The sequence below is a fragment of the Spermophilus citellus genome (assembly GCF_964194105.1).
Source record: "Spermophilus citellus genome assembly, chromosome: 3".
Taxonomy (NCBI): Eukaryota; Metazoa; Chordata; class Mammalia; order Rodentia; family Sciuridae; genus Spermophilus; species Spermophilus citellus.
Genome location: NC_138184.1, coordinates 68523829 through 68595917, shown reverse-complemented (window position 1 = coordinate 68595917; position 72089 = coordinate 68523829).

Below are 72089 nucleotides of genomic sequence, written 5' to 3'. Positions count from 1 at the left end.
CTGGGGAGAAACACCTTCATTGAATGGGGTTGTCAAGCTTCCAAAAATTACGAGTCTCCAGAAATCTAAGCAACTATTTTTTCATCCAAACTGGATGATACTTTCAGGTAATGATCAGTACACTAAGCCCACTTGGTTCCCCAAATTTTGTTCTTCTATGTTGAAGCGTTCGTTTCCAGTAACAGTTTGAATTTTGGCGTTTCACTCTGTTTTCTCCTATACTGATAGATGTATTTGGAACTCTAAATCAAACACAGTTTGTGCTAGCTTCTTGAAACTTGACACAATTAAGCAGTTTCACGTTCTATCTCTATGTTCTGTTTCCTCTTGATGTAGCCCTAAGCAGTGACTGGGGAGAAACACTTTCATTGAAAGGGGTTGCCAAGCTTCCAAAAATTACGAGTCTCCAGAAATCTCAGCAACTATTTTTTCACCCAAACTGGATGATACTTTCAGGTAATGATCAGTACACTAAGCCCACTTGGTTCCCCAAATTTCGTTCTTCTATGTTGAAGCGTTCGTTTCCAGTAACAGTTTGAATTTGGCGTTTCACTCTGTTTTCTTTTATACTGATAGATGTATTTGGAACTCTAAATCAAACACGGTTTGTGCTAGCTTCTTGAAACTTGACACAATAAAGCAGTTTCACGTACTTTCTCTATGTTCTGTTTCCTCTTGATGTAGCCCTAAGCAGTGACTGGGGAGAAACACTTTCATTGAAAGGGGTTGCCAAGCTTCCAAAAATTACGAGTCTCCAGAAATCTCAGCAACTATTTTTTCACCCAAACTGGATGATACTTTCAGGTAATGATCAGTACACTAAGCCCACTTGGTTCCCCAAATTTCATTCTTCTATGTTGAAGCGTTCGTTTCCAGTATCAGTTTGAATTTGGCGTTTCACTCTGTTTTCTTTTATACTGATAGATGTATTTGGAACTCTAAATCAAACACGGTTTGTGCTAGCTTCTTGAAACTTGACACAATAAAGCAGTTTCATGTTCTTTCTCTATGTTCTGTTTCCGCTTGATGTAGCCCTAAGCAGTGACTGGGAGAAACACTTTCATTGAAAGGGGTTGCCAAGCTTCCAAAAATTACGAGTCTCCAGAAATCTCAGCAACTATTTTTTCACCCAAACTGGATGATACTTTCAGGTAATGATCAGTACACTAAGCCCACTTGGTTCCCCAAATTTCGTTCTTCTATGTTGAAGCGTTCGTTTCCAGTAACAGTTTGAATTTAGGCGTTTCACTCTGTTTTCTCCTATACTGATAGATGTATTTGGAACTCTAAATCAAACACGGTTTGTGCTAGCTTCTTGAAACTTGACACAATAAAGCAGTTTCACGTTCTATCTCTATGTTCTGTTTCCTTTTGATGTAACCCTCAACAGTGACTGGGGAGAAGCACTTTCATTGAAAGTGGTTGCCAAGCTTCCAAAAATTACGAGTCTCCAGAAATCTCAACAACTATTTTTTCACCCAAACTGGATGATACTTTCAGGTAAAGATCAGTACACTAAGCCCACTTGGTTCCCCAAATTTCATTCTTCTATGTTGAAGCGTTCGTTTCCAGTAACAGTTTGAATTTTGGCGTTTCACTCTGTTTTCTCCTATACTGATAGATGTATTTGGAACTCTAAATCAAACACGGTTTGTGCTAGCTTCTTGAAACTTGCCACAATAAAGCAGTTTCACGTTCTTTCTCTAAATACTGTTTCCTTTTGATGTAGCCCTAAGCAGTGACTGGGAGAAACACTTTCATTGAAAGGGGTTGCCATGCTTCCAAAAATTACGAGTCTCCAGAAATCTCAGCAACTATTTTTTCACCCAAACTGGATGAAACTTTCAGGTAATGATCAGTACACTAAGCCCACTTGGTTCCCCAAATTTCGTTCTTCTATGTTGAAGCGTTCGTTTCCAGTAACAGTTTGAATTTTGGCGTTTCACTCTGTTTTCTCCTATACTGATAGATGTATTTGGAACTCTAAATCAAACACGGTTTGTGCTAGCTTCTTGAAACTTGACACAATAAAGCAGTTTCACGTTCTATCTCTATGTTCTGTTTCCTCTTGATGTAGACCGAAGAAGTGACTGGGGAGAAACACTTTCATTTAAAGGGGTTGCCAAGCTTCCAAAAATTACGAGTCTCCAGAAATCTCAGCAACTATTTTTTCACCCAAACTGGATGATACTTTCAGGTAATGATCAGTACCCTAAGCCCACTTGGTTCCCCAAATTTCGTTCTTCTATGTTGAAGCGTTCGTTTCCAGTAACAGTTTGAATTTTGGTGTTTCACTCTGTTTTCTCCTATACTGATAGATGTATTTGGAACTCTAAATCAAACACGGTTTGTGCTAGCTTCTTGAAACTTGACACAATAAAGCAGTTTCACGTTCTATCTCTACGTTCTGTTTCCTCTTGATGTAACCCTCCACAGTGACTGGGGAGAAGCACTTTCATTGAAAGTGGTTGCCAAGCTTCCAAAAATTACGAGTCTCCAGAAATCTCAGCAACTATTTTTTCACCCAAACTGGATGATACTTTTAGGTAAAGATCAGTACACTAAGCCCACTTGGTTCCCCAAATTTCGTTCTTCTATGTTGAAGCGTTCGTTTCCAGTAACAGTTTGAATTTTGGCGTTTCACTCTGTTTTCTCCTATACTGATAGATGTATTTGGAACTCTAAATCAAACACGGTTTGTGCTAGCTTCTTGAAACTTGACACAATAAAGCAGTTTCACGTTCTATCTCTATGTTCTGTTTCCTCTTGATGTAGCCCTAAGCAGTGACTGGGGAGAAACACTTTCATTGAAAGGGGTTGCCAAGCTTCCAAAAATTACGAGTCTCCAGAAATCTCAGCAACTATTTTTTCACCCAAACTGGATGATACTTTCAGGTAATGATCAGTACACTAAGCCCACTTGGTTCCCCAAATTTCGTTCTTCTATGTTGAAGCGTTCGTTTCCAGTAACAGTTTGAATTTTGGCGTTTCACTCTGTTTTCTCCTATACTGATAGATGTATTTGGAACTCTAAATCAAACACGGTTTGTGCTAGCTTTTTGAAACTTGACACAATAAAGCAGTTTCACGTTCTATCTCTATGTTCTGTTTCTTCTTGATGTAGCCCTAAGCAGTGACTGGGGAGAAACACTTTCATTGAAAGAGGTTGCCAAGCTTCCAAAAATTACGAGTCTCCAGAAATCTCAGCAACTATTTTTTCACCCAAACTGGATGATACTTTCAGGTAATGATCAGTACACTAAGCCCACTTGGTTCCCCAAATTTCCTTCTTCTATGTTGAAGCGTTCGTTTCCAGTAACAGTTTCAATTTTGGCGTTTCACTCTGTGTTCTCCTATACTGATAGATGTATTTGGAACTCTAAATCAAACACGGTTTGTGCTAGCTTCTTGAAACTTGACACAATAAAGCAGTTTCACGTTCTATCTCTATGTTCTGTTTCCTCTTGATGTAGCCCTAAGCAGTGACTGGGGAGAAACACTTTCATTGAAAGGGGTTGCCAAGCTTCCAAAAATTACGACTCTCCAGAAATCTCAGCAACTATTTTTTCACCCAAACTGAATGAAACTTTCAGGCAATGATGAGTACACTAAGCCAACTTGGTTCCCAAAATTTCGTTCTTCTATGTTGAAGCGTTCGTTTCCAGTAACAGTTTGAATTTGGGCGTTTCACTCTGTTTTCTCCTATACTGATAGATGTATTTGGAACTCTAAATCAAACACGGTTTGTGCTAGCTTCTTGAAACTTGACAAAAAAAGCAGTTTCACGTTCTATCTCTATGTTCTGTTTCCTCTTCATGTAGCCCTAAGCCGTGACTGGGGAGAAACACTTTCATTGAATGGGGTTGCCAAGCTTCCAAAAATTAGGAGTCTCCAGAAATCTAAGCAACTATTTTTTCATCCAAACTGGATGATACTTTCAGGTAATGATCAGTACACTAAGCCCACTTGGTTCCCCAAATTTCGAAATTTTATGTTGAAGCGTTCATTTCCAGTAACAGTTTGAATTTTGGCGTTTCACTCTCTTTTCTCCTATACTGATAGATGTATTTGGAACTCTAAATCAAACACGGTTTGTGCTAGCTTCTTGTAACTTGACACAATAAAGCAGTTTCACGTTCTATCTCTATGTTCTGTTTCCTCTTGATGTAGCCCTAAGCAGTGACTGGGGAGAAACACTATCATTGAAAGGGGTTGCCAAGCTTCCAAAAATTACGAGTCTCCAGAAATCTCAGCAACTATTTCTTCAGCCAAACTGGATGACACTTTCAGGTAATGATCAGTACACTAAGCCCACTTGGTTCCCCAAATTTCGTTCTTCTATGTTGAAGCATTCGTTTCCAGTAACAGTTTGAATTTTGGCGTTTCACTCTGTTTTCTCCTATACTGATAGATGTATTTGGAACTCTAAATCAAACACGGTTTGTGCTAGCTTCTTGAAACTTGACACAATAAAGCAGTTTCACGTTCTATCTCTACGTTCTGTTTCCTCTTGATGTAGCCCTAAGCAGTGACTGGGGAGAAACACTTTCATTGAAAGGGGTTGCCAAGCTTCCAAAAATTACGAGTCTCCAGAAATCTCAGCAACTATTTCTTCAGCCAAACTGGATGACACGTTCAGGTAATGATCAGTACACTAAGCCCACTTGGTTCCCCAAATTTCAAAATTTTATGTTGAAGCGTTCATTTCCAGTAACAGTTTGAATTTTGGCGTTTCACTCTCTTTTCTCCTATACTGATAGATGTATTTGGAACTCTAAATCAAACACGGTTTGTGCTAGCTTCTTGAAACTTGACACAATAAAGCAGTTTCACGTTCTATCTCTATGTTCTGTTTCCTCTTGATGTAGCCCTAAGCAGTGACTGGGGAGAAACACTTTCATTGAAAGGGGTTGCCAAGCTTCCAAAAATTACGAGTCTCCAGGAATCTCAGCAACTATTTTTTCACCCAAACTGGATGATACTTTCAGGTAATGATCAGTACACTAAGCCCACTTGGTTCCCCAAATTTCGTTCTTCTATGTTGAAGCGTTCGTTTCCAGTAACAGTTAGAATTTTGGCGTTTCACTCTGTTTTGTCCTATACTGATAGATGTATTTGGAACTCTAAATCAAACACGGTTTGTGCTAGCTTTTTGAAACTTGACACAATAAAGCAGTTTCACGTTCTATCTCTATGTTCTGTTTCTTCTTGATGTATCCCTAAGCAGTGACTGGGGAGAAACACTTTCATTGAAAGGGGTTGCCAAGCTTCCAAAAATTACGAGTCTCCAGAAATCTCAGCAACTATTTTTTCACCGAAACTGGATGATACTTTCAGGTAATGATCAGTACACTAAGCCCACTTGGTTCCCCAAATTTCGTTCTTCTATGTTGAAGCGTTCGTTTCCAGTAACAGTTTGAATTTTGACGCTTCACTCTGTTTTCTCCTATACTGATAGATGTATTTGGAACTCTAAATCAAACACGGTTTGTGCTAGCTTCTTGAAACTTGACACAATAAAGCAGTTTCACGTTCTATCTCTATGTTCTGTTTCCTCTTGATGTAACCCTCAACAGTGACTGGGGAGAAGCACTTTCATTGAAAGTGGTTGCCAAGCTTCCAAAAATTACGAGTCTCCAGAAATCTCAGCAACTATTTTTTCACCCAAACTGGATGATACTTTCAGGTAAAGATCAGTACACTAAGCCCACTTGGTTCCCCAAATTTCGTTCTTCTATGTTGAAGCGTTCGTTTCCAGTAACAGTTTGAATTTTGGCGTTTCACTCTGTTTTCTCCTATACTGATAGATGTATTTGGAACTCTAAATCAAACACGGTTTGTGCTAGCTTCTTGAAACTTGACACAATAAAGCAGTTTCACGTTCTTTCTCTATGTTCTGTTTCCTTTTGATGTAGCCCTAAGCAGTGACTGGGGAGAAACACTTTCATTGAAAGTGGTTGCCAAGCTTCCAAAAATTACGAGTCTCCAGAAATCTCAGCAACTATTTCTTCACCCAAACTGGATGACACTTTCAAGTAATGATCAGTACACTAAGCCCACTTGGTTCCCCCAATTTCGTTCTTCTATGCTGAAGCGTTCGTTTCCAGTAACAGTTTGAATTTTGGCGTTTCACTCTGTTTTCTCCTATACTGATAGATGCATTTGGAACTCTAAATCAAACACGGTTTGTGCTAGCTTCTTGAAACTTGACACAATAAAGCAGTTTCACGTTCTTTCTCTATGATCTGTTTCCTCTTGATGTAGCCCTAAGCAGTGACTGGGGAGAAACACTTTCATTGAAAGGGGTTGCCAAGCTTCCAAAAATTACGAGTCTCCAGAAATCTCAGCAACTATTTTTTCACCCAAACTGGATGAAACTTTCAGGTAATGATGAGTACACTAAGCCCACTTGGTTCCCCAAATTTCGTTCTTCTATGTTGACGCGTTCGTTTCCAGTAACAGTTTCAATTTTGGCGTTTCACTCTGATTTCTCCTATACTGATAGATGTATTTGGAACTCTAAATCAAACACGGTTTGTGCTAGCTTCTTGAAACTTGACAAAATAAAGCAGTTTCACGTTCTATCTCTATGTTCTGTTTCCTCTTGATGTAGCCCTAAGCTGTGACTGGTGAGAAACACTTTCATTGAATGGGGTTGACAAGCTTCCAAAAATTATGAGTCTCCAGAAATCTAAGCAACTATTTTTTCATCCAAACTGGATCATACTTTCAGGTAATGATCAGTACACTAAGCCAACTTGGTTCCCATAATTTCGTTCTTCTATGTTGAAGCGTTCGTTTCCAGTAACAGTTTGAATTTGGGCGTTTCACTCTGTTTTCTCCTATACTGATAGATGTATTTGGAACTCTAAATCAAACACGGTTTGTGCTAGCTTCTTGAAACTTGACAAAAAAAGCAGTTTCACGTTCTATCTCTATGTTCTGTTTCCTCTTCATGTAGCCCTAAGCCGTGACTGGGGAGAAACACTTTCATTGAATGGGGTTGCCAAGCTTCCAAAAATTAGGAGTCTCCAGAAATCTAAGCAACTATTTTTTCATCCAAACTGGATGATACTTTCAGGTAATGATCAGTACACTAAGCCCACTTGGTTCCCCAAATTTCGAAATTTTATGTTGAAGCGTTCATTTCCAGTAACAGTTTGAATTTTGGCGTTTCACTCTCTTTTCTCCTATACTGATAGATGTATTTGGAACTCTAAATCAAACACGGTTTGTGCTAGCTTCTTGTAACTTGACACAATAAAGCAGTTTCACGTTCTATCTCTATGTTCTGTTTCCTCTTGATGTAGCCCTAAGCAGTGACTGGGGAGAAACACTATCATTGAAAGGGGTTGCCAAGCTTCCAAAAATTACGAGTCTCCAGAAATCTCAGCAACTATTTCTTCAGCCAAACTGGATGACACTTTCAGGTAATGATCAGTACACTAAGCCCACTTGGTTCCCCAAATTTCGTTCTTCTATGTTGAAGCATTCCTTTCCAGTAACAGTTTGAATTTTGGCGTTTCACTCTGTTTTCTCCTATACTGATAGATGTATTTGGAACTCTAAATCAAACACGGTTTGTGCTAGCTTCTTGAAACTTGACACAATAAAGCAGTTTCACGTTCTATCTCTATGTTCTGTTTCCTCTTGATGTAGCCCTAAGCAGTGACTGGGGAGAAACACTTTCATTGAAAGGGGTTGCCAAGCTTCCAAAAATTACAAGTCTCCAGAAATCTCAGCAACTATTTCTTCAGCCAAACTGGATGACACGTTCAGGTAATGATCAGTACACTAAGCCCACTTGGTTCCCCAAATTTCAAAATTTTATGTTGAAGCGTTCATTTCCAGTAACAGTTTGAATTTTGGCGTTTCACTCTCTTTTCTCCTATACTGATAGATGTATTTGGAACTCTAAATCAAACACGGTTTGTGCTAGCTTCTTGAAACTTGACACAATAAAGCAGTTTCACGTTCTATCTCTATGTTCTGTTTCCTCTTGATGTAGCCCTAAGCAGTGACTGGGGAGAAACACTTTCATTGAAAGGGGTTGCCAAGCTTCCAAAAATTACGAGTCTCCAGGAATCTCAGCAACTATTTTTTCACCCAAACTGGATGATACTTTCAGGTAATGATCAGTACACTAAGCCCACTTGGTTCCCCAAATTTCGTTCTTCTATGTTGAAGCGTTCGTTTCCAGTAACAGTTAGAATTTTGGCGTTTCACTCTGTTTTGTCCTATACTGATAGATGTATTTGGAACTCTAAATCAAACACGGTTTGTGCTAGCTTTTTGAAACTTGACACAATAAAGCAGTTTCACATTCTATTTCTATGTTCTGTTTCTTCTTGATGTATCCCTAAGCAGTGACTGGGGAGAAACACTTTCATTGAAAGGGGTTGCCAAGCTTCCAAAAATTACGAGTCTCCAGAAATCTCAGCAACTATTTTTTCACCCAAACTGGATGATACTTTCAGGTAATGATCAGTACACTAAGCCCACTTGGTTCCCCAAATTTCGTTCTTCTATGTTGAAGCGTTCGTTTCCAGTAACAGTTTGAATTTTGGCGCATCACTCTGTTTTCTCCTATACTGATAGATGTATTTGGAACTCTAAATCAAACACGGTTTGTGCTAGCTTCTTGAAACTTGACACAATAAAGCAGTTTCACGTTCTATCTCTATGTTCTGTTTCCTCTTGATGTAACCCTCAACAGTGACTGGGGAGAAGCACTTTCATTGAAAGTGGTTGCCAAGCTTCCAAAAATTACGAGTCTCCAGAAATCTCAGCAACTATTTTTTCACCCAAACTGGATGATACTTTCAGGTAAAGATCAGTACACTAAGCCCACTTGGTTCCCCAAATTTCGTTCTTCTATGTTGAAGCGTTCGTTTCCAGTAACAGTTTGAATTTTGGCGTTTCACTCTGTTTTCTCCTATACTGATAGATGTATTTGGAACTCTAAATCAAACACGGTTTGTGCTAGCTTCTTGAAACTTGACACAATAAAGCAGTTTCACGTTCTTTCTCTATGTTCTGTTTCCTTTTGATGTAGCCCTAAGCAGTGACTGGGGAGAAACACTTTCATTGAAAGTGGTTGCCAAGCTTCCAAAAATTACGAGTCTCCAGAAATCTCAGCAACTATTTCTTCACCCAAACTGGATGACACTTTCAGGTAATGATCAGTACACTAAGCCCACTTGGTTCCCCCAATTTCGTTCTTCTATGCTGAAGCGTTCGTTTCCAGTAACAGTTTGAATTTTGGCGTTTCACTCTGTTTTCTCCTATACTGATAGATGTATTTGGAACTCTAAATCAAACACGGTTTGTGCTAGCTTCTTGAAACTTGACACAATAAAGCAGTTTCACGTTCTTTCTCTATGATCTGTTTCCTCTTGATGTAGCCCTAAGCAGTGACTGGGGAGAAACACTTTCATTGAAAGGGGTTGCCAAGCTTCCAAAAATTACGAGTCTCCAGAAATCTCAGCAACTATTTTTTCACCCAAACTGGATGAAACTTTCAGGTAATGATGAGTACACTAAGCCCACTTGGTTCCCCAAATTTCGTTCTTCTATATTGAAGCCTTCGTTTCCAGTAACAGTTTGAATTTTGGCGTTTCACTCTGTTTTCTCCTATACTGATAGATGTATTTGGAACTCTAAATCAAACACGGTTTGTGCTAGCTTCTTGAAACTTGACAAAATAAAGCAGTTTCACGTTCTATCTCTATGTTCTGTTTCCTCTTGATGTAGCCCTAAGCCGTGACTGGTGAGAAACACTTTCATTGAATGGGGTTGACAAGCTTCCAAAAATTATGAGTCTCCAGAAATCTAAGCAACTATTTTTTCATCCAAACTGGATGATACTTTCAGGTAATGATCAGTACACTAAGCCCACTTGGTTCCCCAAATTTCGTTCTTCTATTTTGAAGCATTCGTTTCCAGTAACAGTTTGAATTTTGGCGTTTCACTCTGTTTTCTCCTATACTGATAGATGTATTTGGAACTCTAAATCAAACACGGTTTGTGCTAGCTTCTTGAAACTTGACACAATAAAGCAGTTTCACGTTCTATCTCTATGTTCTGTTTCCTCTTGATGTAGCCCTAAGCAGTGACTGGGGAGAAACACTTTCATTGAAAGGGGTTGCCAAGCTTCCAAAAATTACAAGTCTCCAGAAATCTCAGCAACTATTTCTTCAGCCAAACTGGATGACACGTTCAGGTAATGATCAGTACACTAAGCCCACTTGGTTCCCCAAATTTCGAAATTTTATGTTGAAGCGTTCATTTCCAGTAACAGTTTGAATTTTGGCGTTTCACTCTCTTTTCTCCTATACTGATAGATGTATTTGGAACTCTAAATCAAACACGGTTTGTGCTAGCTTCTTGAAACTTGACACAATAAAGCAGTTTCACGTTCTATCTCTATGTTCTGTTTCCTCTTGATGTAGCCCTAAGCAGTGACTGGGGAGAAACACTTTCATTGAAAGGGGTTGCCAAGCTTCCAAAAATTACGAGTCTCCAGGAATCTCAGCAACTATTTTTTCACCCAAACTGGATGATACTTTCAGGTAATGATCAGTAAACTAAGCCCACTTGGTTCCCCAAATTTCGTTCTTCTATGTTGAAGCGTTCGTTTCCAGTAACAGTTAGAATTTTGGCGTTTCACTCTGTTTTGTCCTATACTGATAGATGTATTTGGAACTCTAAATCAAACACGGTTTGTGCTAGCTTTTTGAAACTTGACACAATAAAGCAGTTTCACGTTCTATCTCTATGTTCTGTTTCTTCTTGATGTATCCCTAAGCAGTGACTGGGGAGAAACACTTTCATTGAAAGGGGTTGCCAAGCTTCCAAAAATTACGAGTCTCCAGAAATCTCAGCAACTATTTTTTCACCGAAACTGGATGATACTTTCAGGTAATGATCAGTACACTAAGCCCACTTGGTTCCCCAAATTTCGTTCTTCTATGTTGAAGCGTTCGTTTCCAGTAACAGTTTGAATTTTGGCGCTTCACTCTGTTTTCTCCTATACTGATAGATGTATTTGGAACTCTAAATCAAACACGGTTTGTGCTAGCTTCTTGAAACTTGACACAATAAAGCAGTTTCACGTTCTATCTCTATGTTCTGTTTCCTCTTGATGTAACCCTCAACAGTGACTGGGGAGAAGCACTTTCATTGAAAGTGGTTGCCAAGCTTCCAAAAATTACGAGTCTCCAGAAATCTCAGCAACTATTTTTTCACCCAAACTGGATGATACTTTCAGGTAAAGATCAGTACACTAAGCCCACTTGGTTCCCCAAATTTCGTTCTTCTATGTTGAAGCGTTCGTTTCCAGTAACAGTTTGAATTTTGGCGTTTCACTCTGTTTTCTCCTATACTGATAGATGTATTTGGAACTCTAAATCAAACACGGTTTGGGCTAGCTTCTTGAAACTTGACACAATACAGCAGTTTCACGTTCTTTCTCTATGTTCTGTTTCCTTTTGATGTAGCCCTAAGCAGTGACTGGGGAGAAACACTTTCATTGAAAGTGGTTGCCAAGCTTCCAAAAATTACGAGTCTCCAGAAATCTCAGCAACTATTTCTTCACCCAAACTGGATGACACTTTCAGGTAATGATCAGTACACTAAGCCCACTTGGTTCCCCCAATTTCGTTCTTCTATGCTGAAGCGTTCGTTTCCAGTAACAGTTTGAATTTTGGCGTTTCACTCTGTTTTCTCCTATACTGATAGATGTATTTGGAACTCTAAATCAAACACGGTTTGTGCTAGCTTCTTGAAACTTGACACAATAAAGCAGTTTCACGTTCTTTCTCTATGATCTGTTTCCTCTTGATGTAGCCCTAAGCAGTGACTGGGGAGAAACACTTTCATTGAAAGGGGTTGCCAAGCTTCCAAAAATTACGAGTCTCCAGAAATCTCAGCAACTATTTTTTCACCCAAACTGGATGAAACTTTCAGGTAATGATGAGTACACTAAGCCCAGTTGGTTCCCCAAATTTCGTTCTTCTATGTTGAAGAGTTCGTTTCCAGTAACAGTTTGAGTTTTGGCATTTCACTCTGTGTTCTCCTATACTGATAGATGTATTTGGAATTCTAAATCAAACACAGTTTGTGCTAGCTTCTTGAAACTTGACACAATTAAGCAGTTTCACGTTCTATCTCTATGTTCTGTTTCCTCTTGATGTAGCCCTAAGCAGTGACTGGGGAGAAACACTTTCATTGAAAGGGGTTGCCAAGCTTCCAAAAATTACGAGTCTCCAGAAATCTCAGCAACTATTTTTTCACCCAAACTGGATGATACTTTCAGGTAATGATCAGTACACTAAGCCCACTTGGTTCCCCAAATTTAGTTCTTCTATGTTGAAGCGTTCGTTTCCAGTAACAGTTTGAATTTGGCGTTTCACTCTGTTTTCTTTTATACTGATAGATGTATTTGGAACTCTAAATCAAACACGGTTTTTGCTAGCTTCTTGAAACTTGACACAATAAAGCAGTTTCACGTTCTTTCTCTATGTTCTGTTTCCTCTTGATGTAGCCCTAAGCAGTGACTGGGGAGAAACACTTTCATTGAAAGGTGTTGCCAAGCTTCCAAAAATTACGAGTCTCCAGAAATCTCAGCAACTATTTTTTCACCCAAACTGGATGATACTTTCAGGTAATGATCAGTACACTAAGCCCACTTGGTTCCCCAAATTTCATTCTTCTATGTTGAAGCGTTCGTTTCCAGTATCAGTTTGAATTTGGCGTTTCACTCTGTTTTCTTTTATACTGATAGATGTATTTGGAACTCTAAATCAAACACGGTTTGTGCTAGCTTCTTGAAACTTGGCACAATAAAGCAGTTTCATGTTCTTTCTCTATGTTCTGTTTCCGCTTGATGTAGCCCTAAGCAGTGACTGGGGAGAAACACTTTCATTGAAAGGGGTTGCCAAGCTTCCAAAAATTACGAGTCTCCAGAAATCTCAGCAACTATTTTTTCACCCAAACTGGATGATACTTTCAGGTAATGATCAGTACACTAAGCCCACTTGGTTCCCCAAATTTCGTTCTTCTATGTTGAAGCGTTCGTTTCCAGTAACAGTTTGAATTTTGGCATTTCACTCTGTTTTCTCCTATACTGATAGATGTATTTGGAACTCTAAATCAAACACGGTTTGTGCTAGCTTCTTGAAACTTGACACAATAAAGCAGTTTCACGTTCTATCTCTATGTTCTGTTTCCTTTTGATGTAACCCTCAACAGTGACTGGGGAGAAGCACTTTCATTGAAAGTGGTTGCCAAGCTTCCAAAAATTACGAGTCTCCAGAAATCTCAACAACTATTTTTTCACCCAAACTGGATGATACTTTCAGGTAAAGATCAGTACACTAAGCCCACTTGGTTCCCCAAATTTCATTCTTCTATGTTGAAGCGTTCGTTTCCAGTAACAGTTTGAATTTTGGCGTTTCACTCTGTTTTCTCCTATACTGATAGATTTATTTGGAACTCTAAATCAAACACGGTTTGTGCTAGCTTCTTGAAACTTGACACAATAAAGCAGTTTCACGTTCTTTCTCTAAATACTGTTTCCTTTTGATGTAGCCCTAAGCAGTGACTGGGAGAAACACTTTCATTGAAAGGGGTTGCCATGCTTCCAAAAATTACGAGTCTCCAGAAATCTCAGCAACTATTTTTTCACCCAAACTGGATGAAACTTTCAGGTAATGATCAGTACACTAAGCCCACTTGGTTCCCCAAATTTCGTTCTTCTATGTTGAAGCGTTCGTTTCCAGTAACAGTTTGAATTTTGGCGTTTCACTCTGTTTTCTCCTATACTGATAGATGTATTTGGAACTCTAAATCAAACACGGTTTGTGCTAGCTTCTTGAAACTTGACACAATAAAGCAGTTTCACGTTCTATCTCTATGTTCTGTTTCCTCTTGATGTAGCCCGAAGCAGTGACTGGGGAGAAACACTTTCATTGAAAGGGGTTGCCAAGCTTCCAAAAATTACGAGTCTCCAGAAATCTCAGCAACTATTTTTTCACCCAAACTGGATGATACTTTCAGGTAATGATCAGTACCCTAAGCCCACTTGGTTCCCCAAATTTCGTTCTTCTATGTTGAAGCGTTCGTTTCCAGTAACAGTTTGAATTTTGGTGTTTCACTCTGTTTTCTCCTATACTGATAGATGTATTTGGAACTCTAAATCAAACACGGTTTGTGCTAGCTTCTTGAAACTTGACACAATAAAGCAGTTTCACGTTCTATCTCTATGTTCTGTTTCCTCTTGATGTAGCCCTAAGCAGTGACTGGGGAGAAACACTTTCATTGAAAGGGGTTGCCAAGCTTCCAAAAATTACGAGTCTCCAGAAATCTCAGCAACTATTTTTTCACCCAAACTGGATGACACTTTCAGGTAATGATCAGTACACTAAGCCCACTTGGTTCCCCAAATTTCGTTCTTCTATGCTGAAGCGTTCGTTTCTAGTAACAGTTTGAATTTTGGCGTTTCACTCTCTTTTCTCCTATACTGATAGATGTATTTGGAACTCTAAATCAAACACGGTTTGTGCTAGCTTCTTGAAACTTGACACAATAAAGCAGTTTCACGTTCTTTCTCTATGTTCTGTTTCCTCTTGATGTAGCCCTAAGCAGTGACTGGGGAGAAACACTTTCATTGAAAGGGGTTGCCAAGCTTCCAAAAATTACGAGTCTCCAGAAATCTCAGCAACTATTTTTTCACCCAAACTGGATGAAACTTTCAGGTAATGATGAGTACACTAAGCCCACTTGGTTCCCCAAATTTCGTTCTTCTATGTTGAAGCGTTCGTTTCCAGTAACAGTTTGAATTTTGGCGTTTCACTCTGTTTTCTCCTATACTGATAGATGTATTTGGAACTCTAAATCAAACACGGTTTGTGCTAGCTTCTTGAAACTTGATACAATAAAGCAGTTTCACGTTCTATCTCTATGTTCTGTTTCCTCTTGATGTAGCCCGAAGCAGTGACTGGGGAGAAACACTTTCATTGAAAGGGGTTGCCAAGCTTCCAAAAATTACGAGTCTCCAGAAATCTCAACAACTATTTTTTCACCCAAACTGGATGATACTTTCAGGTAAAGATCAGTACACTAAGCCCACTTGGTTCCCCAAATTACATTCTTCTATGTTGAAGCGTTCGTTTCCAGTAACAGTTTGAATTTTGGCGTTTCACTCTGTTTTCTCCTATACTGATAGATGTATTTGGAACTCTAAATCAAACACGGTTTGTGCTAGCTTCTTGAAACTTGACACAATAAAGCAGTTTCACGTTCTTTCTCTAAGTACTGTTTCCTTTTGATGTAGCCCTAAGCAGTGACTGGGAGAAACACTTTCATTGAAAGGGGTTGCCAAGCTTCCAAAAATTACGAGTCTCCAGAAATCTCAGCAACTATTTTTTCACCCAAACTGGATGAAACTTTCAGGTAATGATCAGTACACTAAGCCCACTTGGTTCCCCAAATTTCGTTCTTCTATGTTGAAGCGTTCGTTTCCAGTAACAGTTTGAATTTTGGCGTTTCACTCTGTTTTCTCCTATACTGATAGATGTATTTGGAACTCTAAATCAAACACGGTTTGTGCTAGCTTCTTGAAACTTGACACAATAAAGCAGTTTCACGTTCTATCTCTATGTTCTGTTTCCTCTTGATGTAGCCCTAAGCAGTGACTGGGGAGAAACACTTTCATTGAAAGGGGTTGCCAAGCTTCCAAAAATTACGAGTCTCCAGAAATCTCAGCAACTATTTTTTCACCCAAACTGGATGACACTTTCAGGTAATGATCAGTACACTAAGCCCACTTGGTTCCCCAAATTTCGTTCTTCTATGCTGAAGCGTTCGTTTCCAGTAACAGTTTGAATTTTGGCGTTTCACTCTGTTTTCTCCTATACTGATAGATGTATTTGGAACTCTAAATCAAACACGGTTTGTGCTAGCTTCTTGAAACTTGACACAATAAAGCAGTTTCACGTTCTATCTCTATGTTCTGTTTCCTCTTGATGTAGCCCTAAGCAGTGACTGGGGAGAAACACTTTCATTGAAAGGGGTTGCCAAGCTTCCAAAAATTACGAGTCTCCAGAAATCTCAGCAACTATTTTTTCACCCAAACTGGATGATACTTTCAGGTAATGATCAGTACACTAAGCCCACTTGGTTCCCCAAATTTCGTTCTTCTATGTTGAAGCGTTCGTTTCCAGTAACAGTTTGAATTTGGCGTTTCACTCTGTTTTCTTTTATACTGATAGATGTATTTGGAACTCTAAATCAAACACGGTTTGCGCTAGCTTCTTGAAACTTGACACAATAAAGCAGTTTCACGTTCTTTCTCTATGTACTGTTTCCTTTTGATGTAGCCCTAAGCAGTGACTGGGGAGAAACACTTTCATTGAAAGGGGTTGCCAAGCTTCCAAAAATTACGAGTCTCCAGAAATCTCAGCAACTATTTTTTCACCCAAACTGGATGAAACTTTCAGGTAATGATGAGTACACTAAGCCCACTTGGTTCCCCAAATTTCGTTCTTCTATGTTGAAGCGCTCGTTTCCAGTAACAGTTTGAATTTTGGCGTTTCACTCTGTTTTCTCCTATACTGATAGATATATTTGGAACTCTAAATCAAACACGGTTTGTGCTAGCTTCTTGAAACTTGACACAATAAAGCAGTTTCACGTTCTATCTCTATGTTCTGTTTCCTCTTGATGTAGCCCTAAGCAGTGACTGGGGAGAAACACTTTCATTGAGAGGGGTTGCCAAGCTTCCAAAAATTACGAGTCTCCAGAAATCTCAGCAACTATTTTTTCACCCAAACTGGATGATACTTTCAGGTAATGATCAGTACACTAAGCCCACTTGGTTCCCCAAATTTCGTTCTTCCATATTGAAGAGTTCGTTTCCAGTAACAGTTTGAGTTTTGGCATTTCACTCTGTGTTCTCCTATACTGATAGATGTATTTGGAACTCTAAATCAAACACGGTTTGTGCTAGCTTCTTGAAACTTGACACAATAAAGCAGTTTCACGTTCTATCTCTATGTTCTGTTTCGTCTTGATATAACCCTCAGCAGTGACTGGGTAGAAACACTTTCATTGAAAGGGGTTGCCAAGCTTCCAAAAATTACGACTCTCCAGAAATCTCAGCAACTATTTTTTCACCCAAACTGGATGATACTTTGAGGTAATGATCAGTACACTAAGCCCACTTGGTTCCCCAAATTTCGTTCTTCTATGTTGAAGCATTCGTTTCCAGTAACAGTTTGAATTTTGGCGTTTCACTCTGTTTTCTCCTATACTGATAGATGTATTTGGAACTCTAAATCAAACACAGTTTGTGCTAGCTTCTTGAAACTTGACACAATAAAGCAGTTTCACGTTCTATCTCTATGTTCTGTTTCCTCTAGATGTAGCCCTAAGCAGTGACTGGGGAGAAACACTTACATTGCAAGGGGTTGCCAAGCTTCCAAAAATTACGAGTCTCCAGAAATCTCAGCAACTATTTTTTCACCCAAACTGGATGACACATTCAGGTAATGATCAGTACACTAAGCCCACTTGGTTCCCCAAATTTCGTTCTTCTATATTGAAGCGTTCGTTTCCAGTAACAGTTTGAATTTTGGCGTTTCACTCTGTGTTCTCCTATACTGATAGATGTATTTGGAACTCTAAATCAAACACGGTTTGTGCTAGCTTCTTGAAACTTGACACAATAAAGCAGTTTCACGTTCTATCTCTATGTTCTGTTTCCTCTTGATGTAGCCCTAAGCGCTGACTGGGGAGAAACACTTTCATTGAAAGGGGTTGCCAAGCTCCAAAAATTACGCGTCTAAAGAAATCTCAGCAACTATTTTTTCACCCAAACTGGATGACACTTTCAGGTAATGATCAGTACACTAAGCCAACTTGGTTCCCCAAATTTCGTTCTTCTATGTTGAAGCGTTCATTTCCAGTGACAGTTTGAATTTTGGCGTTTCACTCTGTTTTCTCCTATACTGATAGATGTATTTGGAACTCTAAATCAAACACGGTTTGTGCTAGCTTCTTGAAACTTGACACAATAAAGCAGTTTCACGTTCTATCTCTATGTTCTGTTTCCTCTTGATGTAGCCCTAAGCAGTGACTGGGGAGAAACACTTTCATTGAAAGGGGTTGCCAAGCTTCCAAAAATTACGAGTCTCCAGAAATCTCAGCAACTATTTTTTCACCCAAAATGGATGATACTTTCAGGTAATGATCAGTACACTATGCCCACTTGGTTCCCCAAATTTCGTTCTTCTATGTTGAAGCGTTCGTTTCCAGTAACAGTTTGAATTTTGGCGTTTCACTCTGTTTTCTCCTATACTGATAGATGTATTTGGAACTCTAAATCAAACAAGGTTTGTGCTAGCTTCTTGAAACTTGACACAATAAAGCAGTTTCACGTTCTATCTCTATGTTCTGTTTCCTCTTGATGTAGCCCTAAGCAGTGACTGGGGAGAAACACTTACATTGCAAGGGGTTGCCAAGCTTCCAAAAATTACGAGTCTCCAGAAATCTCAGCAACTATTTTTTCACCCAAACTGGATGACACATTCAGGTAATGATCAGTACACTAAGCCCACTTGGTTCCCCAAATTTCGATCTTCTATGTTGAAGCGTTCGTTTCCAGTAACAATTTGAATTTTGGCGTTTCACTCTGTTTTCTCCTATACTGATAGATGTATTTGGAACTCTAAATCAAACACGGTTTGTGCTAGCTTCTTGAAACTTGACACAATAAAGCAGTTTCACGTTCTATCTCTATGTTCTGTTTCCTCTTGATGTAACCCTCAGCAGTGACTGGGGAGAAACACTTTCATTGAAAGGGGTTGCCAAGCTTCCAAAAATTACGAGTCACCAGAAATCTCAGCAACTATTTTTTCACCCAAACTGGATGATACTTTCAGGTAATGATCAGTACACTAAGCCCACTTGGTTCCCCAAATTTCGTTCTTTTATATTGAAGCGTTCGTTTCCAGTAACAGTTTGAATTTTGGCATTTCACTCTGTGTTCTCGTATACTGATAGATGTATTTGGAACTCTAAATCAAACACGGTTTGTGCTAGCTTCTTGAAACTTGACACAATAAAGCAGTTTCAGGTTCTTTCTCTATGTTCTGTTTCCTCTTGATGTAGCCCTAAGCAGTGACTGGGGAGAAACACTTTCATTGAAAGGGGTTGCCAAGCTTCCAAAAATTACGAGTCTCCAGAAATCTCAGCAACTATTTTTTCACCCAAACTGGATGATACTTTCAGGTAATGATCAGTACACTAAGCCCACATGGTTCCCCAAATTTCGTTCTTCTATGTTGAAGCGTTTGTTTCCAGTAACAGTTTGAATTTTGGCGTTTCACTCTCTTTTCTCCTATATTGGTAGATGTATTTGGAACTCTGAATCAAACACGGTTTGTGCTAGCTTCTTGAAACTTGACACAATAAAGCAGTTTCACGTTCTTTCTCTATGTTCTGTTTCCTCTTGATGTAGCCCTAAGCAGTGACTGGGGAGAAACACTTTCATTGAAAGGGGTTGCCAAGCTTCCAAAAATTAGGAGTCTTCAGAAATCTCAGCAACTATTTTTTCACCCAAACTGGATGATACTTTCAGGTAATGATCAGTACACTAAGCCCACTTGGTTCCCCAAATTTCGTTCTTCTATGTTGAAGCGTTCGTTTCCAGTAACAGTTTGAATTTTGGCGTTTCACTCTGTTTTCTCCTATACTGATAGATGTATTTGGAACTCTAAATCAAACACGGTTTGTGCTAGCTTTTGAAACTTGACACAATAAAGCAGTTTCAGGTTCTATCTCTATGTTCTTTTTCCTCTTGATGTAGCCCTAAGCATTGACTGGGGAGAAACACTTTCATTGAAAGGGGTTGCCAAGCTTCCAAAAATTACGAGTCTCCAGAAATCTCAGCAACTATTTTTTCACCAAAACTTGATGACACTTTCAGGTAATGATCAGTACACTAAGCCCACTTCATTCCCCAAATTTCGTTCTTCTATGTTGAAGCGTTCATTTCCAGTAACAGTTTGAATTTTGGCGTTTCACTCTGTTTTCTCCTATACTGATAGATGTATTTGGAACTCTAAATCAAACACGGTTTGTGCTAGCTTCTTGAAACTTGACACAAAAAAGCAGTTTCACGTTCTATCTCTATGTTCTGTTTCCTCTTGATGTAACCCTCAGCAGTGACTGGGGAGAAACACTTTCATTGAAAGGGGTTGCCAAGCTTCCAAAAATTACGAGTCACCAGAAATCTCAGCAACTATTTTTTCACCCAAACTGGATGATACTTTCAGGTAATGATCAGTACACTAAGCCCACTTGGTTCCCCAAATTTCGTTCTTCTATATTGAAGCGTTCGTTTCCAGTAACAGTTTGAATTTTGGTGTTTAACTCTGTGTTCTCCTATACTGATAGATGTATTTGGAACTCTAAATCAAACACGGTTTGTGCTAGCTTCTTGAAACTTGACACAATAAAGCAGTTTCAGGTTCTATCTCTATGTTTTTTTTCCTCTTGGTGTAGCCCTAAGCAGTGACTGGGGAGAAACACTTTCATTGAAAAGGGTTGCCAAGCTTCCAAAAATTACGAGTCTCCAGAAATCTCAGCAACTATTTTTTCACCCAAACTGGATGACACTTTCAGGTAATGATCAGTACACTAAGCCCACTTGGTTCCCCAAATTTCGTTCTTCTATGTTGAAGCGTTCGTTTCCAGTAACAGTTTGAATTTTGGCGTTTCACTCTGTGTTCTCCTATACTGATAGATGTATTTGGAACTCTAAATCAAACACGGTTTGTGCTAGCTTCTTGAAACTTGACACAATAAAGAAGTTTCAGGTTCTATCTCTATGTTCTTTTTCCTCTTGATGTAGCCCTAAGCAGTGACTGGGGAGAAACACTTTCATTGAAAGGGGTTGCCAAGCTTCCAAAAATTAAGAGTCTCCAGAAATCTCAGCAACTATTTTTTCACCCAAACTGGATGACACTTTCAGGTAATGATCAGTACACTAAGCCCACTTGGTTTCCCAAATTTCATTCTTCTATGTTGAAGCGTTCGTTTCCAGTAACAGTTTGAATTTTGGCATTTCACTCTGTGTTCTCGTATACTGATAGATGTATTTGGAACTCTAAATCAAACACGGTTTGTGCTAGCTTCTTGAAACTTGACACAATAAAGCAGTTTCACGTTCTTTCTCTATGTTCTGTTTCCTCTTGATGTAGCCCTAAGCAGTGACTGGGGAGAAACACTTTCATTGAAAGGGGTTGCCAAGCTTCCAAAAATTACGAGTCTCCAGAAATCTCAGCAACTATTTTTTCACCCAAACTGGATGATACTTTCAGGTAATGATCAGTACACTAAGCCCACATGGTTCCCCAAATTTCGTTCTTCTATGTTGAAGCGTTCGTTTCCAGTAACAGTTTGAATTTTGGCGTTTCACTCTCTTTTCTCCTATATTGGTAGATGTATTTGGAACTCTGAATCAAACACGGTTTGTGCTAGCTTCTTGAAACTTGACACAATAAAGCAGTTTCATGTTCTTTCTCTATGTTCTGTTTCCTCTTGATGTAGCCCTAAGCAGTGACTGGGGAGAAACACTTTCATTGAAAGGGGTTGCCAAGCTTCCAAAAATTAGGAGTCTTCAGACATCTCAGCAACTATTTTTTCACCCAAACTGGATGATACTTTCAGGTAATGATCAGTACACTAAGCCCACTTGGTTCCCCAAATTTCGTTCTTCTATGTTGAAGCGTTCGTTTCCAGTAACAGTTTGAATTTTGGCGTTTCACTCTGTTTTCTCCTATACTGATAGATGTATTTGGAACTCTAAATCAAACACGGTTTGTGCTAGCTTCTTGAAACTTGACACAATAAAGCAGTTTCAGGTTCTATCTCTATGTTCTTTTTCCTCTTGATGTAGCCCTAAGCATTGACTGGGGAGAAACACTTTCATTGAAAGGGGTTGCCAAGCTTCCAAAAATTACGAGTCTCCAGAAATCTCAGCAACTATTTTTTCACCAAAACTTGATGACACTTTCAGGTAATGATCAGTACACTAAGCCCACTTCATTCCCCAAATTTCGTTCTTCTATGTTGAAGCGTTCATTTCCAGTAACAGTTTGAATTTTGGCGTTTCACTCTGTTTTATCCTATACTGATAGATGTATTTGGAACTCTAAATCAAACACGGTTTGTGCTAGCTTCTTGAAACTTGACACAAAAAAGCAGTTTCACGTTCTATCTCTATGTTCTGTTTCCTCTTGATGTAACCCTCAGCAGTGACTGGGGAGAAACACTTTCATTGAAAGGGGTTGCCAAGCTTCCAAAAATTACGAGTCACCAGAAATCTCAGCAAATATTTTTTCACCCAAACTGGATGATACTTTCAGGTAATGATCAGAACACTAAGCCCACTTGGTTCCCCAAATTTCGTTCTTCTATATTGAAGCGTTCGTTTCCAGTAACAGTTTGAATTTTGGCGTTTCACTCTGTGTTCTCCTATACTGATAGATGTATTTGGAACTCTAAATCAAACACAGTTTGTGCTAGCTTCTTGAAACTTGACACAATAAAGCAGTTTCAGGTTCTATCTCTATGTTCTTTTTCCTCTTGATGTAGCCCTAAGCAGTGACTGGGGAGAAACACTTTCATTGAAAGGGGTTGCCAAGCTTCCAAAAATTACGAGTCTCCAGAAATCTCAGCAACTATTTTTTCACCCAAACTGGATGATACTTTCAGGTAATGATCAGTACACTAAGCCCACTTGGTTTCCCAAATTTCATTCTTCTATGTTGAAGCGTTCGTTTCCAGTAACAGTTTGAATTTTGGCATTTCACTCTGTGTTCTCCTATACTGATAGATGTATTTGGAACTCTAAATCAAACACGGTTTGTGCTAGCTTCTTGAAACTTGACATAATAAAGCAGTTTCACGTTCTATCTCTATGTTCTGTTTCCTCTTGATGTAGCCCTAAGCAGTGACTGGGGAGAAACCCTTTCATTGAAAGGGGTTGCCAAGCTTCCAAAAATTACGAGTCTCCAGAAATCTCAGCATCTATTTTTTCACCCAAACTGGATGATACTTTCAGGTAATGATCAGTACACTAAGCCCACTTGGTTCCCCAAATTTCGTTCTTCCATATTGAAGAGTTCGTTTCCAGTAACAGTTTGAGTTTTGGCATTTCACTCTGTGTTCTCCTATACTGATAGATGTATTTGGAACTCTAAATCAAACACGGTTTGTGCTAGCTTCTTGAAACTTGACACAATAAAGCAGTTTCACGTTCTATCTCTATGTTCTGTTTCCTCTTGATGTAGCCCTAAGCAGTGACTGGGGAGAAACACTTTCATTGAAAGGGGTTGCCAAGCTTCCAAAAATTACGAGTCTCCAGAAATCTCAGCAACTATTTTTTCACCCAAACTGGATGACACTTTCAGGTAATGATCAGTACACTAAGCCCACTTGGTTCCCCAAATTTCGTTCTTCTATGTTGAAGCGTTCGTTTCCAGTAACAGTTTGAATTTTGGCGTTTCACTCTGCGTTCTCCTATACTGATAGATGTATTTGGAACTCTAAATCAAACACGGTTTGTGCTAGCTTCTTGAAACTTGACACAATAAAGCAGTTTCACGTTCTATCTCTATGTTCTTTTTCCTCTTGATGTAGCCCTAAGCAGTGACTGGGGAGAAACACTTTCATTGAAAGGGGTTGCCAAGCTTCCAAAAATTACGAGTCTCCAGAAATCTCAGCAACTATTTTTTCACCCAAACTGGATGATACTTTCAGGTAATGATCAGTACACTAAGCCCACTTGGTTTCCCAAATTTCATTCTTCTATGTTGAAGCGTTCGTTTCCAGTAACAGTTTGAATTTTGGCATTTCACTCTGTGTTCTCCTATACTGATAGATGTATTTGGAACTCTAAATCAAACACGGTTTGTGCTAGCTTCTTGAAACTTGACACAATAAAGCAGTTTCACGTTCTATCTCTATGTTCTGTTTCGTCTTGATGTAGCCCTAAGTAGTGACTGGGGAGAAACACTTTCATTGAAAGGGGTTGCCAATCTTCCAAAAATTACGAGTCTCCAGAAATCTCAGCAACTATTTTTTCACCCAAACTGGATGATAATTTCAGGTAATGATCAGTACACTAAGCCCACTTGGTTTCCCAAATTTCGTTCTTCTATGTTGAAGCGTTCGATTCCAGTAACAGTTTGAATTTTGGCGTTTCACTCTGTTTTCTCCTATACTGTTAGATGTATTTGGAACTCTAAATCAAACACGGTTTGTGCTAGCTTCTTGAAACTTGACACAATAAAGCAGTTTCACATTCTATCTCTATGTTCTGTTTCGTCTTGATGTAACCCTCAGCAGTGACTGGGTAGAAACACTTTCATTGAAAGGGGTTGCCAAGCTTCCAAAAATTACGACTCTCCAGAAATCTCAGCAACTATTTTTTCACCCAAACTGGATGATACTTTCAGGTAATGATCAGTACACTAAGCCCACTTGGTTCCCCAAATTTCGTTCTTCTATGTTGAAGCGTTCGTTTCCAGTAACAGTTTGAATTTTGGCGTTTCACTCTGTTTTCTCCTATACTGATAGATGTATTTGGAACTCTAAATCAAACACAGTTTGTGCTAGCTTCCTGAAACTTGACACAATAAAGCAGTTTCACGTTCTATCTCTATGTTCTGTTTCCTCTAGATGTAGCCCTAAGCAGTGACTGGGGAGAAACACTTACATTGCAAGGGGTTGCCAAGCTTCCAAAAATTACGAGTCTCCAGAAATCTCAGCAACTATTTTTTCACCCAAACTGGATGACACATTCAGGTAATGATCAGTACACTAAGCCCACTTGGTTCCCCAAATTTCGTTCTTCTATATTGAAGCGTTCGTTTCCAGTAACAGTTTGAATTTTGGCGTTTCACTCTGTGTTCTCCTATACTGATAGATGTATTTGGAACTCTAAATTAAACACGGTTTGTGCTAGCTTCTTGAAACTTGACACAATAAAGCAGTTTCACGTTCTATCTCTATGTTCTGTTTCCTCTTGATGTAGCCCTAAGCAGTGACTGGGGAGAAACACTTTCATTGAAAGGGGTTGCCAAGCTCCAAAAATTACGCGTCTAAAGAAATCTCAGCAACTATTTTTTCACCCAAACTGGATGACACATTCAGGTAATGATCAGTACACTAAGCCCACTTGGTTCCCCAAATTTCGTTCTTCTATGTTGAAGCGTTCGTTTCCAGTGACAGTTTGAATTTTGGCGTTTCACTCTGTTTTCTCCTATACTGATAGATGTATTTGGAACTCTAAATCAAACACGGTTTGTGCTAGCTTCTTGAAACTTGACACAATAAAGCAGTTTCACGTTCTATCTCTATGTTCTGTTTCCTCTTGATGTAGCCCTAAGCAGTGACTGGGGAGAAACACTTTCATTGAAATTGGTTGCCAAGCTTCCAAAAATTACGACTCTCCAGAAATCTAAGCAACTATTTTTTCACCCAACCTGGATGATACTTTCAGGTAATGATCAGTACACTAAGCCCACTTGGTTCCCCAAATTTCGTTCTTCTATGTTGAAGCGTTCGTTTCCAGTAACAGTTTGAATTTTGGCGTTTCACTCTGTGTTCTCCTATACTGATAGATGTATTTGGAACTCTAAATCAAACACGGTTTGTGCTAGCTTCTTGAAACTTGACAAAATAAAGCAGTTTCACGTTCTATCTCTATGTTCTGTTTCCTCTTGATGTAGCCCTAAGGAGTGACTGGGGAGATACACTTTCATTGAAAGGGGTTGCCAAGCTTCCAAAAATTACGAGTCTCCCGAAATCTCAGCAACTATTTTTTCACCCAAACTGCATGACACTTTCAGGTAATGATCAGTACACTAAGCCCACTTGGTTCCCCAAATTTCGTTCTTCTATGTTGAAGCGTTCGTTTCCAGTGACAGTTTGAATTTTGGCGTTTCACTCTCTTTTCTCCTATATTGGTAGATGTATTTGGAACTCTGAATCAAACACGGTTTGTGCTAGCTTCTTGAAACTTGACACAATAAAGCAGTTTCACGTTCTTTCTCTATGTTCTGTTTCCTCTTGATGTAGCCCTAAGCAGTGACTGGGGAGAAACACTTTCATTGAAAGGGGTTGCCAAGCTTCCAAAAATTAGGAGTCTTCAGAAATCTCAGCAACTATTTTTTCACCCAAACTGGATGATACTTTCAGGTAATGATCAGTACACTAAGCCCACTTGGTTCCCCAAATTTCGTTCTTCTATGTTGAAGCGTTCGTTTCCAGTAACAGTTTGAATTTTGGCGTTTCACTCTGTTTTCTCCTATACTGATAGATGTATTTGGAACTCTAAATCAAACACGGTTTGTGCTAGCTTCTTGAAACTTGACACAATAAAGCAGTTTCAGGTTCTATCTCTATGTTCTTTTTCCTCTTGATGTAGCCCTAAGCATTGACTGGGGAGAAACACTTTCATTGAAAGGGGTTGCCAAGCTTCCAAAAATTACGAGTCTCCAGAAATCTCAGCAACTATTTTTTCACCAAAACTTGATGACACTTTCAGGTAATGATCAGTACACTAAGCCCACTTAATTCCCCAAATTTCGTTCTTCTATGTTGAAGCGTTCATTTCCAGTAACAGTTTGAATTTTGGCGTTTCAGTCTGTTTTATCCTATACTGATAGATGTATTTGGAACTCTAAATCAAACACGGTTTGTGCTAGCTTCTTGAAACTTGACACAAAAAAGCAGTTTCACGTTCTATCTCTATGTTCTGTTTCCTCTTGATGTAACCCTCAGCAGTGACTGGGGAGAAACACTTTCATTGAAAGGGGTTGCCAAGCTTCCAAAAATTACGAGTCACCAGAAATCTCAGCAACTATTTTTTCACCCAAACTGGATGATACTTTCAGGTAATGATCAGAACACTAAGCCCACTTGGTTCCCCAAATTTCGTTCTTCTATATTGAAGCGTTCGTTTCCAGTAACAGTTTGAATTTTGGCGTTTCACTCTGTGTTCTCCTATACTGATAGATGTATTTAGAACTCTAAATCAAACACGGTTTGTGCTAGCTTCTTGAAACTTGACACAATAAAGCAGTTTCAGGTTCTATCTCTATGTTCTGTTTCCTCTTGGTGTAGCCCTAAGCAGTGACTGGGGAGAAACACTTTCATTGAAAAGGGTTGCCAAGCTTCCAAAAATTACGAGTCTCCAGAAATCTCAGCAACTATTTTTTCACCCAAACTGGATGACACTTTCAGGTAATGATCAGTACACTAAGCCCACTTGGTTCCCCAAATTTCGTTCTTCTATGTTGAAGCGTTCGTTTCCAGTAACAGTTTGAATTTTGGCGTTTCACTCTGTTTTCTCCTATACTGATAGATGTATTTGGAACTCTAAATCAAACACGGTTTGTGCTAGCTTCTTGAAACTTGACACAATAAAGCAGTTTCAGGTTCTATCTCTATGTTCTTTTTCCTCTTGATGTAGCCCTAAGCAGTGACTGGGGAGAAACACTTTCATTGAAAGGGGTTGCCAAGCTTCCAAAAATTAATAGTCTCCAGAAATCTCAGCAACTATTTTTTCACCCAAACTGGATGATACTTTCAGGTAATGATCAGTACACTAAGCCCACTTGGTTTCCCAAATTTCATTCTTCTATGTTGAAGCGTTCGTTTCCAGTAACAGTTTGAATTTTGGCGTTTCACTCTGTGTTCTCCTATACTGATAGATGTATTTGGAACTCTAAATCAAACACGGTTTGTGCTAGCTTCTTGAAACTTGACACAATAAAGCAGTTTCACGTTCTATCTCTATGTTCTGTTTCCTCTTGATGTAGCCCTAAGCAGTGACTGGGGAGAAACCCTTTCATTGAAAGGGGTTGCCAAGCTTCCAAAAATTACGAGTCTCAAGAAATCTCAGCAACTATTTTTTCACCCAAACTGGATGATACTTTCAGGTAATGATCAGTACACTAAGCCCACTTGGTTCCCCAAATTTCGTTCTTCTATGTTGAAGCGTTCGTTTCCAGTAACAGTTTGAATTTTGGCGTTTCACTCTGTTTTCTCCTATAATGGTAGATGTATTTGGAACTCTAAATCAAACACGGTTTGTGCTAGCTTCTTGAAACTTGACACAATAAAGCAGATTCACGTTCTATCTCTATGTTCTGTTTCCTCTTGATGTAGCCCTAAGCAGTGACTGGGGAGAAACACTTTCATTGAAAGGGGTTGCCAAGCTTCCAAAAATTAGGAGTCTCCAGAAATCTCAGCAAATATTTTTTCACCCAAACTGGATGATACTTTCAGGTAATTATCAGTACACTAAGCCCACTTGGTTCCCCAAATTTCGTTCTTCTATGTTGAAGCGTTCGTTTCCAGTAACAGTTTGAATTTTGGCGTTTCACTCTGTTTTCTCCTATAATGGTAGATGTATTTGGAACTCTAAATCAAACACGGTTTGTGCTAGCTTCTTGAAACTTGACACAATAAAGCAGATTCACGTTCTATCTCTATGTTCTGTTTCCTCTTGATGTAGCCCTAAGCAGTGACTGGGGAGAAACACTTTCATTGAAAGGGGTTGCCAAGCTTCCAAAAATTATGAGTCTCCAGAAATCTCAGCAACTATTTTTTCACCCAAACTGGATGACACTTTCAGGTAATGATCAGTACACTAAGCCCACTTGGTTCCCCAAATTTCGTTCTTTTATGTTGAAGCGTTCGTTTCCAGTAACAGTTTGAATTTTGGCGTTTCACTCTGTTTTATCCTATACTGATAGATGTATTTGGAACTCTAAATCAAACATGGTTTGTGCTAGCATCTTGAAACTTGACACAATAAAGCAGTTTCACGTTCTATCTCTATGTTCTGTTTCCTCTTGATGTAACCCTCAGCAGTGACTGGGGAGAAACACTTTCATTGAAAGGGGTTGCCAAGCTTCCAAAAATTACGAGTCTCCAGAAATCTCAGCAACTATTTTTTCACCCAAACTGGATGATACTTTCAGGTAATGATCAGTACACTAAGCCCACTTGGTTCCCCAAATTTCGTTCTTCTATATTGAAGCGTTCGTTTCCAGTAACAGTTTGAATTTTGGCGTTTCACTCTGTGTTCTCCTATACTGATAGATGTATTTGGAACTCTAAATCAAACACGGTTTGTGCTAGCTTCTTGAAACTTGACACAATAAAGCAGTTTCACGTTCTATTTCTATGTTCTGTTTCCTCTTGATGTAGCCATAAGCATTGACTGGGGAGAAACACTTTCATTGAAAGGGGTTGCCAAGCTTCCAAAAATTACGAGTCTCCAGAAATCTCAGCAACTATTTTTTCACCCAAACTGGATGATACTTTCAGGTAATGATCAGTACACTAAGCCCACTTGGTTCCCCAAATTTTGTTATTCTATGTTGAAGCGTTCGTTTCCAGTAACAGTTTGAATTTTGGCGTTTCACTCTGTTTTCTCCTATACTGATAGATGTATTTGGAACTCTAAATCAAACACGGTTTGTGCTAGCTTCTTGAAACTTGACACAATAAAGCAGTTTCACGTTCTATCTCTATGTTCTGTTTCCTCTGGATGTAGCCCTAAGCAGTGACTGGGGAGAAACACTTTCATTGAAAGGGGTTGCCAAGCTTCCAAAAATTAGGAGTCTCCAGAAATCTCAGCAAATATTTTTTCACCCAAACTGGATGATACTTTCAGGTAATTATCAGTACACTATGCCCACTTGGTTCCCCAAATTTCGTTCTTCTATGTTGAAGCGTTCGTTTCCAGTAACAGTTTGAATTTTGGCGTTTCACTCTGTTTTCTCCTATAATGGTAGATGTATTTGGAACTCTAAATCAAACACGGTTTGTGCTAGCTTCTTGAAACTTGACACAATAAAGCAGATTCACGTTCTATCTCTATGTTCTGTTTCCTCTTGATGTAGCCCTAAGCAGTGACTGGGGAGAAACACTTTCATTGAAAGGGGTTGCCAAGCTTCCAAAAATTACGACTCTCCAGAAATCTCAGCAACTATTTTTTCACCCAAACTGGATGATACTTTCACGTAATGATCAGTACACTAAGCCCACTTGGTTCCCCAAATCTCGTTCTTTTATGTTGAAGCGTTCGTTTCCGGTAACAGTTTTAATTTTCGCGTTTCACTCCGTTTTCTCCTATATTGGTAGATGCATTTGGAACTCTAAATCAAACACGGTTTGTGCTAGCTTCTTGAAACTTGACACAATAAAGCAGTTTCAGGTTCTATCTCTATGTTCTGTTTCCTCTTGATGTAACCCTCAGCAGTGACTGGGGAGAAACACTTTCATTGAAAGGGGTTGCCAAGCTTCCAAAAATTAGGAGTCTCCAGAAATCTCAGCAACTATTTTTTCACCCAAACTTGATGATACTTTCAGGTAATGATCAGTACACTAAGCCCACTTGGTTTCCCAAATTTCATTGTTCTATGTTGAAGCGTTCGTTTCCAGTAACAGTTTGAATTTTGGCGTTTCACTCTGTGTTCTCCTATACTGATAGATGTATTTGGAACTCTAAATCAAACACGGTTTGTGCTAGCTTCTTGAAACTTGACACAATAAAGCAGTTTCACGTTCTATCTCTTGTTCTGTTTCCTCTTGATGTAGCCCTAAGCAGTGACTGGGGAGAAACCCTTTCATTGAAAGGGGTTGCCAAGCTTCCAAAAATTAGGAGTCTCCAGAAAACTCAGCAGCTATTTTTTCACCCAAACTGGATGACACTTTAAGGTAATGATCAGTAAACTAAGCCCACTTGGTTCCCCAAATTTCGTTCTTCTATGTTGAAGCGTTCGTTTCCAGTAACAGTTTGAATTTTGGCGTTTCACTCTGTTTTCTCCTATACTGATAGATGTATTTGGAACTCTAAATCAAACAGGGTTTGTGCTAGCTTCTTGAAACTTGACACAATAAAGCAGTTTCAGGTTCTATCTCTATGTTCTTTTTCCTCTTGATGTAGCCCTAAGCAGTGACTGGGGAGAAACACTTTCATTGAAAGGGGTTGCCAAGCTTCCAAAAATTACGAGTCTCCAGAAATCTCAGCAACTATTTTTTCACCCAAACTGGATGATACTTTCACGTAATGATCAGTACACTAAGCCCACTTGGTTTTCCAAATCTCGTTCTTTTATGTTGAAGCGTTCGTTTCCGGTAACAGTTTTAATTTTCGCGTTTCACTCTGTTTTCTCCTATACTGATAGATGTATTTGGAACTCTAAATCAAACACGGTTTGTGCTAGCTTCTTGAAACTTGACACAATAAAGCAGTTTCAGGTTCTATCTCTATGTTCTGTTTCCACTTGATGTAACCTTCAGCAGTGACTGGGGAGAAACACTTTCATTGAAAGGGGTTGCCAAGCTTCCAAAAATTACGAGTCTCCAGAAATCTCAGGAACTATTTTTTCACCCAAACTGGATGACACTTTCAGTTAATAATCAGTACACTAAGCCCACTTGGTTCCCCAAATTTCGTTCTTCTATGTTGAAGCGTTCGTTTCCAGTAACAGTTTGAATTTTGGCGTTTCACTCTGTTTTCTCCTATAATGGTAGATGTATTTGGAACTCTAAATCAAACACGGTTTGTGCTAGCTTCTTGAAACTTGACACAATAAAGCAGATTCACGTTCTATCTCTATGTTCTGTTTCCACTTGATGTAGCCCTAAGCAGTGACTGGGGAGAAACACTTTCATTGAAAGGGGTTGTCAAGCTTCCAAAAATTACGAGTCTCCAGAAATATCAACAACTATTTTTTCACCCAAACTTGATGATACTTTCAGGTAATGATTTGGACACTAAGCCCACTTGGTTCCCCAAATTTCGTTCTTCTATGTTGAAGCGTTCGTTTCCAGTAACAGTCTGAATTTTGGCGTTTCACTCTGTTTTCTCCTATACTGATAGATGTATTTGGAACTCTAAATCAAACACGGTTTGTGCTAGCTTCTTGAAACTTGACACAATAAAGCAGTTTCAGGTTCTATCTCTATGTTCTTTTTCCTCTTGATGTAGCCCTAAGCAGTGACTGGGGAGAAACACTTTCATTGAAAGGGGTTGCCAAGCTTCCAAAAAATACGAGTCTCCAGAAAACTCAGCAGCTATTTTTTCACCCAAACTGGATGACACTTTCAGGTAATGATCAGTAAACTAAGCCCACTTGGTTCCCCAAATTTCGTTCTTCTATGTTGAAGCGTTCGTTTCCAGTAACAGTTTGAATTTTGGCGTTTCACTCTGTTTTCTCCTATAATGGTAGATGTATTTGGAACTCTAAATCAAACACGGTTTGTGCTAGCTTCTTGAAACTTGACACAATAAAGCAGATTCACGTTCTATCTCTATGTTCTGTTTCCTCTTGATGTAGCCCTAAGCAGTGACTCCGGAGAAACACTTTCATTGAAAGGGGTTGCCAAGCTTCCAAAAATTACGAGTCTCCAGAAATCTCAGCAACTATTTTTTCACCCAAACTGGATGACACTTTCAGGTAATGATCAGTACACTAAGCCCACTTGGTTCCCCAAATTTCGTTCTTTTATGTTGAAGCGTTCGTTTCCAGTAACAGTTTGAATTTTGGCGTTTCACTCTGTTTTATCCTATACTGATAGATGTATTTGGAACTCTAAATCAAACATGGTTTGTGCTAGCATCTTGAAACTTGACACAATAAAGCAGTTTCACGTTCTATCTCTATGTTCTGTTTCCTCTTGATGTAACCCTCAGAAGTGACTGGGGAGAAACACTTTCATTGAAAGGGGTTGCCAAGCTTCCAAAAATTACGAGTCTCCAGAAATCTCAGCAACTATTTTTTCACCCAAACTGGATGATACTTTCAGGTAATGATCAGTACACTAAGCCCACTTGGTTCCCCAAATTTCGTTCTTCTATATTGAAGCGTTCGTTTCCAGTAACAGTTTGAATTTTGGCGTTTCACTCTGTGTTCTCCTATACTGATAGATGCATTTGGAACTCTAAATCAAACACGGTTTGTGCTAGCTTCTTGAAACTTGACACAATAAAGCAGTTTCACGTTCTATTTCTATGTTCTGTTTCCTCTTGATGTAGCCATAAGCATTGACTGGGGAGAAACACTTTCATTGGAGGGGTTGCCAAGCTTCCAAAAATTACGAGTCTCCAGAAATCTCAGCAACTATTTTTTCACCCAAACTGGATGATACTTTCAGGTAATGATCAGTACACTAAGCCCACTTGGTTCCCCAAATTTCGTTCTTCTATGTTGAAGCGTTCGTTTCCAGTAACAGTTTGAATTTTGGCGTTTCACTCTGTTTTCTCCTATACTGATAGATGTATTTGGAACTCTAAATCAAACACGGTTTGTGCTAGCTTCTTGAAACTTGACACAATAAAGCAGTTTCACGTTCTATCTCTATGTTCTGTTTCCTCTGGATGTAGCCCTAAGCAGTGACTGGGGAGAAACACTTTCATTGAAAGGGGTTGCCAAGCTTCCAAAAATTAGGAGTCTCCAGAAATCTCAGCAAATATTTTTTCACCCAAACTGGATGATACTTTCAGGTAATTATCAGTACACTATGCCCACTTGGTTCCCCAAATTTCGTTCTTCTATGTTGAAGCGTTCGTTTCCAGTAACAGTCTGAATTTTGGCGTTTCACTCTGTTTTCTCCTATACTGATAGATGTATTTGGAACTCTAAATCAAACACGGTTTGTGCTAGCTTCTTGAAACTTGACACAATAAAGCAGTTTCAGGTTCTATCTCTATGTTCTGTTTCCTCTTGATGTAGCCCTAAGCAGTGACTGGGGAGAAACACTTTCATTGAAAGGGGTTGCCAAGCTTCCAAAAATTACGAGTCTCCAGAAATCTCAGCAACTATTTTTTCACCCAAACTGGATGATACTTTCACGTAATGATCAGTACACTAAGCCCACTTGGTTTTCCAAATCTCGTTCTTTTATGTTGAAGCGTTCGTTTCCGGTAACAGTTTTAATTTTCGCGTTTCACTCCGTTTTCTCCTATATTGGTAGATGCATTTGGAACTCTAAATCAAACACGGTTTGTGCTAGCTTCTTGAAACTTGACACAATAAAGCAGTTTCAGGTTCTATCTCTATGTTCTGTTTCCTCTTGATGTAACCTTCAGCAGTGACTGGGGAGAAACACTTTCATTGAAAGGGGTTGCCAAGCTTCCAAAAATTACGAGTCTCCAGAAATCTCAGGAACTATTTTTTCACCCAAACTGGATGACACTTTCAGTTAATAATCAGTACACTAAGCCCACTTGGTTCCCCAAATTTCGTTCTTCTATGTTGAAGCGTTCGTTTCCAGTAACAGTTTGAATTTTGGCGTTTCACTCTGTTTTCTCCTATAATGGTAGATGTATTTGGAACTCTAAATCAAACACGGTTTGTGCTAGCTTCTTGAAACTTGACACAATAAAGCAGATTCACGTTCTATCTCTATGTTCTGTTTCCACTTGATGTAGCCCTAAGCAGTGACTGGGGAGAAACACTTTCATTGAAAGGGGTTGTCAAGCTTCCAAAAATTACGAGTCTCCAGAAATATCAACAACTATTTTTTCACCCAAACTTGATGATACTTTCAGGTAATGATTTGGACACTAAGCCCACTTGGTTCCCCAAATTTCGTTCTTCTATGTTGAAGCGTTCGTTTCCAGTAACAGTCTGAATTTTGGCGTTTCACTCTGTTTTCTCCTATACTGATAGATGTATTTGGAACTCTAAATCAAACACGGTTTGTGCTAGCTTCTTGAAACTTGACATAATAAAGCAGTTTCAGGTTCTATCTCTATGTTCTGTTTCCTCTTGATGTAGCCCTAAGCAGTGACTGGGGAGAAACACTTTCATTGAAAGGGGTTGCCAAGCTTCCAAAAATTACGAGTCTCCAGAAATCTCAGCAACTATTTTTTCACCCAAACTGGATGACACTTTCAGGTAATTATCAGTACACTAAGCCCACTTGGTTCCCCAAATTTCGTTCTTCTATGCTGAAGCGTTCGTTTCCAGTAACAGTTTGAATTTTGGCGTTTCACTCTCTTTTCTCCTATACTGATAGATGTATTTGGAACTCTAAATCAAACACGGTTTGTGCTAGCTTCTTGAAACTTGACACAATAAAGCAGTTTCACGTTCTGTCTCTATGTTCTGTTTCCTCTTGATGTAGCCCTAAGCAGTGACTGGGGAGAAACACTTTCATTGAATGGGGTTGTCAAGCTTCCAAAAATTACGAGTCTCCAGAAATCTAAGCAACTATTTTTTCATCCAAACTGGATGATACTTTCAGGTAATGATCAGTACACTAAGCCCACTTGGTTCCCCAAATTTTGTTCTTCTATGTTGAAGCGTTCGTTTCCAGTAACAGTTTGAATTTGGCGTTTCACTCTGTTTTCTTTTATACTGATAGATGTATTTGGAACTCTAAATCAAACACGGTTTGTGCTAGCTTCTTGAAACTTGACACAATAAAGCAGTTTCACGTTCTTTCTCTATGTTCTGTTTCCTCTTGATGTAGCCCTAAGCAGTGACTGGGGAGAAACACTTTCATTGAAAGGGGTTGCCAAGCTTCCAAAAATTACGAGTCTCCAGAAATCTCAGCAACTATTTTTTCACCCAAACTGGATGATACTTTCAGGTAATGATCAGTACACTAAGCCCACTTGGTTCCCCAAATTTCATTGTTCTATGTTGAAGCGTTCGTTTCCAGTAACAGTTTGAATTTTGGTGTTTCACTCTGTTTTCTCCTATACTGATAGATGTATTTGGAACTCCAAATCAAACACGGTTTGTGCTAGCTTCTTGAAACTTGACACAATAAAGCAGTTTCACGTTCTTTCTCTAAGTACTGTTTCCTTTTGATGTAGCCCTAAGCAGTGACTGGGAGAAACAATTTCATTGAAAGTGGTTGCCAAGCTTCCAAAAATTACGAGTCTCCAGAAATCTCAGCAACTATTTTTTCACCCAAACTGGATGATACTTTCAGGTAATGATCAGTACACTAAGCCCACTTGGTTCCCCAAATTTCGTTCTTCTATGTTGAAGCGTTCGTTTGCAGTAACAGTTTGAATTTTGGCGTTTCACTCTGTTTTCTCCTATACTGATAGATGTATTTGGAACTCTAAATCAAACACGGTTTGTGCTAGCTTCTTGAAACTTGACACAATAAAGCAGTTTCACGTTCTATCTCTATGTTCTGTTTCCTCTTGATGTAGCCCTAAGCAGTGACTGGGGAGAAACACTTTCATTGAAAGTGGTTGCCAAGCTTCCAAAAATTACGAGTCTCCAGAAATCTCAACAACTATTTTTTCACCCAAACTGGATGATACTTTCAGGTAAAGATCAGTACACTAAGCCCACTTGGTTCCCCAAATTTCATTCTTCTATGTTGAAGCGTTCGTTTCCAGTAACAGTTTGAATTTTGGCATTTCACTCTGTTTTCTCCTATACTGATAGATGTATTTGGAACTCTTAATCAAACACGGTTTGTGCTAGTTTCTTGAAACTTGACACAATAAAGCAGTTTCACGTTCTTTCTCTAAGTACTGTTTCCTTTTGATGTAGCCCTAAGCAGTGACTGGGAGAAACACTATCATTGAAAGGGGTTGCCAAGCTTCCAAAAATTACGAGTCTCCAGAAATCTCAGCAACTATTTTTTCACCCAAACTGGATGAAACTTTCAGGTAATGATCAGTACACTAAGCCCACTTGGTTCCCCAAATTTCGTTCTTCTATGTTGAAGCGTTCGTTTCCAGTAACAGTTTGAATTTTGGCGTTTCACTCTGTTTTCTCCTATACTGATAGATGTATTTGGAACTGTAAATCAAACACGGTTTGTGCTAGCTTCTTGAAACTTGACACAATAAAGCAGTTTCACGTTCTATCTCTATGTTCTGTTTCCTCTTGATGTAGCCCTAAGCAGTGACTGGGGAGAAACACTTTCATTGAAAGGGGTTGCCAAGCTTCCAAAAATTACGAGTCTCCAGAAATCTCAGCAACTATTTTTTCACCCAAACTGGATGATACTTTCAGGTAATGATCAGTACACTAAGCCCACTTGGTTCCCCAAATTTCCTTCTTCTATGTTGAAGCGTTCGTTTCCAGTAACAGTCTGAATTTTGGCGTTTCACTCTGTTTTCTCCTATACTGATAGATGTATTTGGAACTCTAAATCAAACACGGTTTGTGCTAGCTTCTTGAAACTTGACATAATAAAGCAGTTTCAGGTTCTATCTCTATGTTCTGTTTCCTCTTGATGTAGCCCTAAGCAGTGACTGGGGAGAAACACTTTCATTGAAAGGGGTTGCCAAGCTTCCAAAAATTACGAGTCTCCAGAAATCTCAGCAACTATTTTTTCACCCAAACTGGATGACACTTTCAGGTAATTATCAGTACACTAAGCCCACTTGGTTCCCCAAATTTCGTTCTTCTATGCTGAAGCGTTCGTTTCCAGTAACAGTTTGAATTTTGGCGTTTCACTCTCTTTTCTCCTATACTGATAGATGTATTTGGAACTCTAAATCAAACACGGTTTGTGCTAGCTTCTTGAAACTTGACACAATAAAGCAGTTTCACGTTCTGTCTCTATGTTCTGTTTCCTCTTGATGTAGCCCTAAGCAGTGACTGGGGAGAAACACTTTCATTGAATGGGGTTGTCAAGCTTCCAAAAATTACGAGTCTCCAGAAATCTAAGCAACTATTTTTTCATCCAAACTGGATGATACTTTCAGGTAATGATCAGTACACTAAGCCCACTTGGTTCCCCAAATTTTGTTCTTCTATGTTGAAGCGTTCGTTTCCAGTAACAGTTTGAATTTTGGCATTTCACTCTGTTTTCTCCTATACTGATAGATGTATTTGGAACTCTAAATCAAACACGGTTTGTGCTAGCTTCTTGAAACTTGACACAATAAAGCAGTTTCACGTTCTATCTCTATGTTCTGTTTCCTCTTGATGTAGCCCTAAGCAGTGACTGGGGAGAAACACTTTCAATGAAAGGGGTTGCCAAGCTTCCAAAAATTACGAGTCTCCAGAAATCTCAGCAACTATTTTTTCACCCAAACTGGATGATACTTTCAGGTAATGATCAGTACACTAAGCCCACTTAGTTCCCCAAATTTCGTTCTTCTATGTTGAAGCGTTCGTTTCCAGTAACAGTTTGAATTTGGCGTTTCACTCTGTTTTCTTTTATACTGATAGATGTATTTGGAACTCTAAATCAAACACGGTTTGTGCTAGCTTCTTGAAACTTGACACAATAAAGCAGTTTCACGTTCTTTCTCTATGTTCTGTTTCCTCTTGATGTAGCCCTAAGCAGTGACTGGGGAGAAACACTTTCATTGAAAGGGGTTGCCAAGCTTCCAAAAATTACGAGTCTCCAGAAATCTCAGCAACTATTTTTTCACCCAAACTGGATGATACTTTCAGGTAATGATCAGTACACTAAGCCCACTTGGTTCCCCAAATTTCATTGTTCTATGTTGAAGCGTTCGTTTCCAGTAACAGTTTGAATTTTGGTGTTTCACTCTGTTTTCTCCTATACTGATAGATGTATTTGGAACTCCAAATCAAACACGGTTTGTGCTAGCTTCTTGAAACTTGACACAATAAAGCAGTTTCACGTTCTTTCTCTAAGTACTGTTTCCTTTTGATGTAGCCCTAAGCAGTGACTGGGAGAAACAATTTCATTGAAAGTGGTTGCCAAGCTTCCAAAAATTACGAGTCTCCAGAAATCTCAGCAACTATTTTTTCACCCAAACTGGATGATACTTTCAGGTAATGATCAGTACACTAAGCCCACTTGGTTCCCCAAATTTCGTTCTTCTATGTTGAAGCGTTCGTTTGCAGTAACAGTTTGAATTTTGGCGTTTCACTCTGTTTTCTCCTATACTGATAGATGTATTTGGAACTCTAAATCAAACACGGTTTGTGCTAGCTTCTTGAAACTTGACACAATAAAGCAGTTTCACGTTCTATCTCTATGTTCTGTTTCCTCTTGATGTAGCCCTAAGCAGTGACTGGGGAGAAACACTTTCATTGAAAGTGGTTGCCAAGCTTCCAAAAATTACGAGTCTCCAGAAATCTCAACAACTATTTTTTCACCCAAACTGGATGATACTTTCAGGTAAAGATCAGTACACTAAGCCCACTTGGTTCCCCAAATTTCATTCTTCTATGTTGAAGCGTTCGTTTCCAGTAACAGTTTGAATTTTGGCATTTCACTCTGTTTTCTCCTATACTGATAGATGTATTTGGAACTCTTAATCAAACACGGTTTGTGCTAGTTTCTTGAAACTTGACACAATAAAGCAGTTTCACGTTCTTTCTCTAAGTACTGTTTCCTTTTGATGTAGCCCTAAGCAGTGACTGGGAGAAACACTATCATTGAAAGGGGTTGCCAAGCTTCCAAAAATTACGAGTCTCCAGAAATCTCAGCAACTATTTTTTCACCCAAACTGGATGAAACTTTCAGGTAATGATCAGTACACTAAGCCCACTTGGTTCCCCAAATTTCGTTCTTCTATGTTGAAGCGTTCGTTTCCAGTAACAGTTTGAATTTTGGCGTTTCACTCTGTTTTCTCCTATACTGATAGATGTATTTGGAACTGTAAATCAAACACGGTTTGTGCTAGCTTCTTGAAACTTGACACAATAAAGCGGTTTCACGTTCTATCTCTATGTTCTGTTTCCTCTTGATGTAGCCCTAAGCAGTGACTGGGGAGAAACACTTTCATTGAAAGGGGTTGCCAAGCTTCCAAAAATTACGAGTCTCCAGAAATCTCAGCAACTATTTTTTCACCCAAACTGGATGATACTTTCAGGTAATGATCAGTACACTAAGCCCACTTGGTTCCCCAAATTTCCTTCTTCTATGTTGAAGCGTTCGTTTCCAGTAACAGTTAGAATTTTGGCGTTTCACTCTGTTTTCTCCTATACTGATAGATGTATTTGGAACTCTAAATCAAACACGGTTTGTGCTAGCTTCTTGAAACTTGACACAATAAAGCAGTTTCACGTTCTATCTCTATGTTCTGTTTCTTCTTGATGTAACCCTCAACAGTGACTGGGGAGAAGCACTTTCATTGAAAGTGGTTGCCAAGCTTCCAAAAATTACGAGTCTCCAGAATTCTCAGCAACTATTTCTTCACCCAAACTGGATGATACTTTCAGGTAAAGATCAGTACACTAAGCCCACTTGGTTCCCCAAATTTCGTTCTTCTATGTTGAAGCGTTCGTTTCCAGTAACAGTTTGAATTTTGGCGTTTCACTCTGTTTTCTCCTATACTGATAGATGTATTTGGAACTCTAAATCAAACACGGTTTGTGCTAGCTTCTTGAAACTTGACACAATAAAGCAGTTTCACGTTCTATCTCTATGTTCTGTTTCCTCTTGATGTAGCCCTAAGCAGTGACTGGGGAGAAACACTTTCATTGAAAGGGGTTGCCAAGCTTCCAAAAATTACGAGTCTCCAGAAATCTCAGCAACTATTTTTTCACCCAAACTGGATGACACTTTCAGGTAATGATCAGTACACTAAGCCCACTTGGTTCCCCAAATTTCGTTCTTCTATGCTGAAGCGTTCGTTTCCAGTAACAGTTTGAATTTTGGCGTTTCACTCTGTTTTCTCCTATACTGATAGATGTATTTGGAACTCTAAATCAAACACGGTTTGTGCTAGCTTCTTGAAACTTGACACAATAAAGCAGTTTCATGTTCTATCTCTATGTTCTGTTTCCTCTGGATGTAGCCCTAAGCAGTGACTGGGGAGAAACACTTTCATTGAAAGGGGTTGCCAAGCTTCCAAAAATTAGGAGTCTCCAGAAATCTCAGCAAATATTTTTTCACCCAAACTGGATGATACTTTCAGGTAATTATCAGTACACTATGCCCACTTGGTTCCCCAAATTTCGTTCTTCTATGTTGAAGCGTTCGTTTCCAGTAACAGTCTGAATTTTGGCGTTTCACTCTGTTTTCTCCTATACTGATAGATGTATTTGGAACTCTAAATCAAACACGGTTTGTGCTAGCTTCTTGAAACTTGACACAATAAAGCAGTTTCAGGTTCTATCTCTATGTTCTGTTTCCTCTTGATGTAGCCCTAAGCAGTGACTGGGGAGAAACACTTTCATTGAAAGGGGTTGCCAAGCTTCCAAAAATTACGAGTCTCCAGAAATCTCAGCAACTATTTTTTCACCCAAACTGGATGATACTTTCACGTAATGATCAGTACACTAAGCCCACTTGGTTTTCCAAATCTCGTTCTTTTATGTTGAAGCGTTCGTTTCCGGTAACAGTTTTAATTTTCGCGTTTCACTCCGTTTTCTCCTATATTGGTAGATGCATTTGGAACTCTAAATCAAACACGGTTTGTGCTAGCTTCTTGAAACTTGACACAATAAAGCAGTTTCAGGTTCTATCTCTATGTTCTGTTTCCTCTTGATGTAACCTTCAGCAGTGACTGGGGAGAAACACTTTCATTGAAAGGGGTTGCCAAGCTTCCAAAAATTACGAGTCTCCAGAAATCTCAGGAACTATTTTTTCACCCAAACTGGATGACACTTTCAGTTAATAATCAGTACACTAAGCCCACTTGGTTCCCCAAATTTCGTTCTTCTATGTTGAAGCGTTCGTTTCCAGTAACAGTTTGAATTTTGGCGTTTCACTCTGTTTTCTCCTATAATGGTAGATGTATTTGGAACTCTAAATCAAACACGGTTTGTGCTAGCTTCTTGAAACTTGACACAATAAAGCAGATTCACGTTCTATCTCTATGTTCTGTTTCCACTTGATGTAGCCCTAAGCAGTGACTGGGGAGAAACACTTTCATTGAAAGGGGTTGTCAAGCTTCCAAAAATTACGAGTCTCCAGAAATATCAACAACTATTTTTTCACCCAAACTTGATGATACTTTCAGGTAATGATTTGGACACTAAGCCCACTTGGTTCCCCAAATTTCGTTCTTCTATGTTGAAGCGTTCGTTTCCAGTAACAGTCTGAATTTTGGCGTTTCACTCTGTTTTCTCCTATACTGATAGATGTATTTGGAACTCTAAATCAAACACGGTTTGTGCTAGCTTCTTGAAACTTGACACAATAAAGCAGTTTCACGTTGTATCTCTATGTTCTGTTTCCTCTTGATGTAGCCCTAAGCAGTGACTGGGGAGAAACACTTACATTGCAAGGGGTTGCCAAGCTTCCAAAAATTACGAGTCTCCAGAAATCTCAGCAACTATTTTTTCACCCAAACTGGATGACACATTCAGGTAATGAACAGTACACTAAGCCCACTTGGTTCCCCAAATTTCGTTCTTGTATATTGAAGCGTTCGTTTCCAGTAACAGTTTGAATTTTGGCGTTTCACTCTGTGTTCTCCTATACTGATAGATGTATTTGGAACTCTAAATCAAACACGGTTTGTGCTAGCTTCTTGAAACTTGACACAATAAAGCAGTTTCACGTTCTATCTCTATGTTGTGTTTCCTCTTGATGTAGCCCTAAGCAGTGACTGGGGAGAAACACTTTCATTGAAAGGGGTTGCCAAGCTTCCAAAAATTACGCGTCTCCAGAAATCTCAGCAACTATTTTTTCACCCAAACTGGATGATAATTTCAGGTAATGATCAGTACACTAAGCCCACTTGGTTCCCCAAATTTTGTTCTTCTATGTTGAAGCGTTCGTTTGCAGTAACAGTTTGAATTTTGGCATTTCACTCTGTTTTCTCCTATACTGATAGATGTATTTGGAACTCTAAATCAAACACGGTTTGTGCTAGCTTCTTGAAACTTGACACAATAAAGCAGTTTCACGTTCTATCTCTATGTTCTGTTTCCTCTTGATGTAGCCCTAAGCAGTGACTGGGGAGAAACACTTTCATTGAAAGTGGTTGCCAAGCTTCCAAAAATTACGAGTCTCCAGAAATCTCAACAACTATTTTTTCACCCAAACTGGATGATACTTTCAGGTAAAGATCAGTACACTAAGCCCACTTGGTTCCCCAAATTTCATTCTTCTATGTTGAAGCGTTCGTTTCCAGTAACAGTTTGAATTTTGGCATTTCACTCTGTTTTCTCCTATACTGATAGATGTATTTGGAACTCTTAATCAAACACGGTTTGTGCTAGTTTCTTGAAACTTGACACAATAAAGCAGTTTCACGTTCTTTCTCTAAGTACTGTTTCCTTTTGATGTAGCCCTAAGCAGTGACTGGGAGAAACACTATCATTGAAAGGGGTTGCCAAGCTTCCAAAAATTACGAGTCTCCAGAAATCTCAGCAACTATTTTTTCACCCAAACTGGATGAAACTTTCAGGTAATGATCAGTACACTAAGCCCACTTGGTTCCCCAAATTTCGTTCTTCTATGTTGAAGCGTTCGTTTCCAGTAACAGTTTGAATTTTGGCGTTTCACTCTGTTTTCTCCTATACTGATAGATGTATTTGGAACTGTAAATCAAACACGGTTTGTGCTAGCTTCTTGAAACTTGACACAATAAAGCGGTTTCACGTTCTATCTCTATGTTCTGTTTCCTCTTGATGTAGCCCTAAGCAGTGACTGGGGAGAAACACTTTCATTGAAAGGGGTTGCCAAGCTTCCAAAAATTACGAGTCTCCAGAAATCTCAGCAACTATTTTTTCACCCAAACTGGATGATACTTTCAGGTAATGATCAGTACACTAAGCCCACTTGGTTCCCCAAATTTCCTTCTTCTATGTTGAAGCGTTCGTTTCCAGTAACAGTTAGAATTTTGGCGTTTCACTCTGTTTTCTCCTATACTGATAGATGTATTTGGAACTCTAAATCAAACACGGTTTGTGCTAGCTTCTTGAAACTTGACACAATAAAGCAGTTTCACGTTCTATCTCTATGTTCTGTTTCTTCTTGATGTAACCCTCAACAGTGACTGGGGAGAAGCACTTTCATTGAAAGTGGTTGCCAAGCTTCCAAAAATTACGAGTCTCCAGAATTCTCAGCAACTATTTCTTCACCCAAACTGGATGATACTTTCAGGTAAAGATCAGTACACTAAGCCCACTTGGTTCCCCAAATTTCGTTCTTCTATGTTGAAGCGTTCGTTTCCAGTAACAGTTTGAATTTTGGCGTTTCACTCTGTTTTCTCCTATACTGATAGATGTATTTGGAACTCTAAATCAAACACGGTTTGTGCTAGCTTCTTGAAACTTGACACAATAAAGCAGTTTCACGTTCTATCTCTATGTTCTGTTTCCTCTTGATGTAGCCCTAAGCAGTGACTGGGGAGAAACACTTTCATTGAAAGGGGTTGCCAAGCTTCCAAAAATTACGAGTCTCCAGAAATCTCAGCAACTATTTTTTCACCCAAACTGGATGACACTTTCAGGTAATGATCAGTACACTAAGCCCACTTGGTTCCCCAAATTTCGTTCTTCTATGCTGAAGCGTTCGTTTCCAGTAACAGTTTGAATTTTGGCGTTTCACTCTGTTTTCTCCTATACTGATAGATGTATTTGGAACTCTAAATCAAACACGGTTTGTGCTAGCTTCTTGAAACTTGACACAATAAAGCAGTTTCATGTTCTATCTCTATGTTCTGTTTCCTCTGGATGTAGCCCTAAGCAGTGACTGGGGAGAAACACTTTCATTGAAAGGGGTTGCCAAGCTTCCAAAAATTAGGAGTCTCCAGAAATCTCAGCAAATATTTTTTCACCCAAACTGGATGATACTTTCAGGTAATTATCAGTACACTATGCCCACTTGGTTCCCCAAATTTCGTTCTTCTATGTTGAAGCGTTCGTTTCCAGTAACAGTCTGAATTTTGGCGTTTCACTCTGTTTTCTCCTATACTGATAGATGTATTTGGAACTCTAAATCAAACACGGTTTGTGCTAGCTTCTTGAAACTTGACACAATAAAGCAGTTTCAGGTTCTATCTCTATGTTCTGTTTCCTCTTGATGTAGCCCTAAGCAGTGACTGGGGAGAAACACTTTCATTGAAAGGGGTTGCCAAGCTTCCAAAAATTACGAGTCTCCAGAAATCTCAGCAACTATTTTTTCACCCAAACTGGATGATACTTTCACGTAATGATCAGTACACTAAGCCCACTTGGTTTTCCAAATCTCGTTCTTTTATGTTGAAGCGTTCGTTTCCGGTAACAGTTTTAATTTTCGCGTTTCACTCCGTTTTCTCCTATATTGGTAGATGCATTTGGAACTCTAAATCAAACACGGTTTGTGCTAGCTTCTTGAAACTTGACACAATAAAGCAGTTTCAGGTTCTATCTCTATGTTCTGTTTCCTCTTGATGTAACCTTCAGCAGTGACTGGGGAGAAACACTTTCATTGAAAGGGGTTGCCAAGCTTCCAAAAATTACGAGTCTCCAGAAATCTCAGGAACTATTTTTTCACCCAAACTGGATGACACTTTCAGTTAATAATCAGTACACTAAGCCCACTTGGTTCCCCAAATTTCGTTCTTCTATGTTGAAGCGTTCGTTTCCAGTAACAGTTTGAATTTTGGCGTTTCACTCTGTTTTCTCCTATAATGGTAGATGTATTTGGAACTCTAAATCAAACACGGTTTGTGCTAGCTTCTTGAAACTTGACACAATAAAGCAGATTCACGTTCTATCTCTATGTTCTGTTTCCACTTGATGTAGCCCTAAGCAGTGACTGGGGAGAAACACTTTCATTGAAAGGGGTTGTCAAGCTTCCAAAAATTACGAGTCTCCAGAAATATCAACAACTATTTTTTCACCCAAACTTGATGATACTTTCAGGTAATGATTTGGACACTAAGCCCACTTGGTTCCCCAAATTTCGTTCTTCTATGTTGAAGCGTTCGTTTCCAGTAACAGTCTGAATTTTGGCGTTTCACTCTGTTTTCTCCTATACTGATAGATGTATTTGGAACTCTAAATCAAACACGGTTTGTGCTAGCTTCTTGAAACTTGACATAATAAAGCAGTTTCAGGTTCTATCTCTATGTTCTGTTTCCTCTTGATGTAGCCCTAAGCAGTGACTGGGGAGAAACACTTTCATTGAAAGGGGTTGCCAAGCTTCCAAAAATTACGAGTCTCCAGAAATCTCAGCAACTATTTTTTCACCCAAACTGGATGACACTTTCAGGTAATTATCAGTACACTAAGCCCACTTGGTTCCCCAAATTTCGTTCTTCTATGCTGAAGCGTTCGTTTCCAGTAACAGTTTGAATTTTGGCGTTTCACTCTCTTTTCTCCTATACTGATAGATGTATTTGGAACTCTAAATCAAACACGGTTTGTGCTAGCTTCTTGAAACTTGACACAATAAAGCAGTTTCACGTTCTGTCTCTATGTTCTGTTTCCTCTTGATGTAGCCCTAAGCAGTGACTGGGGAGAAACACTTTCATTGAATGGGGTTGTCAAGCTTCCAAAAATTACGAGTCTCCAGAAATCTAAGCAACTATTTTTTCATCCAAACTGGATGATACTTTCAGGTAATGATCAGTACACTAAGCCCACTTGGTTCCCCAAATTTTGTTCTTCTATGTTGAAGCGTTCGTTTCCAGTAACAGTTTGAATTTTGGCATTTCACTCTGTTTTCTCCTATACTGATAGATGTATTTGGAACTCTAAATCAAACACGGTTTGTGCTAGCTTCTTGAAACTTGACACAATAAAGCAGTTTCACGTTCTATCTCTATGTTCTGTTTCCTCTTGATGTAGCCCTAAGCAGTGACTGGGGAGAAACACTTTCATTGAAAGGGGTTGCCAAGCTTCCAAAAATTACGAGTCTCCAGAAATCTCAGCAACTATTTTTTCACCCAAACTGGATGATACTTTCAGGTAATGATCAGTACACTAAGCCCACTTGGTTCCCCAAATTTCGTTCTTCTATGTTGAAGCGTTCGTTTCCAGTAACAGTTTGAATTTGGCGTTTCACTCTGTTTTCTTTTATACTGATAGATGTATTTGGAACTCTAAATCAAACACGGTTTGTGCTAGCTTCTTGAAACTTGACACAATAAAGCAGTTTCACGTTCTTTCTCTATGTTCTGTTTCCTCTTGATGTAGCCCTAAGCAGTGACTGGGGAGAAACACTTTCATTGAAAGGGGTTGCCAAGCTTCCAAAAATTACGAGTCTCCAGAAATCTCAGCAACTATTTTTTCACCCAAACTGGATGATACTTTCAGGTAATGATCAGTACACTAAGCCCACTTGGTTCCCCAAATTTCATTGTTCTATGTTGAAGCGTTCGTTTCCAGTAACAGTTTGAATTTTGGTGTTTCACTCTGTTTTCTCCTATACTGATAGATGTATTTGGAACTCCAAATCAAACACGGTTTGTGCTAGCTTCTTGAAACTTGACACAATAAAGCAGTTTCACGTTCTTTCTCTAAGTACTGTTTCCTTTTGATGTAGCCCTAAGCAGTGACTGGGAGAAACAATTTCATTGAAAGTGGTTGCCAAGCTTCCAAAAATTACGAGTCTCCAGAAATCTCAGCAACTATTTTTTCACCCAAACTGGATGATACTTTCAGGTAATGATCAGTACACTAAGCCCACTTGGTTCCCCAAATTTCGTTCTTCTATGTTGAAGCGTTCGTTTGCAGTAACAGTTTGAATTTTGGCGTTTCACTCTGTTTTCTCCTATACTGATAGATGTATTTGGAACTCTAAATCAAACACGGTTTGTGCTAGCTTCTTGAAACTTGACACAATAAAGCAGTTTCACGTTCTATCTCTATGTTCTGTTTCCTCTTGATGTAGCCCTAAGCAGTGACTGGGGAGAAACACTTTCATTGAAAGTGGTTGCCAAGCTTCCAAAAATTACGAGTCTCCAGAAATCTCAACAACTATTTTTTCACCCAAACTGGATGATACTTTCAGGTAAAGATCAGTACACTAAGCCCACTTGGTTCCCCAAATTTCATTCTTCTATGTTGAAGCGTTCGTTTCCAGTAACAGTTTGAATTTTGGCATTTCACTCTGTTTTCTCCTATACTGATAGATGTATTTGGAACTCTTAATCAAACACGGTTTGTGCTAGTTTCTTGAAACTTGACACAATAAAGCAGTTTCACGTTCTTTCTCTAAGTACTGTTTCCTTTTGATGTAGCCCTAAGCAGTGACTGGGAGAAACACTATCATTGAAAGGGGTTGCCAAGCTTCCAAAAATTACGAGTCTCCAGAAATCTCAGCAACTATTTTTTCACCCAAACTGGATGAAACTTTCAGGTAATGATCAGTACACTAAGCCCACTTGGTTCCCCAAATTTCGTTCTTCTATGTTGAAGCGTTCGTTTCCAGTAACAGTTTGAATTTTGGCGTTTCACTCTGTTTTCTCCTATACTGATAGATGTATTTGGAACTGTAAATCAAACACGGTTTGTGCTAGCTTCTTGAAACTTGACACAATAAAGCAGTTTCACGTTCTATCTCTATGTTCTGTTTCCTCTTGATGTAGCCCTAAGCAGTGACTGGGGAGAAACACTTTCATTGAAAGGGGTTGCCAAGCTTCCAAAAATTACGAGTCTCCAGAAATCTCAGCAACTATTTTTTCACCCAAACTGGATGATACTTTCAGTTAATGATCAGTACACTAAGCCCACTTGGTTCCCCAAATTTCCTTCTTCTATGTTGAAGCGTTCGTTTCCAGTAACAGTTAGAATTTTGGCGTTTCACTCTGTTTTCTCCTATACTGATAGATGTATTTGGAACTCTAAATCAAACACGGTTTGTGCTAGCTTCTTGAAACTTGACACAATAAAGCAGTTTCACGTTCTATCTCTATGTTCTGTTTCTTCTTGATGTAACCCTCAACAGTGACTGGGGAGAAGCACTTTCATTGAAAGTGGTTGCCAAGCTTCCAAAAATTACGAGTCTCCAGAAATCTCAGCAACTATTTCTTCACCCAAACTGGATGATACTTTCAGGTAAAGATCAGTACACTAAGCCCACTTGGTTCCCCAAATTTCGTTCTTCTATGTTGAAGCGTTCGTTTCCAGTAACAGTTTGAATTTTGGCGTTTCACTCTGTTTTCTCCTATACTGATAGATGTATTTGGAACTCTAAATCAAACACGGTTTGTGCTAGCTTCTTGAAACTTGACACAATAAAGCAGTTTCACGTTCTATCTCTATGTTCTGTTTCCTCTTGATGTAGCCCTAAGCAGTGACTGGGGAGAAACACTTTCATTGAAAGGGGTTGCCAAGCTTCCAAAAATTACGAGTCTCCAGAAATCTCAGCAACTATTTTTTCACCCAAACTGGATGACACTTTCAGGTAATGATCAGTACACTAAGCCCACTTGGTTCCCCAAATTTCGTTCTTCTATGCTGAAGCGTTCGTTTCCAGTAACAGTTTGAATTTTGGCGTTTCACTCTGTTTTCTCCTATACTGATTGATGTATTTGGAACTCTAAATCAAACACGGTTTGTGCTAGCTTCTTGAAACTTGACACAATAAAGCAGTTTCACGTTCTATCTCTATGTTCTGTTTCCTCTTGATGTAGCCCTAAGCAGTGACTGGGGAGAAACACCTTCATTGAATGGGGTTGTCAAGCTTCCAAAAATTACGAGTCTCCAGAAATCTAAGCAACTATTTTTTCATCCAAACTGGATGATACTTTCAGGTAATGATCAGTACACTAAGCCCACTTGGTTCCCCAAATTTTGTTCTTCTATGTTGAAGCGTTCGTTTCCAGTAACAGTTTGAATTTTGGCGTTTCACTCTGTTTTCTCCTATACTGATAGATGTATTTGGAACTCTAAATCAAACACAGTTTGTGCTAGCTTCTTGAAACTTGACACAATTAAGCAGTTTCACGTTCTATCTCTATGTTCTGTTTCCTCTTGATGTAGCCCTAAGCAGTGACTGGGGAGAAACACTTTCATTGAAAGGGGTTGCCAAGCTTCCAAAAATTACGAGTCTCCAGAAATCTCAGCAACTATTTTTTCACCCAAACTGGATGATACTTTCAGGTAATGATCAGTACACTAAGCCCACTTGGTTCCCCAAATTTCGTTCTTCTATGTTGAAGCGTTCGTTTCCAGTAACAGTTTGAATTTGGCGTTTCACTCTGTTTTCTTTTATACTGATAGATGTATTTGGAACTCTAAATCAAACACGGTTTGTGCTAGCTTCTTGAAACTTGACACAATAAAGCAGTTTCACGTTCTTTCTCTATGTTCTGTTTCCTCTTGATGTAGCCCTAAGCAGTGACTGGGGAGAAACACTTTCATTGAAAGGGGTTGCCAAGCTTCCAAAAATTACGAGTCTCCAGAAATCTCAGCAACTATTTTTTCACCCAAACTGGATGATACTTTCAGGTAATGATCAGTACACTAAGCCCACTTGGTTCCCCAAATTTCATTCTTCTATGTTGAAGCGTTCGTTTCCAGTATCAGTTTGAATTTGGCGTTTCACTCTGTTTTCTTTTATACTGATAGATGTATTTGGAACTCTAAATCAAACACGGTTTGTGCTAGCTTCTTGAAACTTGGCACAATAAAGCAGTTTCATGTTCTTTCTCTATGTTCTGTTTCCGCTTGATGTAGCCCTAAGCAGTGACTGGGGAGAAACACTTTCATTGAAAGGGGTTGCCAAGCTTCCAAAAATTACGAGTCTCCAGAAATCTCAGCAACTATTTTTTCACCCAAACTGGATGATACTTTCAGGTAATGATCAGTACACTAAGCCCACTTGGTTCCCCAAATTTCGTTCTTCTATGTTGAAGCGTTCGTTTCCAGTAACAGTTTGAATTTAGGCGTTTCACTCTGTTTTCTCCTATACTGATAGATGTATTTGGAACTCTAAATCAAACACGGTTTGTGCTAGCTTCTTGAAACTTGACACAATAAAGCAGTTTCACGTTCTATCTCTATGTTCTGTTTCCTTTTGATGTAACCCTCAACAGTGACTGGGGAGAAGCACTTTCATTGAAAGTGGTTGCCAAGCTTCCAAAAATTACGAGTCTCCAGAAATCTCAACAACTATTTTTTCACCCAAACTGGATGATACTTTCAGGTAAAGATCAGTACACTAAGCCCACTTGGTTCCCCAAATTTCATTCTTCTATGTTGAAGCGTTCGTTTCCAGTAACAGTTTGAATTTTGGCGTTTCACTCTGTTTTCTCCTATACTGATAGATGTATTTGGAACTCTAAATCAAACACGGTTTGTGCTAGCTTCTTGAAACTTGCCACAATAAAGCAGTTTCACGTTCTTTCTCTAAATACTGTTTCCTTTTGATGTAGCCCTAAGCAGTGACTGGGAGAAACACTTTCATTGAAAGGGGTTGCCATGCTTCCAAAAATTACGAGTCTCCAGAAATCTCAGCAACTATTTTTTCACCCAAACTGGATGAAACTTTCAGGTAATGATCAGTACACTAAGCCCACTTGGTTCCCCAAATTTCGTTCTTCTATGTTGAAGCGTTCGTTTCCAGTAACAGTTTGAATTTTGGCGTTTCACTCTGTTTTCTCCTATACTGATAGATGTATTTGGAACTCTAAATCAAACACGGTTTGTGCTAGCTTCTTGAAACTTGACACAATAAAGCAGTTTCACGTTCTATCTCTATGTTCTGTTTCCTCTTGATGTAGCCCGAAGAAGTGACTGGGGAGAAACACTTTCATTTAAAGGGGTTGCCAAGCTTCCAAAAATTACGAGTCTCCAGAAATCTCAGCAACTATTTTTTCAACCAAACTGGATGATACTTTCAGGTAATGATCAGTACCCTAAGCCCACTTGGTTCCCCAAATTTCGTTCTTCTATGTTGAAGCGTTCGTTTCCAGTAACAGTTTGAATTTTGGTGTTTCACTCTGTTTTCTCCTATACTGATAGATGTATTTGGAACTCTAAATCAAACACGGTTTGTGCTAGCTTCTTGAAACTTGACACAATAAAGCAGTTTCACGTTCTATCTCTACGTTCTGTTTCCTCTTGATGTAACCCTCCACAGTGACTGGGGAGAAGCACTTTCATTGAAAGTGGTTGCCAAGCTTCCAAAAATTACGAGTCTCCAGAAATCTCAGCAACTATTTTTTCACCCAAACTGGATGATACTTTTAGGTAAAGATCAGTACACTAAGCCCACTTGGTTCCCCAAATTTCGTTCTTCTATGTTGAAGCGTTCGTTTCCAGTAACAGTTTGAATTTTGGCGTTTCACTCTGTTTTCTCCTATACTGATAGATGTATTTGGAACTCTAAATCAAACACGGTTTGTGCTAGCTTCTTGAAACTTGACACAATAAAGCAGTTTCACGTTCTATCTCTACGTTCTGTTTCCTCTTGATGTAACCCTCCACAGTGACTGGGGAGAAGCACTTTCATTGAAAGTGGTTGCCAAGCTTCCAAAAATTACGAGTCTCCAGAAATCTCAGCAACTATTTTTTCACCCAAACTGGATGACAGTTTCAGGTAATGATCAGTACACTAAGCCCACTTGGTTCCCCAAATTTCGTTCTTCTATGTTGAAGCGTTCGTTTCCAGTAACAGTTTGAATTTTGGCGTTTCACTCTGTTTTCTCCTATACTGATAGATGTATTTGGAACTCTAAATCAAACACGGTTTGTGCTAGCTTTTTGAAACTTGACACAATAAAGCAGTTTCACGTTCTATCTCTATGTTCTGTTTCTTCTTGATGTAGCCCTAAGCAGTGACTGGGGAGAAACACTTTCATTGAAAGAGGTTGCCAAGCTTCCAAAAATTACGAGTCTCCAGAAATCTCAGCAACTATTTTTTCACCCAAACTGGATGATACTTTCAGGTAATGATCAGTACACTAAGCCCACTTGGTTCCCCAAATTTCCTTCTTCTATGTTGAAGCGTTCGTTTCCAGTAACAGTTTCAATTTTGGCGTTTCACTCTGTGTTCTCCTATACTGATAGATGTATTTGGAACTCTAAATCAAACACGGTTTGTGCTAGCTTCTTGAAACTTGACACAATAAAGCAGTTTCACGTTCTATCTCTATGTTCTGTTTCCTCTTGATGTAGCCCTAAGCAGTGACTGGGGAGAAACACTTTCATTGAAAGGGGTTGCCAAGCTTCCAAAAATTACGACTCTCCAGAAATCTCAGCAACTATTTTTTCACCCAAACTGAATGAAACTTTCAGGTAATGATGAGTACACTAAGCCAACTTCGTTCCCAAAATTTCGTTCTTCTATGTTGAAGCGTTCGTTTCCAGTAACAGTTTGAATTTGGGCGTTTCACTCTGTTTTCTCCTATACTGATAGATGTATTTGGAACTCTAAATCAAACACGGTTTGTGCTAGCTTCTTGAAACTTGACAAAAAAAGCAGTTTCACGTTCTATCTCTATGTTCTGTTTCCTCTTCATGTAGCCCTAAGCCGTGACTGGGGAGAAACACTTTCATTGAATGGGGTTGCCAAGCTTCCAAAAATTAGGAGTCTCCAGAAATCTAAGCAACTATTTTTTCATCCAAACTGGATGATACTTTCAGGTAATGATCAGTACACTAAGCCCACTTGGTTCCCCAAATTTCGAAATTTTATGTTGAAGCGTTCATTTCCAGTAACAGTTTGAATTTTGGCGTTTCACTCTCTTTTCTCCTATACTGATAGATGTATTTGGAACTCTAAATCAAACACGGTTTGTGCTAGCTTCTTGTAACTTGACACAATAAAGCAGTTTCACGTTCTATCTCTATGTTCTGTTTCCTCTTGATGTAGCCCTAAGCAGTGACTGGGGAGAAACACTATCATTGAAAGGGGTTGCCAAGCTTCCAAAAATTACGAGTCTCCAGAAATCTCAGCAACTATTTCTTCAGCCAAACTGGATGACACTTTCAGGTAATGATCAGTACACTAAGCCCACTTGGTTCCCCAAATTTCGTTCTTCTATGTTGAAGCATTCGTTTCCAGTAACAGTTTGAATTTTGGCGTTTCACTCTGTTTTCTCCTATACTGATAGATGTATTTGGAACTCTAAATCAAACACGGTTTGTGCTAGCTTCTTGAAACTTGACACAATAAAGCAGTTTCACGTTGTATCTCTATGTTCTGTTTCCTCTTGATGTAGCCCTAAGCAGTGACTGGGGAGAAACACTTTCATTGAAAGGGGTTGCCAAGCTTCCAAAAATTACGAGTCTCCAGAAATCTCAGCAACTATTTCTTCAGCCAAACTGGATGACACGTTCAGGTAATGATCAGTACACTAAGCCCACTTGGTTCCCCAAATTTCAAAATTTTATGTTGAAGCGTTCATTTCCAGTAACAGTTTGAATTTTGGCGTTTCACTCTCTTTTCTCCTATACTGATAGATGTATTTGGAACTCTAAATCAAACACGGTTTGTGCTAGCTTCTTGAAACTTGACACAATAAAGCAGTTTCACGTTCTATCTCTATGTTCTGTTTCTTCTTGATGTAGCCCTAAGCAGTGACTGGGGAGAAACACTTTCATTGAAAGGGGTTGCCAAGCTTCCAAAAATTACGAGTCTCCAGGAATCTCAGCAACTATTTTTTCACCCAAACTGGATGATACTTTCAGGTAATGATCAGTACACTAAGCCCACTTGGTTCCCCAAATTTCGTTCTTCTATGTTGAAGCGTTCGTTTCCAGTAACAGTTAGAATTTTGGCGTTTCACTCTGTTTTGTCCTATACTGATAGATGTATTTGGAACTCTAAATCAAACACGGTTTGTGCTAGCTTTTTGAAACTTGACACAATAAAGCAGTTTCACGTTCTATCTCTATGTTCTGTTTCTTCTTGATGTATCCCTAAGCAGTGACTGGGGAGAAACACTTTCATTGAAAGGGGTTGCCAAGCTTCCAAAAATTACGAGTCTCCAGAAATCTCAGCAACTATTTTTTCACCGAAACTGGATGATACTTTCAGGTAAAGATCAGTACACTAAGCCCACTTGGTTCCCCAAATTTCGTTCTTCTATGTTGAAGCGTTCGTTTCCAGTAACAGTTTGAATTTTGGCGTTTCACTCTGTTTTCTCCTATACTGATAGATGTATTTGGAACTCTAAATCAAACACGGTTTGTGCTAGCTTCTTGAAACTTGACACAATAAAGCAGTTTCACGTTCTTTCTCTATGTTCTGTTTCCTTTTGATGTAGCCCTAAGCAGTGACTGGGGAGAAACACTTTCATTGAAAGTGGTTGCCAAGCTTCCAAAAATTACGAGTCTCCAGAAATCTCAGCAACTATTTCTTCACCCAAACTGGATGACACTTTCAGGTAATGATCAGTACACTAAGCCCACTTGGTTCCCCCAATTTCGTTCTTCTATGCTGAAGCGTTCGTTTCCAGTAACAGTTTGAATTTTGGCGTTTCACTCTGTTTTCTCCTATACTGATAGATGTATTTGGAACTCTAAATCAAACACGGTTTGTGCTAGCTTCTTGAAACTTGACACAATAAAGCGGTTTCACATTCTTTTTCTATGTTCTGTTTCCTCTTGATGTAGCCCTAAGCAGTGACTGGGGAGAAACACTTTCACAGAAAGGGGTTGCCAAGCTTCCAAAAATTACGAGTCTCCAGAAATCTCAGCAACTATTTTTTCACCCAAACTGGATGATACTTTCATGTAATGATCAGTACACGAAGCCCACTTGGTTCCCCAAATTTCGTTCTTCTATGTTGAAGCGTTCGTTTCCAGTAACAGTTTGAATTTTGGCGTTTCACTCTGTTTTCTCCTATACTGATAGATGTATTTGGAACTCTAAATCAAACACGGTTTGTGCTAGCTTCCTGAAACTTGACACAATAAAGCAGTTTCACGTTATTTCTCTATATTCTGTTTCCTCTTGATGTAGCCCTAAGCAGTGACTGGGGAGAAACACTTTCATTGAAAGGGGTTGACAAGCTTCCAAAAATTACGAGTCTCCAGAAATCTCAGCAACTATTTTTTCACCCAAACTGGATGATACTTTCAGGTAATGATCAGTACACTAAGCCCACTTGGTTCCCCTAATTTCCTTCTTCTATGTTGAAGCGTTCGTTTCCAGTAACAGTTTGAATTTTGGCGTTTCACTCTGTTTTCTCCTATACTGATAGATGTATTTGGAACTCTAAATCAAACACGGTTTGTGCTAGCTTCTTGAAACTTGACACAATAAAGCAGTTTCACGTTCTATCTCTATGTTCTGTTTCCTCTTGATGTAACCCTCCACAGTGACTGGGGAGAAGCACTTTCATTGAAAGTGGTTGCCAAGCTTCCAAAAATTACGAGTCTCCAGAAATCTCAGCAACTATTTTTTCACCCAAACTGGATGATACTTTTAGGTAAAGATCAGTACACTAAGCCCACTTGGTTGCCCAAATTTCGTTCTTCTATGTTGAAGCGTTCGTTTCCAGTAACAGTTTGAATTTTGGCGTTTCACTCTGTTTTCTCCTATACTGATGGATGTATTTGGAACTCTAAATCAAACACGGTTTGTGCTAGCTTCTTGAAACTTGACACAATAAAGCAGTTTCACGTTCTATCTCTATGTTCTGTTTCCTCTTGATGTAGCCCTAAGCAGTGACTGGGGAGAAACACTTTCATTGAAAGGGGTTGCCAAGCTTCCAAAAATTACGAGTCTCCAGAAATCTCAGCAACTATTTTTTCACCCAAACTGGATGATACTTTCAGGTAATGATCAGTACACTAAGCCCACTTGGTTCCCCAAATTTCCTTCTTCTATGTTGAAGCGTTCGTTTCCAGTAACAATTTGAATTTTGGCGTTTCACTCTGTTTTCTCCTATACTGATAGATGTATTTGGAACTCTAAATCAAACACGGTTTGTGCTAGCTTCTTGAAACTTGACAAAATAAAGCAGTTTCACGTTCTATCTCTATGTTCTGTTTCCTCTTGATGTAGCCCTAAGCCGTGACTGGTGAGAAACACTTTCATTGAATAGGGTTGACAAGCTTCCAAAAATTATGAGTCTCCAGAAATCTAAGCAACTATTTTTTCATCCAAACTGGATGATACTTTCAGGTAATGATCAGTACACTAAGCCCACTTGGTTCCCCAAATTTCGTTCTTCTGTGTTGAAGCGTTCGTTTCCAGTAACAGTTTGAATTTTGGCGTTTCACTCTGTTTTCTCCTATACTGATAGATGTATTTGGAACTCTAAATCAAACACGGTTTGTGCTAGCTTCTTGAAACTTGACACAATAAAGCAGTTTCACGTTCTTTCTCTATGTTCTGTTTCCTCTTGATGTAGCCCTAAGCAGTGACTGGGGAGAAACACTTTCATTGAAAGGGGTTGCCAAGCTTCCAAAAATTACGAGTCTCCAGAAATCTCAGCAACTATTTCTTCAGCCAAACTGGATGACACTTTCAGGTAATGATCAGTACACTAAGCCCACTTGGTTCCCCAAATTTCGAAATTTTATGTTGAAGCGTTCATTTCCAGTAACAGTTTGAATTTTGGCGTTTCACTCTCTTTTCTCCTATACTGATAGATGTATTTGGAACTCTAAATCAAACACGGTTTGTGCTAGCTTCTTGAAACTTGACACAATAAAGCAGTTTCACGTTCTATCTCTATGTTCTGTTTCCTCTTGATGTAGCCCTAAGCAGTGACTGGGGAGAAACACTTTCATTGAAAGGGGTTGCCAAGCTTCCAAAAATTACGAGTCTCCAGGAATCTCAGCAACTATTTTTTCACCCAAACTGGATGATACTTTCAGGTAATGATCAGTACACTAAGCCCACTTGGTTCCCCAAATTTCGTTCTTCTATGTTGAAGCGTTCGTTTCCAGTAACAGTTTGAATTTTGGCGTTTCACTCTGTTTTCTCCTATACTGATAGATGTATTTGGAACTCTAAATCAAACACGGTTTGTGCTAGCTTTTTGAAACTTGACACAATAAAGCAGTTTCACGTTCTATCTCTATGTTCTGTTTCTTCTTGATGTATCCCTAAGCAGTGACTGGGGAGAAACACTTTCATTGAAAGGGGTTGCCAAGTTTCCAAAAATTACGAGTCTCCAGAAATCTCAGCAACTATTTTTTCACCCAAACTGGATGATACTTTCAGGTAATGATCAGTACACTAAGCCCACTTGGTTCCCCAAATTTCGTTCTTCTATGTTGAAGCGTTCGTTTCCAGTAACAGTTTGAATTTTGGCGTTTCACTCTGTTCTCTCCTATACTGATAGATGTATTTGGAACTCTAAATCAAACACGGTTTGTGCTAGCTTCTTGAAACTTGACACAATAAAGCAGTTTCACGTTCTATCTCTATGTTCTGTTTCCTCTTGATGTAACCCTCAACAGTGACTGGGGAGAAGCACTATCATTGAAAGTGGTTGCCAAGCTTCCAAAAATTACGAGTCTCCAGAAATCTCAGCAACTATTTTTTCACCCAAACTGGATGATACTTTCAGGTAAAGATCAGTACACTAAGCCCACTTGGTTCCCCAAATTTCGTTCTTCTATGTTGAAGCGTTCGTTTCCAGTAACAGTTTGAATTTTGGCGTTTCACTCTGTTTTCTCCTATACTGATAGATGTATTTGGAACTCTAAATCAAACACGGTTTGGGCTAGCTTCTTGAAACTTGACACAATAAAGCAGTTTCACGTTCTTTCTCTATGTTCTGTTTCCTTTTGATGTAGCCCTAAGCAGTGACTGGGGAGAAACACTTTCATTGAAAGTGGTTGCCAAGCTTCCAAAAATTACGAGTCTCCAGAAATCTCAGCAACTATTTCTTCAGCCAAACTGGATGACACTTTCAGGTAATGATCAGTACACTAAGCCCACTTGGTTCCCCAAATTTCGTTCTTCTATGTTGAAGCGTTCGTTTCCAGTAACAGTTAGAATTTTGGCGTTTCACTCTGTTTTCTCCTATACTGATAGATGTATTTGGAACTCTAAATCAAACACGGTTTGTGCTAGCTTCTTGAAACTTGACACAATAAAGCAGTTTCACGTTCTTTCTCTATGTTCTGTTTCCTCTTGATGTAGCCCTAAGCAGTGACTGGGGAGAAACACTTTCATTGAAAGGGGTTGCCAAGCTTCCAAAAATTACGAGTCTCCAGAAATCTCAGCAACTATTTTTTCACCCAAACTGGATGAAACTTTCAGGTAATGATGAGTACACTAAGCCCACTTGGTTCCCCAAATTTCGTTCTTCTATGTTGAAGCGTTCGTTTCCAGTAACAGTTTGAATTTTGGTGTTTCACTCTGTTTTCTCCTATACTAATAGATGTATTTGGAACTCTAAATCAAACACGGTTTGTGCTAGCTTCTTGAAACTTGACACAATAAAGCAGTTTCACGTTCTATCTCTATGTTCTGTTTCTTCTTGATGTATCCCTAAGCAGTGACTGGGGAGAAACACTTTCATTGAAAGAGGTTGCCAAGCTTCCAAAAATTACGAGTCTCCAGAAATCTCAGCAACTATTTTTTCACCCAAACTGGATGATACTTTCAGGTAATGATCAGTACACTAAGCCCACTTGGTTCCCCAAATTTCCTTCTTCTATGTTGAAGCGTTCGTTTCCAGTAACAGTTTGAATTTTGGCGTTTCACTCTGTTTTCTCCTATACTGATAGATGTATTTGGAACTCTAAATCAAACACGGTTTGTGCTAGCTTCTTGAAACTTGACACAATAAAGCAGTTTCACGTTCTATCTCTATGTTCTGTTTCCTCTTGATGTAACCCTCCACAGTGACTGGGGAGAAGCACTTTCATTGAAAGTGGTTGCCAAGCTTCCAAAAATTACGAGTCTCCAGAAATCTCAGCAACTATTTTTTCACCCAAACTGGATGATACTTTTAGGTAAAGATCAGTACACTAAGCCCACTTGGTTCCCCAAATTTCGTTCTTCTATGTTGAAGCGTTCGTTTCCAGTAACAGTTTGAATTTTGGCGTTTCACTCTGTTTTCTCCTATACTGATGGATGTATTTGGAACTCTAAATCAAACACGGTTTGTGCTAGCTTCTTGAAACTTGACACAATAAAGCAGTTTCACGTTCTATCTCTATGTTCTGTTTCCTCTTGATGTAGCCCTAAGCAGTGACTGGGGAGAAACACTTTCATTGAAAGGGGTTGCCAAGCTTCCAAAAATTACGAGTCTCCAGAAATCTCAGCAACTATTTTTTCACCCAAACTGGATGATACTTTCAGGTAATGATCAGTACACTAAGCCCACTTGGTTCCCCAAATTTCCTTCTTCTATGTTGAAGCGTTCGTTTCCAGTAACAGTTTGAATTTTGGCGTTTCACTCTGTTTTCTCCTATACTGATAGATGTATTTGGAACTCTAAATCAAACACGGTTTGTGCTAGCATCTTGAAACTTGACACAATAAAGCAGTTTCACGTTCTATCTCTATGTTCTGTTTCCTCTTGATGTAACCCTCCACAGTGACTGGGGAGAAGCACTTTCATTGAAAGGGGTTGCCAAGCTTCCAAAAATTACGAGTCTCCAGAAATCTCAGCAACTATTTTTTCACCCAAACTGGATGATACTTACAGGTAAAGATCAGTACACTAAGCCCACTTGGTTCCCCAAATTTCGTTCTTCTATGTTGAAGCGTTCGTTTCCAGTAACAGTTTGAATTTTGGCGTTTCACTCTGTTTTCTCCTATACTGATAGATGTATTTGGAACTCTAAATCAAACACGGTTTGTGCTAGCTTCTTGAAACTTGACACAATAAAGCAGTTTCACGTTCTATCTCTATGTTCTGTTTCCTCTTGATGTAGCCCTAAGCAGTGACTGGGGAGAAACACTTTCATTGAAAGGGGTTGCCAAGCTTCCAAAAATTACGAGTCTCCAGAAATCTCAGCAACTATTTTTTCACCCAAACTGGATGACACTTTCAGGTAATGATCAGTACACTAAGCCCACTTGGTTCCCCAAATTTCGTTCTTCTATGCTGAAGCGTTCGTTTCCAGTAACAGTTTGAATTTTGGCGTTTCACTCTGTTTTCTCCTATACTGATAGATGTATTTGGAACTCTAAATCAAACACGGTTTGTGCTAGCTTCTTGAAACTTGACACAATAAAGCAGTTTCACGTTCTATCTCTATGTTCTGTTTCTTCTTGATGTATCCCTAAGCAGTGACTGGGGAGAAACACTTTCATTGAAAGAGGTTGCCAAGCTTCCAAAAATTACGAGTCTCCAGAAATCTCAGCAACTATTTTTTCACCCAAACTGGATGATACTTTCAGGTAATGATCAGTACACTAAGCCCACTTGGTTCCCCAAATTTCCTTCTTCTATGTTGAAGCGTTCGTTTCCAGTAACAGTTTGAATTTTGGCGTTTCACTCTGTTTTCTCCTATACTGATAGATGTATTTGGAACTCTAAATCAAACACGGTTTGTGCTAGCTTCTTGAAACTTGACACAATAAAGCAGTTTCACGTTCTATCTCTATGTTCTGTTTCCTCTTGATGTAACCCTCCACAGTGACTGGGGAGAAGCACTTTCATTGAAAGTGGTTGCCAAGCTTCCAAAAATTACGAGTCTCCAGAAATCTCAGCAACTATTTTTTCACCCAAACTGGATGATACTTTTAGGTAAAGATCAGTACACTAAGCCCACTTGGTTCCCCAAATTTCGTTCTTCTATGTTGAAGCGTTCGTTTCCAGTAACAGTTTGAATTTTGGCGTTTCACTCTGTTTTCTCCTATACTGATAGATGTATTTGGAACTCTAAATCAAACACGGTTTGTGCTAGCTTCTTGAAACTTGACACAATAAAGCAGTTTCACGTTCTATCTCTATGTTCTGTTTCCTCTTGATGTAGCCCTAAGCAGTGACTGGGGAGAAACACTTTCATTGAAAGGGGTTGCCAAGCTTCCAAAAATTACGAGTCTCCAGAAATCTCAGCAACTATTTTTTCACCCAAACTGGATGACACTTTCAGGTAATGATCAGTACACTAAGCCCACTTGGTTCCCCAAATTTCGTTCTTCTATGCTGAAGCGTTCGTTTCCAGTAACAGTTTGAATTTTGGCGTTTCACTCTGTTTTCTCCTATACTGATAGATGTATTTGGAACTCTAAATCAAACACGGTTTGTGCTAGCTTCTTGAAACTTGACACAATAAAGCAGTTTCACGTTCTATCTCTATGTTCTGTTTCTTCTTGATGTATCCCTAAGCAGTGACTGGGGAGAAACACTTTCATTGAAAGAGGTTGCCAAGCTTCCAAAAATTACGAGTCTCCAGAAATCTCAGCAACTATTTTTTCACCCAAACTGGATGATACTTTCAGGTAATGATCAGTACACTAAGCCCACTTGGTTCCCCAAATTTCCTTCTTCTATGTTGAAGCGTTCGTTTCCAGTAACAGTTTGAATTTTGGCGTTTCACTCTGTTTTCTCCTATACTGATAGATGTATTTGGAACTCTAAATCAAACACGGTTTGTGCTAGCTTCTTGAAACTTGACACAATAAAGCAGTTTCACGTTCTATCTCTATGTTCTGTTTCCTCTTGATGTAACCCTCCACAGTGACTGGGGAGAAGCACTTTCATTGAAAGTGGTTGCCAAGCTTCCAAAAATTACGAGTCTCCAGAAATCTCAGCAACTATTTTTTCACCCAAACTGGATGATACTTTTAGGTAAAGATCAGTACACTAAGCCCACTTGGTTCCCCAAATTTCGTTCTTCTATGTTGAAGCGTTCGTTTCCAGTAACAGTTTGAATTTTGGCGTTTCACTCTGTTTTCTCCTATACTGATGGATGTATTTGGAACTCTAAATCAAACACGGTTTGTGCTAGCTTCTTGAAACTTGACACAATAAAGCAGTTTCACGTTCTATCTCTATGTTCTGTTTCCTCTTGATGTAGCCCTAAGCAGTGACTGGGGAGAAACACTTTCATTGAAAGGGGTTGCCAAGCTTCCAAAAATTACGAGTCTCCAGAAATCTCAGCAACTATTTTTTCACCCAAACTGGATGATACTTTCAGGTAATGATCAGTACACTAAGCCCACTTGGTTCCCCAAATTTCCTTCTTCTATGTTGAAGCGTTCGTTTCCAGTAACAGTTTGAATTTTGGCGTTTCACTCTGTTTTCTCCTATACTGATAGATGTATTTGGAACTCTAAATCAAACACGGTTTGTGCTAGCATCTTGAAACTTGACACAATAAAGCAGTTTCACGTTCTATCTCTATGTTCTGTTTCCTCTTGATGTAACCCTCCACAGTGACTGGGGAGAAGCACTTTCATTGAAAGGGGTTGCCAAGCTTCCAAAAATTACGAGTCTCCAGAAATCTCAGCAACTATTTTTTCACCCAAACTGGATGATACTTACAGGTAAAGATCAGTACACTAAGCCCACTTGGTTCCCCAAATTTCGTTCTTCTATGTTGAAGCGTTCGTTTCCAGTAACAGTTTGAATTTTGGCGTTTCACTCTGTTTTCTCCTATACTGATAGATGTATTTGGAACTCTAAATCAAACACGGTTTGTGCTAGCTTCTTGAAACTTGACACAATAAAGCAGTTTCACGTTCTATCTCTATGTTCTGTTTCCTCTTGATGTAGCCCTAAGCAGTGACTGGGGAGAAACACTTTCATTGAAAGGGGTTGCCAAGCTTCCAAAAATTACGAGTCTCCAGAAATCTCAGCAACTATTTTTTCACCCAAACTGGATGACACTTTCAGGTAATGATCAGTACACTAAGCCCACTTGGTTCCCCAAATTTCGTTCTTCTATGCTGAAGCGTTCGTTTCCAGTAACAGTTTGAATTTTGGCGTTTCACTCTGTTTTCTCCTATACTGATAGATGTATTTGGAACTCTAAATCAAACACGGTTTGTGCTAGCTTCTTGAAACTTGACACAATAAAGCAGTTTCACGTTCTTTCTCTATGTTCTGTTTCCTTTTGATGTAGCCCTAAGCAGTGACTGGGGAGAAACACTTTCATTGAAAGGGGTTGCCAAGCTTCCGAAAATTACGAGTCTCCAGAAATCTCAGCAACTATTTCTGCAGCCAAACTGGATGACACTTTCAGGTAATGATCAGTACACTAAGCCCACTTGGTTCCCCAAATTTCGAAATTTTATGTTGAAGCGTTCATTTCCAGTAACAGTTTGAATTTTGGCGTTTCACTCTCTTTTCTCCTATACTGATAGATGTATTTGGAACTCTAAATCAAACACGGTTTGTGCTAGCTTCTTGAAACTTGACACAATAAAGCAGTTTCACGTTCTATCTCTATGTTCTGTTTCCTCTTGATGTAGCCCTAAGCAGTGACTGGGGAGAAACACTTTCATTGAAAGGGGTTGCCAAGCTTCCAAAAATTACGAGTCTCCAGGAATCTCAGCAACTATTTTTTCACCCAAACTGGATGATACTTTCAGGTAATGATCAGTACACTAAGCCCACTTGGTTCCCCAAATTTCGTTCTTCTATGTTGAAGCGTTCGTTTCCAATAACAGTTTGAATTTTGGCGTTTCACTCTGTTTTCTCCTATACTGATAGATGTATTTGGAACTCTAAATCAAACACGGTTTGTGCTAGCTTTTTGAAACTTGACACAATAAAGCAGTTTCACGTTCTATCTCTATGTTCTGTTTCTTCTTGATGTATCCCTAAGCAGTGACTGGGGAGAAACACTTTCATTGAAAGGGGTTGCCAAGCTTCCAAAAATTACGAGTCTCCAGAAATCTCAGCAACTATTTTTTCACCCAAACTGGATGATACTTTCAGGTAATGATCAGTACACTAAGCCCACTTGGTTCCCCAAATTTCGTTCTTCTATGTTGAAGCGTTCGTTTCCAGTAACAGTTTGAATTTTGGCGTTTCACTCTGTTTTCTCCTATACTGATAGATGTATTTGGAACTCTAAATCAAACACGGTTTGTGCTAGCTTCTTGAAACTTGACACAATAAAGCAGTTTCACGTTCTATCTCTATGTTCTGTTTCCTCTTGATGTAGCCCTAAGCAGTGACTGGGGAGAAACACTTTCATTGAAAGGGGTTGCCAAGCTTCCAAAAATTACGAGTCTCCAGAAATCTCAGCAACTATTTTTTCACCCAAACTGGATGACACTTTCAGGTAATGATCAGTACACTAAGCCCACTTGGTTCCCCAAATTTCGTTCTTCTATGCTGAAGCGTTCGTTTCCAGTAACAGTTTGAATTTTGGCGTTTCACTCTGTTTTCTCCTATACTGATAGATGTATTTGGAACTCTAAATCAAACACGGTTTGTGCTAGCTTCTTGAAACTTGACACAATAAAGCAGTTTCACGTTCTTTCTCTATGTTCTGTTTCCTTTTGATGTAGCCCTAAGCAGTGACTGGGGAGAAACACTTTCATTGAAAGGGGTTGCCAAGCTTCCAAAAATTACGAGTCTCCAGAAATCTCAGCAAATATTTCTTCAGCCAAACTGGATGACACTTTCAGGTAATGATCAGTACACTAAGCCCACTTGGTTCCCCAAATTTCGAAATTTTATGTTGAAGCGTTCATTTCCAGTAACAGTTTGAATTTTGGCGTTTCACTCTCTTTTCTCCTATACTGATAGATGTATTTGGAACTCTAAATCAAACACGGTTTGTGCTAGCTTCTTGAAACTTGACACAATAAAGCAGTTTCACGTTCTATCTCTATGTTCTGTTTCCTCTTGATGTAGCCCTAAGCAGTGACTGGGGAGAAACACTTTCATTGAAAGGGGTTGCCAAGCTTCCAAAAATTACGAGTCTCCAGGAATCTCAGCAACTATTTTTTCACCCAAACTGGATGATACTTTCAGGTAATGATCAGTACACTAAGCCCACTTGGTTCCCCAAATTTCGTTCTTCTATGTTGAAGCGTTCGTTTCCAGTAACAGTTTGAATTTTGGCGTTTCACTCTGTTTTCTCCTATACTGATAGATGTATTTGGAACTCTAAATCAAACACGGTTTGTGCTAGCTTCTTGAAACTTGACACAATAAAGCAGTTTCACGTTCTATCTCTATGTTCTGTTTCCTCTTGATGTAGCCCTAAGCAGTGACTGGGGAGAAACACTTTCATTGAAAGGGGTTGCCAAGCTTCCAAAAATTACGAGTCTCCAGAAATCTCAGCAACTATTTTTTCACCCAAACTGGATGACACTTTCAGGTAATTATCAGTACACTAAGCCCACTTGGTTCCCCAAATTTCGTTCTTCTATGCTGAAGCGTTCGTTTCCAGTAACAGTTTGAATTTTGGCGTTTCACTCTCTTTTCTCCTATACTGATAGATGTATTTGGAACTCTAAATCAAACACGGTTTGTGCTAGCTTCTTGAAACTTGACACAATAAAGCAGTTTCACGTTCTATCTCTATGTTCTGTTTCCTCTTGATGTAGCCCTAAGCAGTGACTGGGGAGAAACACTTTCATTGAAAGGGGTTGCCAAGCTTCCAAAAATTACGAGTCTCCAGAAATCTCAGCAACTATTTTTTCACCCAAACTGGATGACACTTTCAGGTAATGATCAGTACACTAAGCCCACTTGGTTCCCCAAATTTCGTTCTTCTATGCTGAAGCGTTCGTTTCCAGTAACAGTTTGAATTTTGGCGTTTCACTCTGTTTTCTCCTATACTGATAGATATATTTGGAACTCTAAATCAAACACGGTTTGTGCTAGCTTCTTGAAACTTGACACAATAAAGCAGTTTCACGTTCTTTCTCTATGTTCTGTTTCCTTTTGATGTAGCCCTAAGCAGTGACTGGGGAGAAACACTTTCATTGAAAGGGGTTGCCAAGCTTCCAAAAATTACGAGTCTCCAGAAATCTCAGCAACTATTTCTTCAGCCAAACTGGATGACACTTTCAGGTAATGATCAGTACACTAAGCCCACTTGGTTCCCCAAATTTCAAAATTTTATGTTGAAGCGTTCATTTCCAGTAACAGTTTGAATTTTGGCGTTTCACTCTCTTTTCTCCTATACTGATAGATGTATTTGGAACTCTAAATCAAACACGGTTTGTGCTAGCTTCTTGAAACTTGACACAATAAAGCAGTTTCACGTTCTATCTCTATGTTCTGTTTCCTCTTGATGTAGCCCTAAGCAGTGACTGGGGAGAAACACTTTCATTGAAAGGGGTTGCCAAGCTTCCAAAAATTACGAGTCTCCAGGAATCTCAGCAACTATTTTTTCACCCAAACTGGATGATACTTTCAGGTAATGATCAGTACACTAAGCCCACTTGGTTCCCCAAATTTCGTTCTTCTATGTTGAAGCGTTCGTTTCCAATAACAGTTTGAATTTTGGCGTTTCACTCTGTTTTCTCCTATACTGATAGATGTATTTGGAACTCTAAATCAAACACGGTTTGTGCTAGCTTTTTGAAACTTGACACAATAAAGCAGTTTCACGTTCTATCTCTATGTTCTGTTTCTTCTTGATGTATCCCTAAGCAGTGACTGGGGAGAAACACTTTCATTGAAAGGGGTTGCCAAGCTTCCAAAAATTACGAGTCTCCAGAAATCTCAGCAACTATTTTTTCACCCAAACTGGATGATACTTTCAGGTAATGATCAGTACACTAAGCCCACTTGGTTCCCCAAATTTCGTTCTTCTATGTTGAAGCGTTCGTTTCCAGTAACAGTTTGAATTTTGGCGTTTCACTCTGTTTTCTCCTATACTGATAGATGTATTTGGAACTCTAAATCAAACACGGTTTGTGCTAGCTTCTTGAAACTTGACACAATAAAGCAGTTTCACGTTCTATCTCTATGTTCTGTTTCCTCTTGATGTAGCCCTAAGCAGTGACTGGGGAGAAACACTTTCATTGAAAGGGGTTGCCAAGCTTCCAAAAATTACGAGTCTCCAGAAATCTCAGCAACTATTTTTTCACCCAAACTGGATGACACTTTCAGGTAATGATCAGTACACTAAGCCCACTTGGTTCCCCAAATTTCGTTCTTCTATGCTGAAGCGTTCGTTTCCAGTAACAGTTTGAATTTTGGCGTTTCACTCTGTTTTCTCCTATACTGATAGATGTATTTGGAACTCTAAATCAAACACGGTTTGTGCTAGCTTCTTGAAACTTGACACAATAAAGCAGTTTCACGTTCTTTCTCTATGTTCTGTTTCCTTTTGATGTAGCCCTAAGCAGTGACTGGGGAGAAACACTTTCATTGAAAGGGGTTGCCAAGCTTCCAAAAATTACGAGTCTCCAGAAATCTCAGCAAATATTTCTTCAGCCAAACTGGATGACACTTTCAGGTAATGATCAGTACACTAAGCCCACTTGGTTCCCCAAATTTCGAAATTTTATGTTGAAGCGTTCATTTCCAGTAACAGTTTGAATTTTGGCGTTTCACTCTCTTTTCTCCTATACTGATAGATGTATTTGGAACTCTAAATCAAACACGGTTTGTGCTAGCTTCTTGAAACTTGACACAATAAAGCAGTTTCACGTTCTATCTCTATGTTCTGTTTCCTCTTGATGTAGCCCTAAGCAGTGACTGGGGAGAAACACTTTCATTGAAAGGGGTTGCCAAGCTTCCAAAAATTACGAGTCTCCAGGAATCTCAGCAACTATTTTTTCACCCAAACTGGATGATACTTTCAGGTAATGATCAGTACACTAAGCCCACTTGGTTCCCCAAATTTCGTTCTTCTATGTTGAAGCTTTCGTTTCCAGTAACAGTTTGAATTTTGGCGTTTCACTCTGTTTTCTCCTATACTGATAGATGTATTTGGAACTCTAAATCAAACACGGTTTGTGCTAGCTTCTTGAAACTTGACACAATAAAGCAGTTTCACGTTCTATCTCTATGTTCTGTTTCCTCTTGATGTAGCCCTAAGCAGTGACTGGGGAGAAACACTTTCATTGAAAGGGGTTGCCAAGCTTCCAAAAATTACGAGTCTCCAGAAATCTCAGCAACTATTTTTTCACCCAAACTGGATGACACTTTCAGGTAATTATCAGTACACTAAGCCCACTTGGTTCCCCAAATTTCGTTCTTCTATGCTGAAGCGTTCGTTTCCAGTAACAGTTTGAATTTTGGCGTTTCACTCTCTTTTCTCCTATACTGATAGATGTATTTGGAACTCTAAATCAAACACGGTTTGTGCTAGCTTCTTGAAACTTGACACAATAAAGCAGTTTCACGTTCTATCTCTATGTTCTGTTTCCTCTTGATGTAGCCCTAAGCAGTGACTGGGGAGAAACACTTTCATTGAAAGGGGTTGCCAAGCTTCCAAAAATTACGAGTCTCCAGAAATCTCAGCAACTATTTTTTCACCCAAACTGGATGACACTTTCAGGTAATGATCAGTACACTAAGCCCACTTGGTTCCCCAAATTTCGTTCTTCTATGCTGAAGCGTTCGTTTCCAGTAACAGTTTGAATTTTGGCGTTTCACTCTGTTTTCTCCTATACTGATAGATGTATTTGGAACTCTAAATCAAACACGGTTTGTGCTAGCTTCTTGAAACTTGACACAATAAAGCAGTTTCACGTTCTTTCTCTATGTTCTGTTTCCTTTTGATGTAGCCCTAAGCAGTGACTGGGGAGAAACACTTTCATTGAAAGGGGTTGCCAAGCTTCCAAAAATTACGAGTCTCCAGAAATCTCAGCAAATATTTCTTCAGCCAAACTGGATGACACTTTCAGGTAATGATCAGTACACTAAGCCCACTTGGTTCCCCAAATTTCGAAATTTTATGTTGAAGCGTTCATTTCCAGTAACAGTTTGAATTTTGGCGTTTCACTCTCTTTTCTCCTATACTGATAGATGTATTTGGAACTCTAAATCAAACACGGTTTGTGCTAGCTTCTTGAAACTTGACACAATAAAGCAGTTTCACGTTCTCTCTCTATGTTCTGTTTCCTCTTGATGTAGCCCTAAGCAGTGACTGGGGAGAAACACTTTCATTGAAAGGGGTTGCCAAGCTTCCAAAAATTACGAGTCTCCAGGAATCTCAGCAACTATTTTTTCACCCAAACTGGATGATACTTTCAGGTAATGATTAGTACACTAAGCCCACTTGGTTCCCCAAATTTCGTTCTTCTATGTTGAAGCGTTCGTTTCCAGTAACAGTTTGAATTTTGGCGTTTCACTCTGTTTTCTCCTATACTGATAGATGTATTTGGAACTCTAAATCAAACACGGTTTGTGCTAGCTTCTTGAAACTTGACACAATAAAGCAGTTTCACGTTCTATCTCTATGTTCTGTTTCCTCTTGATGTAGCCCTAAGCAGTGACTGGGGAGAAACACTTTCATTGAAAGGGGTTGCCAAGCTTCCAAAAATTACGAGTCTCCAGAAATCTCAGCAACTATTTTTTCACCCAAACTGGATGACACTTTCAGGTAATTATCAGTACACTAAGCCCACTTGGTTCCCCAAATTTCGTTCTTCTATGCTGAAGCGTTCGTTTCCAGTAACAGTTTGAATTTTGGCGTTTCAATCTCTTTTCTCCTATACTGATACATGTATTTGGAACTCTAAATCAAACACGGTTTGTGCTAGCTTCTTGAAACTTGACACAATAAAGCAGTTTCACGTTCTATCTCTATGTTCTGTTTCCTCTTGATGTAGCCCTAAGCAGTGACTGGGGAGAAACACTTTCATTGAATGGGGTTGTCAAGCTTCCAAAAATTACGAGTCTCCAGAAATCTAAGCAACTGTTTTTTCATCCAAACTGGATGATACTTTCAGGTAATGATCAGTACACTAAGCCCACTTGGTTCCCCAAATTTTGTTCTTCTATGTTGAAGCGTTCGTTTCCAGTAACAGTTTGAATTTTGGCATTTCACTCTGTTTTCTCCTATACTGATAGATGTATTTGGAACTCTAAATCAAACACGGTTTGTGCTAGCTTCTTGAAACTTGACACAATAAAGCAGTTTCACGTTCTATCTCTATGTTCTGTTTCCTCTTGATGTAGCCCTAAGCAGTGACTGGGGAGAAACACTTTCATTGAAAGGGGTTGCCAAGCTTCCAAAAATTACGAGTCTCCAGAAATCTCAGCAAATATTTCTTCAGCCAAACTGGATGACACTTTCAGGTAATGATCAGTACACTAAGCCCACTTGGTTCCCCAAATTTCGAAATTTTATGTTGAAGCGTTCATTTCCAGTAACAGTTTGAATTTTGGCGTTTCACTCTCTTTTCTCCTATACTGATAGATGTATTTGGAACTCTAAATCAAACACGGTTTGTGCTAGCTTCTTGAAACTTGACACAATAAAGCAGTTTCACGTTCTATCTCTATGTTCTGTTTCCTCTTGATGTAGCCCTAAGCAGTGACTGGGGAGAAACACTTTCATTGAAAGGGGTTGCCAAGCTTCCAAAAATTACGAGTCTCCAGGAATCTCAGCAACTATTTTTTCACCCAAACTGGATGATACTTTCAGGTAATGATCAGTACACTAAGCCCACTTGGTTCCCCAAATTTCGTTCTTCTATGTTGAAGCGTTCGTTTCCAGTAACAGTTTGAATTTTGGCGTTTCACTCTGTTTTCTCCTATACTGATAGATGTATTTGGAACTCTAAATCAAACACGGTTTGTGCTAGCTTCTTGAAACTTGACACAATAAAGCAGTTTCACGTTCTATCTCTATGTTCTGTTTCCTCTTGATGTAGCCCTAAGCAGTGACTGGGGAGAAACACTTTCATTGAAAGGGGTTGCCAAGCTTCCAAAAATTACGAGTCTCCAGAAATCTCAGCAACTATTTTTTCACCCAAACTGGATGACACTTTCAGGTAATTATCAGTACACTAAGCCCACTTGGTTCCCCAAATTTCGTTCTTCTATGCTGAAGCGTTCGTTTCCAGTAACAGTTTGAATTTTGGCGTTTCACTCTCTTTTCTCCTATACTGATAGATGTATTTGGAACTCTAAATCAAACACGGTTTGTGCTAGCTTCTTGAAACTTGACACAATAAAGCAGTTTCACGTTCTATCTCTATGTTCTGTTTCCTCTTGATGTAGCCCTAAGCAGTGACTGGGGAGAAACACTTTCATTGAATGGGGTTGTCAAGCTTCCAAAAATTACGAGTCTCCAGAAATCTAAGCAACTGTTTTTTCATCCAAACTGGATGATACTTTCAGGTAATGATCAGTACACTAAGCCCACTTGGTTCCCCAAATTTTGTTCTTCTATGTTGAAGCGTTCGTTTCCAGTAACAGTTTGAATTTTGGCATTTCACTCTGTTTTCTCCTATACTGA